The sequence below is a fragment of the Hibiscus syriacus genome, unplaced genomic scaffold (assembly GCF_006381635.1).
Source record: "Hibiscus syriacus cultivar Baekdansim isolate YM2019G1 unplaced genomic scaffold, ASM638163v2 tig00110202_pilon, whole genome shotgun sequence".
NCBI lineage: Eukaryota > Viridiplantae > Streptophyta > Magnoliopsida > Malvales > Malvaceae > Hibiscus > Hibiscus syriacus.
In genome coordinates, this window is record NW_024062625.1 from 54418 (window position 1) to 125830 (window position 71413).

The window sequence follows — 71413 nt, forward strand, 5'->3', positions numbered from 1 at the left end:
TACTGAATCTAATGCTAGCTCTAGTTGGTCAGTCTGCAAATTGAATCGTTGAAAGAGTCAAATATCTTTGTCCAAATGAACCTCCTATACTAGGGAAAATCCATGTGTTATGAAGTAGGTTCTTGCTAGATGTTGTACATCAACGTGTATGGTTTTAACCTGGTTTTCAACAGAGCAGTGGTTGTTTTGGATGCTGCACTAAACCCACACCGATTATTGCTGTGGATGAACCATCAAAAGGGTTGAGAATTCAAGGCCGTGTGGTTAGGAAGCCTAACATTTCTGATGATTTTTGGAGCAGCACTACGTATGAATTCGAAAACACTGCTCTCCAATCAAAGGAGCTTGTCGTCGATCAGTGCATCAAACCAAACTCTAAGTCAATACAGTAGCAGCGGCGGCATGATCAACTCATCTGATTTTGTAAATCAGGGCAAGTTTTGATTATTATTATTTTTAAGTCTATAGGATATATGAGCCAAGGATTGATCGTTGAAATTTGATTCATGATGTTATTGCCAGCTTTGAGATTCTCAAAATTAAAATGTGTCATTATCCTTTTGTTCATTGCAGGTCTTATCATCTGGAATCAGTCTAGACTCCAATGGATTGGAAGTCGTAGGCCTAGGAATCATCCTCAACGAATTCGAGAGCCTGGATTAAGGTGTGTCACTCATCTTCTTGAGATTCTGAGTTTCTAGTTGAAAATAGTCATCCTGGAAATTTGCGGAGCAAAGTGTTGTCCCGCTGTTTAAGTTGATGTCAGTTGATTACACAGTTTTCCTTTACTAACAAAAAATATTTTTCATCAATTTAGTGACAATCAGTTACTAAAAAATGCTGTTGAAATGAAAATCAAATCTTACTACTTATACTGCTCTTTGATTGCCATTGAATGCTGACCGCTGGTTGAAAACAAAAGTACATTGAATCTAGGAGAAATTTGCAGATTGTGTCCACTGGACAAATAGAGAGGATCAAGTTTTACTTCTTAGAAGTACCAAAAGCAAGCATGACATTTAATTATCGCATGAAGTCTGAAACTATGGGAACCCCGAGAGAAGCTAGCCGACATATATAGGATATGATAGCTTCTTTTCGAATACACTACCCCATTTTCATTCCACATTTTACTTTAATAAACAAAATAGCTGCATGGTGAACAGTAAAGAATGTTATGATTTATGAACAAATGGGGTGAAGACTGAAGAGTAAACGTTATGAGCTATGAAGAAAACTTAATGGGGCTGGAGTAAGGCTGGATTGAACATGAAAAAGTAATGTTTTGTATTCATCGTACTTATCTTAGTGTTGTTATGTTACAGTTTGAATGCTTATGAAAGTTTACTTGGGACCGGGAATCCATTCCCTCGGCCAATTCTTCTTTCCGTAAGTCCACTCTACATGTTGCTGGCTTGTAAGTAAGCTTTTCCTAGCCGGCATTGATTTCGCTGCCTTCTAACAATGACTTAATTTTGCAGGAAATGATTGGTTTTTTGGTACAAGTATGGGAGCAGTAGGGATTGTATGACTGAAGTTAGCATGAGAGAAGGAAAAACGATTTTAGTTTTTTTACTTATTAGAACTGTCCAACTTTGTAATTTTGAACATTTAGGGAAGATGTACATAGCTGTGGGGAAAGGAATAAACAAAATGGTAGTTTCTGTTTCATTTGTATAATTTCACAGTCCATAATTACATTTTAAAGTAAACACAGACGGGGTGCGGAATGAATTTTCATTCATTGCTTATTGGTTTTATAGTTTACATTGTATTTATGTAGATGCACTCTGAGCACAACATCCAGCTGACAAAGCCTCAGATGTTGACGACCCATCTTCTTATAATAAAGGGCAAACTACACTAGATACCACTGAACTTTAGACACTGTATCATTTATACCACTAAACCTTCAATTTTACCAATTATAGCACTAAATTTAGATTTTTGTTTCAACTATAAAGATGTCGTTTTGGTGAGGTGTCTACGTCTACAACCGTCAACCACGTCTGCAGTCATCAGCAATGTCATCGTGCCGTTAACGATTTAACGGTTCAGCGGTATTTTTAAAACAAAAATCAAAGTTCAGTGTTATAATTGACAAAATTGAAAGTACAATGGTATAAACGATACAATGCCTAAAGTTTGGTGATATCTGATGTGATTTACCCTATAATAAACTATTGCCTTGGGCACATACAGCTCCACCTAATGAATCTTTATCATAAACAAAGGCCAATAGAATATATATTTTCACACTGATCTGATAATTTTCTGATATCACGAATGCATGCAATGAAATCATCAAGTGAATCAACTTAGGATCTCTTTCACATGAAGCATCCTTTCTCGAATCATTGCTTAATTGTCTTATTATACAATGCTATATGTGATTTCTCACCCTTTTTTTTATTAATTAATTAATTAATGGTATATAATTTCATATAATGCCAACAAATCAAATAAATATATGTATTTTTTAGAAAAATAAAATAAAATAAATTTTATTATTAATAATATACCAAAGGCACATAATATTTTATTTTTATTAATCCTATTGATTTTTCCTTTTGCCTGTTTACTAATAATCATGATACAGATACGTGGTTTAGTAGTCCAAATGAATTTTGAATTCATCTGAAAATAATTGAAACTTTTTAACCTAAAAAAATCCTAATCTTGACAACCAAAAGTAGCAACTTGAATCCATACATTCTCCCCCACTTGGCGACTAACTCAACTCTCTCTCTCTCTTTTGTCCATTAAAATAAACAAAAAGATTGGATCTTGAACCTTGGGCTAAATTCCTAGTACCAAACCAAGACATGTCGTTTCTTCGTTTCCTTCAAATTGTCAATATTTCTCTCTCAAATGCCATTTTCTTCCATTAAACACTCGTTTCCGCTAAAATAATATAACTCAAATTGATATATATTAAAAAAAGGTTTATAAATTATATATATCTATCACTTGAATAATACGAAAAGATGTGGATTAATATTTCCTATATAAAAAGAGCATCTGGGGTTTGCATTTGCTCAAGGCAGACATAAAATCTGGTTGGAATTAATTGGCGACCTCCATGATTGATCCACTGGAAAGGGAAGAAAATAAAAACATATGGTTGAGCTGATCCGTTAGGGGATGAAATGGTTTGAATGATTGGGTCTTCTGACATTCGGATATCACACAAGCATTAGAGATAAGCCAGGCTATACTGCAACTTGCCATGCTATCTTTCTAAAACGACATGATGGACCATCAAGTGGAAATTGTAATGTGATGTTAGTGCAATGATTCCTCTTCCTTTCTCTATAGAATGGTTGTTCAAGGTGATCATATTATATTACATTTTAACGTTGAGGTATCTTTTATACAAATATATCCAACATGAATATTTTTTTAAATAGAATAATTGACCGGTGTAAAGATTGCAGACATTTCCTATCACGCATTCAAAGGAAATGCGAATGGTTTTAACAATTTTTATATAAATTGGGCTTCTTTTTCCTGTTATTATTATATAGAATTCTCATGATTCTATCTGAATCACATTTTCATTTTTTTTTTCCATATTAACTCTCAGCCCACAAACAAGGTATGTCAGCAATATTTAAACCATATGCCTACAACTTTTATTCAATGCATAATTTCATTACTTCAAGGCAACGAAATAAATGGGAAAAGGAGAGAAAAGGCAACGAAATACACCAGAAAATCCAATGTATGTATCTTTCTGTACATCAAGTTGATTTGTCAAATGTATGCATCTTTCTGTATATATATATAAACTACGGGTGAAAAGGGCCAAATGTGAACAACCCCATGCCTACGGATATCATCATCGTAATAGTGTTTTTTCTTCTTCTAAATTAATATCCATTTGTGATTGTGATATTGAGCTATTAAAATCTGATAAGCGATTAAATCCAAAGACTTCTTACAGATGTTGAATAATGCCTCTTATAGATACTGCTGTATAAAGTGTTAACTAATTTTAAATATAGTTACACATTCTATTAGTTTGTTATGTTTGTTAGATATTAGTTATTGAGTTAGTTATAGGAAATTGTTTATATAAAGGACCTATTTGTTGTAATTGAATGTATGAGGAATAAAATATAATTCTGCCCAATTTTCAGTTTCAACATGGTATCAGTTTAGCCCGGGCTTTTCTTGGGTTGTCTTCACTCTTCCCGTGTCTTCCTTCAATCCATAATCCTCTCTTCTCGATTAAGTCTTGCTTTGTGTGATTCTCTTCGACGAGATGGCTAACCATGACACCGTTGCTACCACCGCCGTGCTCGACTTTAATCACCCTCTATTTTTGCATCCATCTGATACGCCGGGCGGCGTTCTGGTTTCACATCGCCTGGTTGGCATTGAAAATTACAACATCTGGAGCCAGTCTATGAGAATCACGTTGCTGGCTAAGAACAAGTTAGGTCTTGTTGATGGTACTTGCTGCAAAGAAGATTACGATGAAATTTTGCACTCTCAATGGGAACGCTGCAATGCGTTTGTTTCGTCCTGGATTCTCAACACCGTGAGCAGTGATCTATCAGCTGGAATCATCTTTGCTTCAAGCGTCGCTCATGTCTGGAGTGATTGAAGGAGCGATTCGACAAGGTTGATGGATCCAGAATTTATTTTCTCCATCGTGAAATAGTTACTCTACATCAAGGTGATTCAACAGTTTCCACTTACTTTACCAAATTAAAATTGTTGTGGGATGAATTTCATGCCCTAGTTCCTCTTTTAACTTGTAATTACGAGGCATCTCAGCAAAATTCTAAACATATTGCACAGCAGAAGCTGTTGCAATTTCTTATGGGACTTAATGAAACTTACTCGGTTGTTCGTAGTCAACTTTTACTTATGCAACCTCTACCTACCGTGAATCAAGCATACTCAATGATTGTGCAAGAACAAGCACAATGAGTTCAGTTATCTGGTGTTTCGGGTGCTGCTGCCATGTACTCTAATGCGTATGGGAATTCTGATCGAAAGCGGTTCACTGGCGTTTGTGATTACTGCAAACTAAAAGGCCATAAGCGAGACAACTGTTATCGTCTAATCGGGTTTCCTCCAGACTTCAAATTCACCCAAAAAAAAAGAAATTCTCAGGCAGCTCTTGTCTCTAGTCCCTCACTGGATGATTCCGATCATGAGTCCCGTTCTGGTGAATCACGCATGGCTAATCCTGCTCCTGCTCCAATTTTCACAACAACTCAATATCATCAAATTCTTGAGCTCTTGAATAAAACTCCTTCTGTTGATACAGCAGTTAACCTGGCAGGTATTGCTTCCATGTGCTCATTTGCTTCTTCTAATTCCTTTGTTGGATACTTGATACATGGGCTACTGACCATATGGTGTCTGAAATCCATTGTTTGCAATCTCTAATTTCATGTGAGCCTAGTTTTGTCCATATGCCTACTGGTAAAACTGTTCCAAACACCCATACTGGTAGTTTTCATTTTAACTCGGTTGATGTTCTCCCAAATGTCCTGTATGTTCCTCATTTTAATCATAACATGTTGTCAGTGTCAAAAATCACTAAAGACTTCAACTGCAGTATTTTTTTATCCTTATTTCTGCATTTTGCAGGATCTTTTCACTGGGAAGATGAGATGGTTTGGTAGGGAAGCTCGTGGTCTCTATTTGTTCAACTCTCAAGACCTTGTTTCTGGTTTGTCATTTACAAATGTTATTTCTAATTTTTCATCATCTAAATGCAAAGTTGGTTCTGGTTGTATGTATGTTTCATCTGATAATAATACAATGCTTTGGTATACACGTTTAGGGCATGCCATTTCTGTTAAAATGCATAAAACTCTTTTTTTATGTTTTGTTCCTTTAAATGAGAATTTTGTTAAGCAATATTATGTCTGCCCTCTTGCAAAACAATTTAGGTTACCCTTTCCTATTAGTTCATCTAGGTCACCTAAACCTTTTGATCTAATTCACATTGACTTATGGGTCCCTATAGGATTTCAACACATAGTGGTCATAGGTCTTTTTTTACTATTGTATATGATCACACTAGGTTGTCTTGGGTATACTTGTTGAGACTTAAGAGTGATGCAATTCTTTTTCTTAGGCAATTCTTTCTCTTGTTCAAACTCATCATTCTGCTTTAGTTAAGTATATTCGTAGTGATAATGGTGGTGAATTCTTTAGTGAAAATTGTTCTTAACTATTTTCATCCCTTGGTATTGTTCATCAAAGCTCTTGTGTTCACACACCCCAATAAAATGGGGTTGCTGAACAAAAACACAAATATCTTTTAGAGGTAACCCGTGCTCTTAGATTCCATTCTCATGTTCCTATAAAATTTTGGGGTGAGTGTGTCTTAACAGCCTGTTATATCATAACACGCTCTCTATTTCTGTTCTAAATTGGAAAAGTCTATTTGAAGCTTTCTATAAGAAATCACCTAATCTTTCTCATATGAAAGTATTTGGTTGTCTTTGCTATGCAACCAAATTTAACTATAAAGATAAATTTTCTCCAAAGGCCTTACCTTCTGTTTTTATGGGTTATTCATCAACTCAAAAGGGCTATCTTCTTTTTGATCTTCATACAAAATCTTTTTTTGTTAATCGTGATGTAGTCTTTCATGAGACTATCTTTCCTTTTTCATTTCCATTAACTAATACTTCTCTTTTTTTCCTGTTCAGCCTTTCATTGTGATTCTGATTTTCTTACTCTCGAAATTTATGTATCATCTAATCCTGTTCATTCTACTTCACATTCTGTACCTTCTTATTCTCCCTCTTCTTCTTATTCTTATTCTTCTTCTGCATCACCTCAAGTTTCAACTAGTTTACCAATTCCATCTTCAAGTCCATATCCTAGTTCACCTCATCTACCTCAAAATCAGTGTTTACCTAATAGAAAGTCTACTAGGACTATCAAACGTCCTAACTGGCTACACGACTATGTTCAATCCTACCAATCTTCATCTCTTCCAAGTAAGTATCATATTTCCAATTTCATTTGTTATTCTCACTTACCTTATAAAACTCAAAGCTTCTTATCTTCTACTTCTCATTTAAGTGAACCAAAAACTTATACTGAGGCCATAACCAACCCTTTGTGGATCCAAGCAATGAAGGAAGAGATAGCTGCTTTGGACTCAAACAACACTTGGTCTATAGTTACTCTACCTTCAGGGAAAGTTCCAATAGGTTGTAAGTGGGTATACAGAATCAAGTACAAGGCTAATGGAGATGTTGAGCATTTCAAAGCTCGCCTTGTTGCTAAAGGATTCAATCAACGAGAAGGAGTTGACTTTGTGGATACATTCTCTCAAGTTGCTAAACTAGTCACTGTTCGAACTGTTCTTGCTGTTGCCTCCATATTTTCTTGGCCTCTATATCAAATGGATGTGTACAATGCATTTCTACAAGGTGACTTAGTTGAGGAAGTCTATATGGTGCTTCCTGATGGTTTTTGCAGCCAGGGGGAGTCTAAGGTTTGTAGGATGCATAAATCACTTTATGGACTGAAGCAAGCTTCCAGACAATAGAATTTGAAGCTATCAAAACATTAGTTACAGCTGATTACATGCAGAGCAAATATGATTATTCGATGTTCACTAAACAACAAGGGAATAACATAGTTGTTTTGTTAGTATATGTTGATGATCTTTTAATCACTGGGAGTAATGAGAAACTGATAGCAGAACTGAAGCACATTTTGAATAAGAATTTCAAAATGAAAGACCTTGGAGAGTTGAAATACTTTCTAGGATTAGAGGTTCTAAGATCAAAGGAAGGAATTGTGCTAAATAAAAAAAGTATGCTCTAGAGTTAATTGAAGAAACTAGAGCAGGGGGAGCTAAACCAGCTTTGACACCTCTTGAGCAGAACAAGAAGTTTACTACAGCTGAGTATGATGAAGCAGTTTGTAGCAATGAAGAACTGTTGCAAGACAAATCTATTTTTCAAAGACTTATAGGTAGACTAATATATCTGACTCACACAAGGCCAGTTATTGTCTATGTTTCATTTCCTCAGTCAGTTTATGCATAAACCAAAACAATCACATCTTGAAGCTGCATTAAGAGTGGTAAAATACATCAAGAAAAATCCAGGACAGGGGATTTTATTAAGTCTTACGAGTGAGTGCAGATTGATTGCATGTTGTGACTCTGACTGGGCTGCTTGCCCTATGACTAGAAGGTCTATAACTGGTTTCTGCATCAAGCTTGGAATATCTCTAATTTCTTGAAAGTCCAAGAAGCAAAACACTGTTTCGCGCTCCTCTGTAGAAGCAGAATATAGAAGCATGGCAGGGACGACAATAGAAATAGTATGGCTGAAAGGTTTGTTGGCAGAATTAGGCTTGAAAAATATAGCACCAGCTAAGTTAATGCGTGATAGTAAAGCGACCTTGCAATAACAACTAATCCAGTTTTCCATGAGAGAACTAAACACATTGAGATAGACTATCACTTTGTCAAAGAGAATATTCAAGAAGGCTTGATACAAACAGAACACATCAAGACAGGGGAGCAGCAAGAAGATTTGATGACTAAAGCTTTGGGTGTGCATCAACATGAATATCTAGTTTCCAAGTTGGGGTTTAAAGACCTCTTTACAACCACCAACTTGAGGGGGAGTGTAGAAAGTGTTAACTGATTTTAAATATAGTTACACATTCTGTTAGTTTGTTATGTTTGTTAGATATTAGTTATTGAGTTAGTTACAAGACATTGTTTATATCAAGGACCTATTTGTTGTAATTGAATGTATGAGGAATAAAATATAATTCTGCCCAATTTTAAGTTTCAACAACTGCTTTAACAGGCTTTTGAAACTATGATCTGAGGTCATTCCAATTCTTAATTTAGGAGTTTCTTCTTCTAAAAGCATATGGGAAGAGTTACGTATCAAACATGGAAAAATTTTCTGGCACAAGATTGTTTGGTATCCCCTTCATATTCCCAAATTCAGTATCAGTACTTGGCTTGCAGTCTTGGATCGTCTTCCTACTAGAGAAAGACTTACTCGTATGGGAATTACAACCGTTGGCTCTTGCATTTTATGCAATGATGCCCTTGAAACAAGAAATCATTTGTTTGCTGATTGTGTTATGGTTGTTGCTCTTTGGAATAGAATTCTAAATCTTTCTCTTTTGGATAAGCCTCATATGTCTTGGGATTCTTTTCTTGCTTGGGCATCTTCGACTTGGAAAGGAAAATCTCCTTACAACCATATTGAAGATTGCCTGATGCTCCTTCATTTACTATGTTTGGGAAGAAAGAAATATACGTTTATTCCAAGGACGTGTTAGAACAATTGATGATTTGATTTATTCAATCAAAGAGATTGTTAGTGCTCAACTTAGGAATAGAGTTACTAATAGTCTTGATTTTGTTAATATGCAACTTATGACTAATTGGGGCATAGGATAATCATTCTTTTGTTGTAATTAGTTTGATTTGATCCTTGTTTGGATTCTCTGTATTGTGACCTTCTTTGGATAATAAAAATTTACTTATCCAAAAAAAAATTATACTCATATGGACCACAAATTCTATTGAAGAAAAAAACCATGCAGCATACATTTAAATTAGCGACGATTCCTGACGAAAGGACCGCTCAAAGATTTGCACGTCGCCAATAGGTTAGGCTTTTGGGATTTTATTTGCAGTAATTTTGTTCTACTTGAGATATATGCATACGTGTCTTTCACTAAGAATTTTTTATATAAAAAAATTAAAAGCGAAACCAATATATATGTAAGAAATCGCATTTTCTAAACCTTCAATTCAATAATTCTAACCCATTTCTTCACTCCATTAAAAAAATCAATTGGTCAAATCTCATCTTTGTTTGCGGTCATTTATTGGACCTGCCGCATAAGATAGATGCATAAAATATGAGCCCTCCCCATTCTTTAAAAGAAAGAGCTAATCAAATTCATTGTACATAATTCTCCATTTGTCTTTAACGCAACCCATTTGCTTATTTAGGCCCCATTTTCCTTGTTTTGAGCTTTTATTTATTTTACCGAACCAAAGCAATGAAAGGTATCAAGGTTCAACAACTTTATATCATAATTATATTTAAAATTTATCATTTTTGTTATATAACATCTTAATACATTTCTACTATATATATATATATATATTAAATATTTTATAAAAATAAGTACATGAAATTAAAATTATAAGAAAATTGTTTTTTTAAGAGACATGGATTTCATTATGGTTAGTAGTCGATGAACGAAAACCATCGCCAAATTAAATAAAGAAAATGCAAACATTCATCTTAATGTGCGCCGTCACTCTCCTTTTGAATTTGAGTTTTATTGTCCAACTTGTTCTTTAACCATCAAACTAAGAAAAGAAAACCATCGTCTTTTCCCCCTAAACAAAATAAATATTTAACTAGTAAAACAAGTTAATGATCTTCTCTACTTAAAATCAATCTTGATTAGATATCAATTAAATTTAAGACAGAGAAAGTGAAATCAGACCTGACATGAACCACGTAATATTTAATATTAATTAATAAAATATAAAATAATTTAGCATGCAAAATCCCAAAACGATTACATAATCACTGTATGAATTTCAAAGGCAAGTAGCCGGAACCGGTAGTTTGGTTGGACTAAAGAAAGAGAGAGAGAAAACAGGTTCCAAGGAAAGATACATTGCATGTGCAGTGCACAAGTTGTCAGATAATGTATCTGCAGCAAAAAACATGAATTTTAAATTACTAATCAAATGGAAAATTCTCAACTCCGCATTTTCTTTCTCTTTTCCCCAACCAAATAAATTGAACTCTCGTCTCCTGTTTCAGCGCCCACCACATCTCTCTCTTCTTCTTTCTTACGTATCTTCTTTTTCCCCTACTTAGTGAGTATTCTTACTTCTGAACAACATCTGATGCATTCAAGCTTTCAAGAGTTACACCTGCTCTGCGTTTTTCTACTGTTTTTGCTTTTTGGGTGTTGCATTTTCGGGTCTGAGGATTTTCAGAAAGGTTTCTGCTTTGCGATTCAACCATGCCTGCTCTTGTTAATTATGGTGGTAAGCTTTTTTATTTTCTTGTAAATATTGGGATTGAGTTTACAGACATGTTTTTAATTCTTAGATTGACTATATATACTTTGGAACTGTAATAATAATCTTGATGTAGACAACCTTTATTTGGATGTTTTTTATATGCTTGATCTTATTTAGCACTATTTGGTTTTAGCTAGTGTTATTTTTGAACTCGAAAATGAAGGCAAAGGATTTAGGATTCATTAGTTACATGAATATATTGCAAGGCATGGATCATTGAAGATTTGCTTCAAAAGTTGGAAGCTTTTACCAAATAATCTATCTTGATTGTATGTTGTTTGATTGCTCTTGGAAGGGAAAAGAAATACTATTGTTGTAGGAATATGTCTGATTTTCTCATTGTATCCTTTTGAGTAGGTGATGATTATATGTTTACTGGAATTTCAGGTGATGATGATTTCTGTTCTGGAGGGTCCTTTTATAAAAATTCCGCAGACTTGGGTAGATTGTGCTCAATCAGTTCCCAACTGGATGTGTACTGCCCTCCTCGAAAAAGAGCTCGTATCAGTGCCCCATTTATCTTTGGAGAAACAGAGATTGAGCAGAATAAGCAACCATCAATCCATGTTCTTCCTGATGAATGCCTTTTGGAGATCTTTACGCACATTTATGGGGGCAGAGAAAGGAGCTCCTGTGCTTGTGTCTCAAAGCACTGGCTTATGCTTCTGACCAGCATCCATAAGGGCGAATATGAGTCATCAAAGATGGTCAAGGAGAATATTCGGTCAAGTTCTGCAGATGTTGAGATGTTCTCATCTGAGGAGGAGGATGGTTATCTTACAAGGTGCTTGGAAGGGAAGAAAGCAACTGACACGAGGCTTGCTGCAGTTGCCGTTGGAACAAGCGGTCATGGTGGTTTGGGGAAGCTTTCTATTAGGGGAAGCACCTCTTCACGTGGAGTAACTAATTTCGGGCTATCTGCCATATCCCGATGTTGCCCCTCTCTCAAGGTACTTTCTTTGTGGAACGTCCCACGTGTTGGAGATGAAGGTCTGTCTGAAATAGCTAAAGAATGCCACTTGTTGGAGAAGCTAGACCTTTCCCAGTGTCCTTTGGTTTCAAACAAGGGGCTAATTGCCATTGCAGAGAACTGTCCTAATTTGACTTCTTTGAGCATCGAGTCCTGCCCAAAGATTGGTAATGAGGGCCTTCAAGCTATCGGAAAGCTCTGCCCCAAGTTGCAGTCTGTCTCTATCAAGGACTGCCCACTTGTTGGTGATCATGGAGTTTCAAGCCTGTTGTCACCAGCATCTTCCATCCTTTCAAAGGTTAAGCTTCAGGGTTTGAGCATTACGGATTTTTCTCTTGCTGTGATCGGACACTATGGCAAGTCTGTGACAAATCTAATGCTCAGTGGTCTACAAAATGTAAGCGAGAAGGGATTTTGGGTGATGGGTAATGCTCTGGGTCTCCAAAGATTGGTCTCTTTAACTATTACTTCTTGCTCGGGGGTAACTGATGTTAGTCTTGAAGCCATTGGAAAGGGGTGCAAAAACCTGAAGCAGATGTGCCTCAGCAGGTGTTGCTTTGTTTCTGGTGATGGATTGGTGGCTTTTGCCAAGTCTGCAGGTTTTCTTGAGTGCCTGCAATTGGAAGAGTGCAACAGAGTCGCACAATCCGGGATTATCGGTGTCCTCTCAAACTGCGGATTAAAATCTCTTACCCTAGTAAAGTGCATGGGAATTACGGATATATCCTTGGAAGTTCCTTTTTCCTCCCCATGCAATTCCCTTAAATCCTTCTCTATAAGGAACTGCCCGGGCTTTGGAACTGTCAGCCTGGCTATGGTAGGCAAATTCTGCCCTCAGCTTCAACATATAGATCTGAGCGGGCTATGCGGCATCACAGATGCAGGTCTTCTACCTCTTCTGCAGAATTGTGAGTCAGGACTTGTGAAGGTGAATCTGAGTGGCTGCTTAAATTTGACTGACGAGACCCTTGTGTCCTTGACAAGGCTACATGGTGCAACCCTGGAATTGCTCAATCTTGATGGTTGCAGGAGGATTACTGATGCAAGTTTGGTTGCAGTTGCCGACAATTGTCTTTTCCTCAGCGACCTGGATGTGTCAAGGAGTGCAATCACCGATGTCGGTGTTGCTGCCTTGTCTCAAGCAGGGCAACTCAATCTGCAAGTCCTTTCATTTTCAGGTTGTTCCGGGGTATCAAACAAAACCCTGACCTTCCTGCAGAAATTGGGCAAGACCCTGGTGGGGTTGAATCTCCAGCACTGCAATTCAATCAGCACTCAAACCGTTGAGTTGCTTGTGGAGAGCTTGTGGAGATGTGACATCCTTTTCTAATAGAGGGTCGTTAAAGACGGAAGAAATACGAAACTCATATAGTCAGTCAGCTCACAAAGCTAGCAATATTCAGCACAGTTTTTTTGGTTGCTCCATGGCTTGGTGTTTTCCCGGGGACGTGTGGCTGTTTGGCAGTGGCCGATCCATCTCATTTTTTGCAGGCTTTCATGACACTGGAGAGTCTGTTGTATATCATAGCCATGGTTCCTAGAGATCCGTCATCAAGTCATGGTTTTGAGTTTCCACTCATGATCATCATAGCTTTTGGTTGTGTTCTGCTGGAACTGTTACCTACTTGGTGTTTTAGCTTTCTTTCTTTTTTCTTCAGTCCTATTAAATCCGTTGTTCGAATCAGTATTTCTTTTAAGAGTCTTCCAGTGTTTCCTTTTGTAATTTACCTCTTTAGAGAAGTTAAATGTTTGGGTGCCCCAGATTGCTGTGCTTTGGCTCTGCCTCTCTTATCTGCCATAACAACCTTCATTTTCGTTGTTTTTATCTCTCCGTGTCTTCCAAGTGTCCCATGTCTTGTAGGGTAATCCTTGCATAAGAATTCTACAACTGCAACTAATCTGTTGTTTTGATAAAATTAAGAGGTTCATCATACTGATAAAGATCGGAATTTTCTTTAAGCAAGAAACCTGAACTGCCCTCTTAATTTGCTAACCGCTACATAAAAAGGGCATCTTGGAACTGCAAAAGAAATATCCCGATTCTTCTGCAATCTCATAAAACGATTAAAAGTAACAGCACACTGCTTTAAATTCGACCCTTCTACTTTCATTTGATTAACACAATTAGCAGCTCATTAGTTTTTGTTGAAAAATCATTTGACATCTCGTCATATGGCATATTTATTTAAATAAATTAAAAAATAGTTAATTTTATATAAAACCATAGATCGAGAAATCGGAATGCAGTTTTATCAATTTATATTTTGAAAGAAAAAAAATAATCATGCCTATTTTCTTTTTCTTTTTTTTAAATAAAACTCACAAAAACATTAGAATATAAAATTCCTAAAATTTGAAAATTATTAAAAATAATTGAATTCTTTTTATTAAATTATGGATTTTTTATTTTTATTTTCTTCTAAAGTTAAGTTTTTCAAAAAAAATATTTGATTAAAATATTACATGGTACCTTATTGGGACACGTCATCAGATTTTAACAAAAGCCAATGAGGATTATCAGTAACGACGAACTAAAAGTAGAACTAAGATGATAAAAAAATAAAAGAGTTAAAATAAGAATTTTTTACTGAAGTAGTTATTAAATCTACTATATATAAGAGTAAATTACATGTTTAATACCTAAACTATCACTTTTATTTCATTTCAATACCTAATTTTTTTTAAATCAAATCTAACATTTAGTTTATGTTCTAATTTGATACCCACCGTTAAAAGTTTAGCAGCAACGATGATGTGGAATTAAATGTGCAATTTACCCTATATGATTATGCATCATTGTATATCCACCTTCCAGCAGCTGGTCTAACGAAAACAGAAGGAATAGAAAGCTCCGGGCTACGAATCTTAATGAAAAGTTTGTGGAATCCTACTGTTCAGTAGTGCTGAACTCAAATAAAATAAAATAAAAGTAGCGCTGAACTATTTTTTTTTGTTTACTCTTTGGATTGAGCTTTGGTTTCTGGCATTAAGCATTCAGGTGCCTTTCATTCACAGAATGTAAGATTATCTTTGAGAATAACATTATTAGAATGTAACATTATTATGAGAATATTATATTACATTGTTTGGTTTACTTAGCAGAAATATAAGATTACAGTATTTGATTAAAGAATATAAGATTACTTGAATGCGTATTTTACCGAATTATTCTTGTGATATATTATTTTAAAGTTAAACTTCAATATTAATTTATAAATATTTGAATGAAAATTCATAAAAATATTTTAATTGTTATACTATCTCACTTTTGAGAAGAAATTATATTTAATATATAATTAATATATTAAATTTATATTTTTAAATAATGTTCATAAGTATCATATTTATTTATATAAAATATAATATAATATAAAAAATAATAGTATGATAGTAAAATATTATTTTAAATAATTACATTTTTACAATAATACTATTTTTTTCATCCCATAAAATTATAAATAGTAAAATATTAAAAATATATAAAAAAAATTAAATTCTCAAAATTATTAATATTTTAGTAAATCAAACTCTTTGTATATTATTATTATTTTTATAATTTTGAGTAAAGTATAAAAAATAAGAATTTAGAATGTTTATTGTAAAAAAAATTATTAGTTTAAAGGTATTCTTGTCCAAAGTAGGTGAATATAAAATTATCTAAGAATTTAAAGTTAATGACATTCTCACTATTTTAATAAAAAAATATTACTATTGGTAAAAGAGTATTTCATATAATATAAGATTACGTGAATTAAACATAAAAATACAATTTCGAAAAAAAAATATTCTGATTACCATCAAAGTTTTATTTTCGTAATGGTGCTTTCATCACAAAAGATGAATTCCCGATGGATGAAAAATGAAAAGGAACTGTGGTAAAAAAAGTCAACAAGTTAAACAGTATGTGAATTAAGAAACTGAAGTTAATTATTCTCGAGACATGAAAACAGTACGACGATATCAAGCTCACCTCTCTGATCTTAAAAATTGATTTCTCATTCCACCCAAAGCTTACAAAATTTATACTATCAAAATAGTAAAACAAAAAATGCACCAAAAATAATCATTGCATGCACTGTTTAAAACAAAAGAAATACAGTAAAACCATTAATAAAGAGATAATTTATGTTTTATGACACTAGAAGAAGTAGAATGATAAGATTCTCAGATACCAATATCATCACTACATCGGCAAACAAAGATTCAAAACCACACTGCAAAGTTCTATACTGTAAGCTAACAGGGTTTTAAGCTATATATATATATATGCTCAAGGTTGAAAGAATTTATTTCCGCATTTGCATTTCCAGGCCAGTAGATAATAGCTTTCATCACCTTGATACGAAGAGCTTCGAGTATTTCTATGATTAGGAGAAGCAACTAAAGCAGCCATGCAAGGTCTGCAGCTGAGGCACTTGTTAAAACACTTGGGAGGCCTCGAACCCAGAACCATTTTCTCTTGCTTCCAACTGTTGTTATCATTATTACCTGCTACAGATACTGACCCAACTGTGCCAGAAGGGGAAAAAAAAAGGATCACCAATTAACAACAAAACAGCATAGAATCTTACAGTGAGTGTATCTATATATATGATGAGATTTGAGTGGTGTTTGTGTTTTCTTTTACCTGATTTGGAAGGGGAAAACGTGAGGTAAAAGATGAGCATGACATTGAGTACAGCGACCTTTAGCTCCAGTGGGTGGTGTTTAAATGAAGCCATCAGGTCTTGTCTTCGAGGATGGAGCTTGTTTGTTTCTCAAGGAAGGTGTTACTAATTTGATGGCAAAGAGAAGATGATGGGTGGGTTTGCCTCAAGCGTCTCTCCCATCAATTTCACTACAAGAGACAGAAACTAATAAAAGAAAGAAAAATAGAGTGCATCTTTCTTGATCAGAATTGTGTGGGAATGGGAGGTGAGGTGGGTCCCGTAGAATATAACTTTAAAAATTATGCTGAAGTCTCACAATCAAGAAATAGTTACCCTCTGTCATCATGTTCCAGGGTGAATTGACTGAAGTTACATCTTCTTTCATCTCTCTGTAAGATGACTTGACTCACTCTTTGCTCACTTTTCCTTTTTAATCTGTATTTATTTCGAATTACTGAATCAAACCTCTATCTTAATTAAGATATAACGATATGCATGTACAAAAATCTCAATAATGAAGTATCATATACAGTAGTAATTTAGATAGCCGTAAGCAGCATGTTCTGCTTTTGTTTATATATTTTCACTCTCCATGTCTCTGAAATCATGTTTACGTTATCCAAAATTATTGGCCTTAGATAACTTGTAAAACCAAGGGATGTAATGGTAGTAGTTGGAGTAGTAATTAATTTCCACGCAAAGTGGAATGCTCCTTCAGAAAAGTCAGTGGTACTCAACAGGGAAAAAAACAAAAGGTGAAGTAATGACCTAAGCTACATGATGGAGGACCAGATGATCCACTGGTAATCTGTTTGTTACAGAAAGAGGATCTTAATTTTCTCATAATTTTGCTTAGTTTAACACACTATAAATTTACAGTTAGGTAGCTTTTGATAGATGGAAGCAGTAAGTTAACAGGGTGGATGCAATGAATGAAAGGTTTTTAATTATTGGATTATTCTATAAAACTACACCGGATCACAAAGTATACCTTTTACTGTGGTTTTCAGGAAAATTACAGCAAAATCTGAGTGTTGGCACTGCCAAACGCCACATTTACATGTCTTTTTAGGGAACAAAACACTAATAAAAGGAGACACCATACTTCACACCTCTTCCGGACGACAAGAAGTGACTGAATAAAATCAAATTCATTGTCATTATTGTGTCATTCCACTTATTTTATTCAAAAAGTAATTAAAATTTTAAACAGCTATCATACAGACACATGCAACTGATATTAAAAAAATTTATTTATGCATCTATTTGTTCGAACAATAAGAAGAAGAAGATACGTGTCTGTTTGTTGTTTGACAAAACACACGGTTTTAGTCTCTTGTTGTAGTTAAATTAAGGAAGAAACTAGAAAGGAAAACTTTCCATCTTATTATAATTATGATTGTTTTATGCTTTAGATTATTATATGGTAGAATGTTAGAATGGAAAGTGAGAATGGCAGAATAAAAAAAAAAGGTGAGAAGAGGGCACAGATTTCTTCCCCCAAATGCTAAAAGAATTCACAATTTCAGAAGGCTATTTAATGATAGTGGTAAAGAAAAGAAATGCAGACCACATGGGTTGATGCCCTGATTAAAGGGTAGTCTATAAATAGCCCTGCCCTGTTGCCTAATAGTAGCCCTTTGTCCTCACTTCAACTACTACTTGTAGTTCTACTGCTGCTTTCTTTCACAACTGTTGCTGTTTTCTTTAGTCAATGGAGGAAACAACAAATGAAATATAAATCAAGCAGAGAGATTATAAGAAAATAGAAGCTTGAATTTGCAGGCCAAAATGTAAAAACCAAATAGCAGCCTATAGGAATATGCTGTTGGAGGATGTGGGGATTCTTAAACTTATGTTGTTTGATTTGGTGGGAATGGGATAAGTTTGATTGAAGATTGCAGGCAGACTGGGAAGAGTATCCACCAGCAGTAGCAAAACAGTGGTGAAGATTGCTGCTAATCTACTGAACTGCCGAATCACAGTAAAAACAACTGAAATCCAAGGAGTGAAGAAAACAGAAAGTGAGGGCTCCATTTGCAAGCATGGAGGCTGGAAGCTTTAATTTGAATCATTTGTATTATTGCTGTTATGTATCAAATCATATAATTGAAAAAAGTCTTAAGATAATAAGGGTAATGGGGCCTGCAATGCGTAGGTTTGTATGGAAAGGGAAAAGGGAAGGTAGAAGAAGAAAAAGAAGAGACACTCACATGAACCTACTACGTATCAACAAGGTGTAATAAATTATTTTTCAATCCTAGTCCTGCATCTAGTAAGGATTTCATGTGTCCATGTACCTGGAAAACGATACGAACACGCCACACCCAATTTTATATTGCAAAGCAATCATGGCATGGAGAAATTACGGGGATTTTCCTGAAAGTATGAGATTAGAATCAATATGCTTAAGTTCAGTATGGTGCATAAAGTATCAAGCAAGAGAAAAAGATATGTAAAAATCTCATGCAAAGAAGATGAAACTGGGTCAAGGAAAGACAAATAACAAGATGAGCTAACTTTCCTGTGACAAGCCCAAAATGCAGCGTTTGGGCCACCAATTTGTGAGAATTGAAAACACCGCACAAAAATAAGTTAACCCGGACAGTAAGAATTTCCTCAGTACTTTTAAGCAAATCTATCATTCTCTCAGTTCTAATGATCAGCAATCATCATCTTCTGCAATTAAGTTGCATTTAATCTGATAACTACCATTATGGTATTGGTGGCAGTGGCACCCAAAGTAGGCTCTTATTTTAAATTAGTCCCCAAATTTTTAAATATTCCAGCTTTATCCCTAACTATGGCTATCATTCTAAACTAGTCCTCAAAATTTTGATCATTTCAATTTCATCCTCAAACTATGACATTCATTCTAAATCAGTCCTTAAACTTTGAACATTTTAATTTCATCCCTAATCTACGATCATCTTTCTGAATTGGTCCCCAACCTTTTGAGCATTCCAATTTCATCCCTAAATTCTTCAAAATATGTAATTAGTTTCAACCATAGTTTAACCTAAATTTTGTATTTTTTTCAAAAATATAACAATATAACTTGGCCTAATGAAATTGGAATATTCAAAAGGTTGGGGACCAATTTAGAAAGATGGTCATAGCTAAGGGATGAAATTAAAATGTTCAAAGTTTAAGGACTGATTTAGAATGAAGGGCATAGTTTGAGGATGAAATTAAAATATTTAAAAATTTATGAATTAATTTAAAATAAAAATTATAATTTAGAAACATATGATGCAATTAACTCTTATAGTAAAGTTACATCTTTAAGTTTAGACCATGTTTGATGATAACAAAATCAAATTAACGATGATATATGATAAGGGATTATCGACTTCCTTGAAGCCCGCCTCCCTATAATTGACAATATTGCTTAGATTGTATCTTTCTGGGATTGAACTCAATAATATCCATGGTGATTTCTCACATTTTTATTATTTATATTTAAGATAATGAGAGTGATAACTGTAATCCGTAGTAGTATTTATCATCTTTTTAATGATAATGATAATCCTCACTTAATTGCTAACGATTGTGTCTCATTATTTGATCAATTTGGGTCCTTTTTTTAATATTTTTTTTACATGAACATCTTTTTTTTCATTTTCAATCAATTTTATGTCGATAATTATAAATTCATTTCATTTTCAACTTAAGGTTAGATAAGACGAAATTTGCAACATCAATTCACATCCATTCAATAATCACATAAATTCAAAGAAGAAATAATTGAGATAGCAAAAGACGAAATTTGCCCTGTATTTGCAAGTCGGTGAGCGAAAGAGTAAAGACGAAACAGACTTTGGATGGGACCCAAAAATCCCAGAAAGCCGTCCACTAATAAGTATAATGAATGAATAGTGCAACCCAGCGCCATGAGTGACGTGATGGCTTCTGATAGACTTAAAACTCTCCAGTCTCCACCGTTGAGCCCAATCCCTGGGGCTCCACCACCATTTCAACTTCACTTGCTTTGATCTGCATTATCGGTCCCACCTCGGTCAACTCCAGCCGTTGATGCACATCAGTGGCACTCCCCTGATTAAACTGATAAAAACTCGGGCGGTTTTCGTTGTCATGATACCGCGGGAAAAACACATTCCCGTGGGACATGAAACGCTGCTGGTTTTTTTAACGTGTCACGTGGACAGATTCACTCAGGACCGTCGAAACACTTCGTGTCAACAACCTGACGGGTGGTGTACTTGTCCATCCAGCGCTGGTTTGGGGAAAAGCCCACTGGTTTGCTTATGCAAACTCTACGGTCTGTTTGGCATGAACTAATTTTATGATATGTATTGAAACTACTCTGGGTGTGTCCGTAAAATACATAATGGAATTTCTTGTTGTGGTTCTTTCGATCAATTATCTTAATAAAAAATAAGATTAATATTTTAGTAGTGTGAGATGATTATAAAATAATTTGTTTAAAATTATTTTTTATTAATAATATATATGCACCTTACATGTATATTTATTTAAACTCACTTCATTTAAAATAATAATAATCCTTTAACTATTAAAGTCGTTTAATAGATTCAAAATCAAATCTAAATCAACTTACATGTTAACTTAAATCAACTTGGAATATTATTATTTTGAGTTAATTGCATCATATGTCTTCAAACTATGACATCAATCTAAATTAGTCCTCAAATTTGTATTACTCTAATTTCATCCTCATACTATGATACTCATTTTAAATTATTCCTTAAAATTTTGAATGTTCCAATTTTATCCTTAAACTATGACCCTCATTCTAAATTAATCCCCAAACTTTTAAATCTTTCAATTTCATCCCTAAATTCATCCAAAAAATATAATTATTTTTAACCTTAGTTTAACCTAAAATTTATTTTTTTTCAAACATATAATAATATAGCTTGGTCTAACAATTTTATTAACAAGGAACATGACTAGTATATACATATAATTTGGGATGAAATTGAAATGTTGAAAAAGTTTGGGAACTAATTTAGAATGAAGGATATAGTTTGGGGATGAAACTAAAATGTTAAAAACTTTGAGGACAAATTTGGAATGGTAGTCATAAATTAAGGATAAAACTGAAATATTTAAAAATTTAAAGATTAATTTAAAAAAATCATAATTTAAGGATATACGATTCAACTAATCCTATTTTTGTTAATTTGTAGTACACCAAACACCTCTTTAATAGAAAAAAAAGGTTCATGCACATCAATGTGCCAAATCTTTTTTACTAAATTTAACGGACCAGATCATTTCCGTACATAAGCTAAATCTGAATATAAAAATCCTCACCGCCCCAGCTCATGCCTATCGACTTCTTTCATTAGCACGGCAGTTGCAGCAGAGAAGCGAGGTCCCAAAAAATACTATCATCCAGGTCTTTAGCTTAATTATCAAAATTTCCTTTAATTCTATCAACATTTCATTTTGGCACAAAAATGCTCTTAAGGAGTTCATCGATACCGGTATTCAATTCATGGGTCTCACACTCGAAGGATTTATCTCCGGAGCCCGAGTTACTGCACAAGATTTCCATACCCCGGACCATATCGTTTACAGTTTCGTGTTCGAGCTCCATTTCTGCAGGGCCGAGCGACGGTTCGAGTCGTAGGATGATGAGGGCAGTGTCGGAGACTGATTTGAGGGATCTAGTAGTCCCCAAGATAAAAACCGCAAAGACTAATAACGTGTTCTTGAATGGAATATGCGTCGAGGAAGAAGAGGCGGAGATAAAGGAAGCTCGATTTCAACGGTGGAGAACTGATTCGCATGGGTTGGAGGAAGAGATAGGCGGTGGTGGGGGAAAGATCTGTTGCGGCGGCGGCGGCTTTGGTGGTTCCGACAGTGACAATAATGAATGGGGGTCTTGGGATTCGAATAACGTTAATGATGGTACCGATTTGTATTATCGGAAAATGATCGGAGCTAATCCTGGAAATTCACTTCTCCTCGGAAATTACGCAAGATTTTTAAAGGAGGTAAGCTAATTTATAAACCGATTTAATTCTTTATTCACAAAAGAAAGCTCATAAAACGAGTTTTGAATTTCGAGTTTGATCTAAAGTCGCGTAATTCGGGACAGGTACAGGGGGATTACGTGGAAGCTGAGAAATACTGTGCGAGGGCGATCTTGGGAAATACAAATGACGGGAATGTTCTGTCTATGTACGCCGATCTGATCTGGGAAACCCACAAAGATAAGCGGAGAGCTGAAACTTACTTTGAACAAGCCGTTAAAGCCGCCCCCGACGACAGGTAAATACCCCGAAACTAAATTTTAAACAGTGGGGTTTTGTCATTTTTAATAAAGTGTACACCATTCACGAGGAACTTATATATTCTTTGAGATGAATTTGTAGTTTTGTGCTAGCATCATACGCACGATTTCTTTGGGATGCTGATGAAGAAGAAGAATTTGGGGAAAATCCGAGTGAAAGATTAGAGCAGAGCTTTCGCCATGGAGCTCCTTCGATGCCGTCACCATTGGCTGCTGCTTCTTAAGACTCTAGCTATGGCATAGCTTTGTATTTAGCTTTTTTGAGTTGTGTTAATATGCCATTTGTTTCTTTTTGTTTTGTTTTCCTTTTGATCCTTTGTATTTAGCCTTTTATCTACTTCTCTCATCGTTGGAGCCCGGGCATATAGTGTAAATGAGAAAATAAGATAGGGAAATGGGTTTTTCATTGAAATCTCTCTTCTTTCTCTCTAATGGTGTCTGCGTATATAGTGATATTTAAGAGATTATTTATTTATATAAATTCAATTTTTGAATAATCGAGTGACAGAGAAACTTTGCTTGTATTGGCAAAGATTGAAATCTTTAAATTTAAGTGTGTAGTCTTATTGAGATTCACATTATGATTGGAAGGGAATACTAAGTTTTTTAAAAAAAAGGAATACTAAGTTTTTTAAAAAAAAGGAATACTAAGTTAAAAAAAAAAGGAATACTAAGTTAAAAAAAAAAAGATGCATCAATCTCGCTTGGATGCACTACACCAAAATGGGTTTTTAACAGTATTTTAACGGTGTTTTTTTAACAAACGTCAGTAAATATTATTAAATATTGTATTTTAGTGGTGTTTTTATACAAACACTGCTAAAAATTCATATTTTAGTGGTGTTTTTATATAAACGTCGTTAAATATTATATTTTAATGATTTTTTTAACAAATGAGAGTAAATACTCGTACTTTAGTGGTGTTTTTATATAAATGTCGTTAAATATTATATTTTAGTGGTTCGTACAAACGCCGCTAAAGACTCTTATTTTAGTGCTTTTTTTGAATAAACATCGGTAAATACTCGTATTTAGTAATTTTTTTATACAAACACTGCTAAAGACTCGTACTTTAGCAAACTCTCAACCCTAAACTCAACTCTCCGCGGCCTCACGATTTTCTTTAAGATTACTTTTCCCTATCTTCCAACGCTCGAAGCCAGGTGAGATCTAACCTAATAAGATTACTTTTTAGAGATTTAATGACTTTATTTTTGGATAATTGATTAGGAAAATTGATTCTAAATCATTCAAAAAGGTGAAAAAGGAAGAGGTCTCGATACAGCTACAAAAGTCGTTGGTTCCCCAGCTTGAAAATCCCAGACCCTCTAATCTTAGGTTCGACCAGCTGCAACCGTCGGATCATTAGCTGAATCAAGACCGCATATTAGAGTTCGGAAGATTCGTTGCAAGCAAGGCCGTTCTTGATGAAGAATTCTGGGCATACCCATTTTTGATCTTTAATTTTTTTTATCACCTTTTATTTGATCGTAAATGCCCTTTTGATGCTGAGGAATTTTTTTTTTGTTTTTGATAGACAGCAGCATAGCTGAGAGCATAAGCTCAGTGGGAGGATCGACTAGGTGAAAGGTAAGGGTTAAAATGTTGAGTTTTTTCCCAAAATTTTTCAATTAAATGGGAATACACTTTGATCTTTTTGGAATCATCTAAAGAAACTAATCATAGAGGGATAATGATGAAGAGGAGTAGCCCTTTTATGCAAAGAAACAAAATGTTTGACCTATCTGTGAAAACATGTAATTAATGTTAGTGAATTGATTCAAAGTTTTGCTGCTGAAAATTTGGACCTAACGATGGATTGGATCTGATTCAATTCCCACCCCCTCTTAGTGAATGCAGCATTCTCGAAATCGATTCTTTTCTTATGTATGCGTCGATAGTACTGATTTAGCTATTCCTGATTATACAGATACGCCAATAACTTCAAAAGGCAATTCACTGAGGAGGTAGGAGAGAATAGTGTTCTCCTCTTTGTTTCTCATAAATGCATATGGAAATTTTCCTTTAGAATCACCTCATCTTATACAATAATTGAAGAAAATGCCCTTCTAAATTAGTCATTTGGTTACAGGTGTGGAACCGATTTACGTGCATGTTCATAGAAACAATGAACCCACTCGTGAACTGTATCAAAATATTGGTTTCGAGGTAATTCCATTTTGTCTAGAATTTTACTCTCTCTGATTCATTCAGTTTTCGTATGGGGCTATATATATATATTGCATTGATCATCATCTGGTTGAAATGGAAAACTCAATATTATTAAAGTAGCAGATGTACTTGCTTTGTTACAAGACATGAAATTTCTGTTGAAACATAAATCCATGATTTTTTTTCTATTTTTGAATGAAAAGAAGAGAAACCCCTTACATACAACTTTGTAATCTTTTGAGGATTTGAATGATTTGAGGATGGGGAAATATTAGGATTTAGTCCCCGAAAAATGTAATCCCCTGCCATTACTGCTCAGGGGAGTTTATGTTTCCAAATAAAAAATTGCAAATGCCATTACTGTCAGAAGGTCATCTCCGTTTGCAAGGGTCGGCTTCAACGGCTTAGGGATGCAGTAAAGAATTGCAAAGGTCGAGCATCATCTTCAGCTGCATCTGAATTGGATGATGGTGTACTCCAGAGTCCACCATCTTAGGTGTTATTATTGTTTATTATAGTTGATAATGTTGAACTACATTATATTTTACGTTAATGTAAACTTTGATTTATTATTATGGATTTCAAGTTTGTTGTTATGAATGTCCAGTTTAATGGATAATGCTACAAGTTAAAAATTTTAAATTTGGATAACAAAAGAGTAGAAAATAACATCTGAAAAATTAGTTTTAATTTGCGACGTTTGTATAAAAAATTCACTAAATACATAATTAATATTGCCTTTTTGAAAAACGCCACTAAAGTTATAGATCTTTTATGGCATTTACATAAAAAATGTCACTATATACGTAGTTAATAGCGGCGTTTAACATTCACAAACGCCATTGTATGACATAACATTTAGCGGCGTTTTAGGACAAAACGCCACAAAGGAAAAGATAAATAGCGGCGTTTGGAGAAAACACCGCTACATATCATAACCTTTAGCGGCGTTTGTAAAAAAATGTCACTAAATATCATTACCTTTAGCGGCGCTTAAAAACACAACTATATGACTGAAGAAATGCTGCTCAAAACCTGTTTTGCTGTAGTGATGGTTCCTTATAACGGAAGGGAAAAAATTATAGAAGCAATTTTAACATCTTAAAAGATTAAAAATTAATAATTTTTCAATTATAACCTTACGATAATAATAATAATAAATTTAAATATACTAAAATAACATCAATATTCTTGATAAAATCATAATTACAAATGTTAATTGTTAATGATATTTCAACATAAAAATGTTCATTTCACATAAAATATTTTGTTTTGATATATAAAAAATATCATTCAAAATCATAATAAGATATTTGTGTTTTTCCTAATAATTTAGTTTGTCAAGTGGTGATTGAACGTTAATTGTCAAATAGTTGAGAGTACTTAGAATATGTACTACTATGAAATCACATTAACTTAATAAAAAAATAATTTACAATAATTATAAGATAATATCTATTTTTTAATTTATTGATACACACAAAAATTATAATACAAATATAATTACTCAAATTTGAATCTTGAAGAATAATATTTTTTATACATGTAGTAATATTTATCACTTGTTTATTATTATTAGGTTCACGATGTCTTATAATTGTAAAAATAATGAAGGAATAAAATATAGATGGGCAAAACTGACATTTTAAAAAAGTCAAAATAGTTAAGAAGTTTTTTCTGAATTTCTTCGAAATTGATATAATAAAAGATAACGTAAAACTAAAAAAAAAAATCCCCTTTCACTTATTTTCCTTTCCTTCTCCTTCTCCCGCACGGAGCTGGTGATATAGATTTTGCTAAGCAATCTCGAGGCTACAAACATTCAACGAATCTTGTCTTTTTAGGTGTTTCCAGACTGGGAACATGATTGTCAGATCTCAACATTATTTCAGGCACAGAGCAGAAATGCACAAGTGGTCTTTGCCATGGAAATTTGGTAGAGAGCTCAGGAAGGAGCAAAATTTGATAATTATCCGTCAACTGGACCATTGACTAAATACATTCGACCGGTACAACTGCAGCAGATAAGATAATTCTACATCTGAAACTGGAACGGTCAATTTTGTATTTTCCAAAAGAATACATTTTAATGCCGATGATGGCAGCTAAGATTTTACTATAGTTTTTATCTTATTTTATGAATTTGTTAAATAGCTCGAGAAAAAGCATTTACGTGGGATGTGCCTATTGGATCTGCTCCCACAATAATATAAAAATGTTTAAAACAAAATGCATTAAACAAAAAATCGAAAGCGTCGAGAAAGGCGTGCTTTCGCAGTCCGCAGTAGGCAGAATGAGTGAGATGCGTGATTGTGCCTGCTGAGACAGAATAGGAGAGAGAGAGAAAGAGACTCAAATCTAATGGAGAGAGCCACGACGCCGTCCTACTCATTGCCCGATCCCCAAACAACAGACCGTGGCGTCGGTGGCAAGCTAAGGAGACAACCGCCGCGTCGACCACCGCCCACACCCTATGCCCGTCCTAAGCAGAACCAATCCTTTCGCGGCCGCTTTCTGTCCATACTGGTCGTTCGAGCTTACAGTGTCATAGCCAGAGGAGCTACTAGAATCTTTCCCTCTCTCTTCTCAACACCTTCCAACGATTTGCTCCTGCTGCCGGAACCCAAACTCATGGTTATTATTATTATTAATTTTTAAAATATTGAATAAAGGAGTCTCTTCGTTAAAACGTTTCTCTTCTTGGTGGTTTACGGGGTTTTTTAGTGATCGAATGTAGCTTTGTCGGTGACAAAACTAGTGATTACATTTTTTCTGTTTAATTGCTCATCAAATGTTTAGTTACTATGATAGTATGATTGCATGATGAATTTTGTTACTTTTTCTGTTGGAAACAGTGAACTTTAATTAAGATATAGAAGAACATCCTAATGGAGAACATCAAACTTCTTCAACTGTATGGCGTTTTCTTTACCAAATCGAGTATATGTGTTCATCACATAGTGCTTGCTCTATCTAAGTGATTTTTTTTTTATTTTTTTTTTTGGTTTTAAGTTAGCTTTTCCTAACGAGTTGGCATGATGAAATATATTTGGTTTGGAGTTTCCAAACAGTTGGTACTTGCGGGGCATCTGATAGATCAAAGGCTGGTTCTGAATTTGCTGAATAAGGAAGGAAACGGTATTAAGAGTGATATTAAGGACGAAGGACTTTCAGAAATTGAGAAGCTATTGGAGGGGAAAACATTTTCAAGGTGAGTTCTTTGTTGTTATTGCCTTATTGGTTAGTATACATTATCTCTGTTCATATATTGTAAACATGTTTGTTTCGGCCAATATTACTGGTATTAATATTTTCAAGAACATCATGATGGTCATATTCCCAGCTATTATAGATAAGCTTGGTCTTTTATGTTATTAAATTAATGATTTGTTCTGTCATCCCCGTCTGCACGCTTATTCATATCCATGTTTGTTTCTGTATTTCTAGGAGACCATTCACTTGGTGTTAACTCTTAAGAGTTGATTATCATCTAAAATGGCTTTTAACATCTATAATTCATAACCAGGGAAGAAATTAATTGTCTGATAGAGATTATAAATTCAAGGGCTGTTGATGTTTCTAAAGATGATCAAAAAAGAAAGGATTTAGTCCTGTCTGCTAGGGGTGCCAATGATCCTATAGTTACCTGCAACTTGAGAAGACTAACAGAAGAAAAACAGGATGATTCAAATAAAGCTGCATGGGATTTGGAAACCCCACTTCCTAAGCCAATTGTGGTGATAATATTAAAATGAACTTATATTTTGGAAAAATGGTATCTGCATGGAATACTGACGTGAAAAGTGTCTTCCATTCATAAAGAATTTGAACTTAAGAATATGTTGCCCCAGGTCTTTGTTTTCCTTGAAGTTTTTTTGCAACACATCCCAACTTAAAAGGCTTGTGTTTTCCAACTCCCTCACGTTAAGAGTAGTTAAGCTTGTAGAAACCTTGCATTTTCTTTTGAATTAAAATTTTGAAATCATACCATATATTAAAAATAAAGGTTTGTGATTGAAAAATAGTCTACCAAATGTTTTATTGGAAGCTTTTAACAAATTGAAAGGGGATATACATAAGGGCTGGGCTCATAACCATAAATTACAGTTACTACAGCTGTTGGCTGGTTGGGAAGAGGAAGTTCCTGAAGCTGCCAACCTAAAAGGGATATTTTCCCATGTATATAAGTTTGTTCATTCCCCCGGGAGCCTTTCCTTCTCTGTTATATCAGTTTATTATCTCGTCTTTGTGTCTGTCTGTTGGTCTTTCTCTGTAATACAAAAGTTGTGCATGTGCAGAGTTGCATCTTCTGGCATGCGCAACATATGTATAGTTAGGTACATTGAAATTTGATGTGCTTGTATCCTTTGTATCTCTTTTCGAGTTTATTTAAATTTTGTTCTATGAAACACTGCAGCCGAATGAAACTGGATGCTAACCAATTGAAATTGCAAAAGCGTACATGCAATCCGGACACCAGAAGTAAACCTAGGTTCTAAGAGAATTATATCAAAAGATGAAGGGCAAAAGGTGCTTAGTGATGACTTTGCATCAGAACCATTTGTTCCATTGCCTTCCCCTAAGTCATCCACATGCTGGCCAGGATCCACGGTAAAGGATCAGCGTGGTTATCTAACTTCGAACAGTCAAAGAGGAAGATTTGGGCTTCGCAATATTCCAAATTTCCAAGAACCCCTTACTCTAAAACTATTCATTCAAAATCTAAAATGAAGGTGCGGAAATTTAAAATTTTGCATTTATTCTTATGATTATATTTGATTGATTGGGTGAGAAATATTCTGCATCTTCCTTCTTGCGGGGAGAAATTTTGCATTTATTGCCAATTTGAAACTTTCTTTTTGATGACTTGGATTATTATTGTTACATCTATTTTGAACCGAGTCCTATGCTTATTGTTTGAACACATTTGAAGTTGAGGAGCAACATAACGGATCATGCCTGGATCTCTGGGTCCCATTCACAGGATTCGAGATGATGGCACCAGCGAAGCCCAATCCAGAGGATGTGTTTATTCTCGTTCATCATTGAAGGGTCCTTTTCCAGTGGGAAATTCCAATGTTTCCAAAAGTGCATTTTCTTCTATCAAGAATAATTTGGAACAAGGAGGCACCAGTAGCTCTTCAGTTTTTCAGTCAGTAGATAGTAACAGAAGCTCTGAGGTCAATATCCCACCTGTTTGTTCACAGTCCAGTAAAATGGCCAGGACAATATTTGAGCACCTTGAGCGAAACCTAGTCACACCTGAGGAGAAGTCTGAGGAGTTAAAGGTTGCTACTTCAAGCAAAATATCAAAATCTTCAGATGCTGATGCCAACAGTTTTTCATATTTAGGACTTGATTCTTCTAAAATCAAGGATTAAATTGGCAACAGAAGTTCTGCTCATGGGAATGAACATAGAGGGAACTCATTTTCTGTGGCTTCTCCAGAGAGTACCATTGAGACTAAGAATGTGAACAGAATATCTGCTTCAGATTTAGAAGTTGATAACACTGTTACAATGTTTGGCAATAATGGAGGGTCTTCAATAGCTTTGGAAAAGCTCTGGATTCTCAGATCAAGATTGTACACAAGGTATTCCATTCATTCGTATATTATATTCTATGACCATGTATGTTCTTATTAGGTCTTATTTATCATCTAGCAGCGTAATATTCTCATGCCTTGCTTCCTAGCAAGTTTAAGCTATAACTAGAAGCATTTAATGAGGTCTATATCTCTTAGGAAATTTAATATGTTTTCCTCTAATTTCTCTGACATGCTTTAGAAGATAATAAAACAGGTGCACTATGGTTGATATATCAACATTATTTCGATTGTTTTGTTGTCCCAATGTCCCAACATGGGAAGTGAAAGAGACATTAACGTTTTATCTCTACTTTTCTGCTTTCTTTCTAGGTTACATTGGTTACAAGATATACGATCATTTTACATTCTTTTATTATGCAATTTAAAATTTGGTTGGGGCCATGAATCTGATGAGCATAATACAGTCCAGGAGGATTATTCCTCACCTTGTGTCTTATTTGTCAACTTTGCCTAGGTCTATCAAGTACTTCAACTTTTGTTATATATGTTATTTATTCTATTTGTTTCTTTTCCCTCTTAAGAGTTCATATGTGTACATCAAAGAATGCCTTACTGATCGATTAATTGGACAGGATGACTCAAAGGTCACTGGTGCTCCTGAAAAGCTTTCTAGTCCTTTGGGAATAAACCAGTTTTGGCTTCTATTTCTGTCAGCAAGCCTGAGCGAAGGTGGATGTTTACTTCCGATAGTAGCACTGGTTTTACTTTCCCTGTTTCCGCATCTTCAGGTGCGTATTCTGAGCCTCCAACACCATCCATCATGCCATTACTACCAGGCAGCAGTCTTCATCAGCCCAAAAAGGAACATTCAGGACCTTCGTATAGCTTTGGCGGCTCAGGCAGATTGTCTCCTGCCCTTGTTTTTTTCTTTCCCTTCAACAAGCAATGTCCCTTACCATGTTGATGCTTCAGATATTACGTTCAACTTCGGATCTGATAGGTCTTCAAGGATATCTTTCAGTTCAATAGGAAAAGATACCATATGATTATTATGCTACTGACTGAGGAATGATATTATTTTCCATTTTGAGTGAGGTAGGAGTCCAAATTTTACCGGTGAGAACCTCAATTAGTCATGCATCATTCCCTTTATTACAGGAGAGAATGGTCTAAAGCTGAAATCAAGATTAACTTAATTTATACTAGCACTTAATACTCACTTCGTGGTCACAGCTAAGACCAAAAATCAAATCACCATCGGTTTCTACATGAGGTTGAAGCAGTGCTCTGACTGTTATTTTAGGGGAATTTGAAAGAAAAAGAACAAATAAACTGGAATAATTCTGAGTCCAGTTGAATTTAAAATAGAGAACCAACATGTTGAATGCCCGAAAAAGGTTTGCAACAAAAATTTTATAATTGGTTCTTTGTGAATCTGCGATTATCTCGCATTGTTGGATAGGGGATGCTTTGTTCCTTTATTTTTTGGGCTTTTTGGATCTTACTGGGTGGTGTTTAGATGAGGAAGAAATAAAGTAAAGATAAGGGTGGATTAAGTGGACGTGGGTCGATAGATGTTCACACATCGTAGAATCATGTTGTAGAGGTTAGAGGAGGAGGAAGGGATGACATATTGGGTGTTGGTCCCAATTTAAACAACAATGAATTTGTGCCTGTTGTCGGGTTACCCCACATTTTGCTGAAAGAAATATGCAAATTGCAAGTAAGCTGAGAGCATCCATCACCCGGATTTCGAACACCTAGAAAAGAGAGAGAGAAAGTGCAGTGAATCATCCCACCAAAGCTTCAAAACAAAGAGTCCAATGGTTGCGCTGTTTGTGTGGGGGAAAGATAGGCGAAGTTAGTAAGGGGCTTTGAAATGACAATGAGATGAAGACATTGAATTTGACATTTCAGATTCTTTGTTATGTCACAACTCTCCCCCTTTTCTTTTCTTTTTTAAGGATAAAAAAAACATTTGCCAGCTTGAAATTATACTACAATCCAATTTCAAATCCGGGGTCACTCACCGAGCATGTAATCCTCTACTCAGTTTAGTTGTCTGTATGTATTGTAGCAGCTGCTGCTTGTTTGTCGTCCTTTCCTAACAAATCTTAATCTACTTAACAGATTCATAAGCCTAGCTACCTCTTGATGAGTTTTGTGGCTTATGTTATGTCTAAGAGTCTCTTTTACTTCCACTAATCAAACAACTTGGATTCAGAGATTGGTGTTTATGCAATCAAAGGGAAAAGTGTGGGTGTTTTATGGACTGAAAGTAGGTGGTAATTACTTTGTTGTTGAGACTAGAGCAGTTGGACTGGGGATGGGGGTGACCACATTTCCACTTCACCAGTTGTTTTCAGAGATGCCCTAATTGCTGTCTCTCTGCATATATAATGCGTCTCCCCACGTCATGAATCAAATGCTACTGTTCATCATAAAAGTTAATTTAATGATTCTAATCTAAAAAGCAGCCTCAAAACATTTTTCAGTCAAACGGTTGAATACAAAAGAAAAATCAGGGGTTGGAAATACACACATATTTATAAACTTTAGTGCTTTTTTTCTTGGAGATTCTGTGCATGTTGAGATGGAGAAAAACAGTGGTCCAAATACCACTTTTCACAGAGGTGTGGCTCTATGCTTAGACAGACAGACTTTTCTTAGATATTTGCTTTCCAAATTAATAATATGAATGAACCCCCCCCCCCCCCAAATGGAGGTGTTGCTTCTTTTTTTTTTTGCATTCACTCTTGCAATAATTCAAAGGATTAAATGCTTTGCCAATGATACATGCAACTTATATTTCCCTCTCATTCTCCTCCATGATGAACTTTCCTTTATGTTATCAGGAAAATAAAATAATACATTTAAAACCTTCTAATTTATCTTCAAAGAGACACGTGTTATTAGCCCTTTTAAAGGCTCCTTGGAGCAATCTTGATATTGTATCTAGGAATGGAACAAGGAACTGAATATTGAGAGAGAATAAAATGTCTAATTTAACAATTAACATAACTTAACAAATATTTCAATTTAAAATAAAAACATAAATTAAATTTGACAAATACTCAAATTTTCTTTACATTTCAATTTGAAAACATTAAATTTTTAACCATATTCGTTTTCACGTTCTTTTATATACTATATTAATAATATATCCACAAAATTAAACTCAATCAACAATGTAATATTTTTCAGACAAAATGTTTGATCATCATTAAAGATGACTAATGAAACAACATATTGACTCTATGCAAGTCAATGGCACATCATATGATCATACTAAATTTCAAAAGTTCTTAAAATATGTCTAATGTCAAAGTCACTATTAATTTAGATGATTTCACTTTAGGACAATATATGATGAATTGATATCGTCTCTAGATAGTTGTTAAAAAATAAGTAATCTAATTACCAAAGATTGTGATTTTCACAAAAATTAAACAAGTCAATTCATACTCACTAGTTAATTAACTGAACAACGTAATTTATTTATTTTAATAATCTGATATGATTATAAAGTATTAACTGTTCATATACACATACCTTGCAGACACAGTTACTCGAACCTAGGATTTCAAGGAAAAGCAGCACTCTTTTAAACTACTGAAATCACTCAATGAGTTCAACGATTGAATTTATTAAATAGATATATAAATATGTTCATATGAGAGTGGATAATATGATCACAATGCTAGGCAAAGTATAGCTGATCAGTTGTAAGTAAACAACATATTACTCCATACAATAAAACTAAAGATATAAATCCATGTCCCTGAAAATAAAACACATTGCATCAACACTATTCTTCACTTCAAATTTCAAACCATAACATGAAAACACAGTAATCACTTATTGAGCAGTGCAGTCCTTGACGTATGATGCTTCTAATAGGCCTGTTATAAATCATTAATTAATAGAGTTCAGTATTGCTAATCTCAAATATTACTTGGTATATATATATATATATATGACTTTTAACAAGAACTGGATAAATTACTTACATCATCCAGCTTAGTTTTGATTGTTGGTTTCCAGCATCAGTCCAAAATGGATATGAGGGAAGAGCGCCCACTGTAATATAGGAATAAAAATAAGTGGGTGAATAACCAAAATTGCTGGGATTTTTGCAGGCTTGAAGTAAACTTACATTCTTAGCAGCAGTGCTGAATGCTTCCCTGTGACTTATATCGGGATTGTTGGCCTTGATCCTCTGGATCTCCTCTCTACATCATTCCATAATTAAGTGAAGCATGCAACGATTATACAAAATAATATGTCTAATGTGAATGAAATTCATTAGGATTTACGCACTTTATGAACTGGTTGTATGCAGAAGGTACTCGCTGCCTCTTCCCGGGAGCTGAAAAAAGAGAAAATATAATTTAGATACAAAGCATGAAGAATTTGAGATGGTGCAAAAAAGAAAAGGAGGGTGGAATTACGTCTGTTGACGATCCTTTCTTCAGAAACGACATTTTTAGCAGGAGATTGCATTGGAAACCTGTTGCTTTTGGATGAGGAACCCAAATGGCTCGTCCTATAATCCTGTGTTGCACAATTGGGTGCCTGTGAGGAGAAAACATCAATCAAGGAAGATAAGACATCTTCTCGTCGATGGATCCTTTTAACCTTCTGGTAGCAAGCGGCGTTTGCTTTCCTCTTTAGAATATAAGAAATTAATGTACGAAATAAATGCAAAACCCACAAAGCTTTCCCTTCTATTTATGTGCACACTTCTTGAAAAGAAATCATTAAACCTAAGAACCCTAACTTACATGTCAATCAAATCAAAGTACCCGAAAGCAGACCTTACAAAGAAAATGAGAAAACGGCTCAAGAAAGTGAGAAAAATCTTTTAAAGGGATGACAAAATCATGACCTATAGAAAAGCAAATAAAATAGGGGTTTGATCATGTCGGCTGCGAGCTAGGGTTTGATCATAGGGAAGGTGTTCGAAAAAAAACTTTTAGTATATCTCTTTCGAATTACTACTACTCCGAGGAGCCCAAGATTTCAGAGGCTTTGAATTAGATCCTGAAATAGACATGTATTATATTTATTTATTTTCCGAAGAAGACCATATTATATCACCTGAACCTCTTGCCATGAAAGAGACTGAAATGCCGCTGCCATGTTTACGGACCAAAGATTTGTGCAGTGCCCGCATCGAACGGTCACAATATCAAACAGGCTGCTGCATGGAACGCTCACCTGCGCATTAACCCCATAATTTAGAAACTAGTATACTTGAGAAGACTTGAGTTATAAGTAGTAAGAAACAAAGGAAAGAGAATCCCTGATCATCTAAGATTCTGAGAAACTGAGTTTTTCCCCCCGATGTTTTAGCTAGGTCAGTAGTGTATTGGTCAATGATTTTTTTTCATGGGTTTTCTCAGCTGATTTAAACTGTAGTTTGCTTAATGTGTTTGAGGAGGTTGTTTTCTGGGAAATGATCAAAGGTACAAAGAATCTTCATATTTTTCCTTTCCCTATTAGCTAAAGAAACTGAGTTAGCCAAAGAAGAAGGTTGTAACAATATTTTAAGCAAGGGAAAGCTATTCAACAACTGCAGTGAAGGAAGGGAGTTGAGGTGTTGTCCTCATCAAATTATCAACAAAATGCCTGTGTTTGAACTTTGGACGTTGAGAATTATTTTACTCTTTTATTTACAAAAATAACATAATCATAAAAAAATATTAATAAAATCTAGCCAAGGCTAAGCCCTTCCCTCTCCACCCCTCTTTGCATTTTATGTCTTTTCTTTGACTGCAAAATAAGAAGAAAAAGAAGGGACTGACGATGGAGACTTAACTGGTAAGTGGGAAGAAAAGAAGAAGAACCCCAGAAAACAAAATCAATAGATCTCAGTAAAAAGAAGTCGAGAGCACTGATAGCAGATGCAAAGACCAGCTTTATTTCAGAACATAAAATTGTTTCTTTGTATGATATATACATGGAGAACAAAGTAGCAAAACCAAAATATACAAAAATAAAAGGGGAGATCCTGCATTTAAAAAAGGAAGAAGAGATATATGAGATGAAATACCCCAAGAACTATGTTGCAAAAGTTGCAAGGGATGTAGCAGAGTTGCTCAGGCTCAACATTGATGCAAGTCGACATGTCTTCCAAGTTAGAGAACAATTAAAGGATTTAAACAAAGCTAAGAGCAACCGCCAAGTAGAAAGCTGAAATCAACAAATAAAAACCAATAAAAAGAAAAAGGTAAAGTAAAGAGAACCAATGGTGCTTCCCTGCACTCCTTGCTTTAGAACTGGGCTATGTATCACAACAGTAATGTTCTTTATATAATAGATATTCTTATTCGGTGAGAGAATCAGAAATCCATAACGAAAGAGAGAGATAGGACGTAATCCAAACTAGATAGAGAAGCCAAGCCAATATGAAAATTAAAGGCTCCTTTTTTATTTATCAACCTATTCGCCTAACCGTCTTAATACATTAATCACGTTAAATCGGACACGATTACAAGAATGAATTCCAAATCTTAATTAAAATAATGATGTATATTTTTAAAGATTTTAAGCCAAAATCTTATTTAAATTTAAACAATTTGTATTAATTGATGTTAAGATGGTTCGATTACAAAGTAATATTTGTTCTAAATATTATCAATCATTTGATAATAAAATAACTCAAATATCCTTGCAGTCTATAGTGCTAGAACCTAGAACATTTAGTGATAACAATATATATTTTAATCATTGAGGTAACTTGATTCGTGTTAAAGTGAGTTTTTGATCAAGAGTGACAAAAATACAAATTAATTAGACTGACAAATCTTATTTTATCATTCAAACTTTATTTTTTTAGATCGAGTCTAAAATATTTGAATCAAATTAAATATTTTATTTGAATTAAATTTTAATATTTTACTCGCAAACGGATTAAATTTCAAGTTAAAGCACATAACTTAAAAGAATATATATTTAAAATCTTCTTTCGAAGAAAACATTAAAAAAATTAATATGATAAATTAAGTTTAGTAATTTACTTATTTAGTGTTTAAACATAACAAAATTTCAATTAAAATCAAAAATTAATTATCATATTTTGCTCACCTTAAATATCTTAATTAATGAGAATTAAAATGACAGTCCAATTCCTTTATATCAGTCGGGTAAATAGAAAAGACGTTAGGGTTTGAAGAAAAGAAAAGGAAAGTGTAGAAGTATTACCAACCTTGGCTCCACCTGGCTATTATGAGGAAAATGAGTAACCTACACCTCCGAGCCAAGCGTCTGTTGAAATTGAATAGAGTTAGTTATGTTGAGTTGTTTTAATCTTTAATTTCAATTAAATTTGAATTTTTTAAGTTAAATATAATGAAAAATAATTGAATTAAGTTGAACAAATTTATTTGAAAGAAATTTAAAAAATAAAAAATTATGAACGAATCCGAGCCAAGCGTCTGTTGCTTTGTTGGGGAGTGTGGATGGCAAAGAGTGGTGTTGCTAGTCTCATGTTAGAAGAGTTATGGAGATTGGAAGAATCGACATAGTCTACACCGAAGATAATATGATGAATGATGGAGTAGATCGGGATAGATAAATTCAAGAGTTGGGGCTTGATTTTTGGAAGATCTTCTGAGAAATCTAATTCGAAGAAGTAAAGGGGACGACAATAGGAAGCAATTTGGATTGGTAATCTCAAACTCATTTATGTTGATAGAAATTCATATAGGTTGGCTAATTGGTTGGTTATTGAAGCTATGCAGAAGTCAGAAGTTTGGTGGTAGTGGTTAAGCAAATTGCTTTGGCTCTCGACCTGGTTGTTAATATGTTATTTTCTCTTCATTAGTATGCTGGCTTTGTTTTTGTTAGGTGGGTTAGTTATTACGAGTGTTTTTAGAGAGTTTTTGAGTTTCATTCCTGCTTGTTTGTCATTTTTGGGTCTGGAATGGTACCGAGGGTGTTGCTGTTGTTTGAAAGAAGTTTGGATTCAGTTGGTATGTCTGGAAATTTGGTCTTGTTGTATGGTTCACTTTTGTTTATCCTCTCGTATATACTCTTTTCCTCCATTTAGGATAAGGGAGGTTTTTAACGAGACATACGATTGGATCGATTTCTATTAATAAAATTGCTTAGCAAAAAAAAAATTGATAAGCTTGATTTGATGAAGCCTCAAAATTATTATTAAGAAACTTTAATAATTTATATATATTTTTTGTTTTAATTACATACTTTTCAATTTTTTTACACTGGTTAATTAAATAATTAAACCATGTTACTTTTATTATTTTTTTAATAGTCTGAAGTGATTATAAGATAATATATTTTTATAATATTTTTTAATCATTGATAATACATTCACCGTACAAACGTAACTACTTGAACCTAAAACTTTTAGAAAAAATAATACCCCTAACCACTAAAACTACTTAATAGGTTGAACCATGTTATTAAAATACACTACATTAACTGATTAACTAAACATTTCTTACATGCATGTGTCTCACACGTCAGGCAAAGTCTACGCATATTCTTATTTCAGTAAGTTAAAAAAAAATTAAGTCTTTCTTGAATGTTTTTAAAAGAATCAACATTTATTTGAACATTTAAACAAACAAATAGATTATACGAGCAGTTTAGATATGTTGGGTTTGAAAATAGGGAACAAAAAACTTTGGCGTCCTTCAATGCAGCAAGGCACACAAAACAGCAGCATCTTGAACAATGTGTTCTTTTATTGACTTTTAAAGTCTCTAACTTTAACCAAGCTGGCTGGTGCTACAGCATGTAATTCGTACTTCCTTTAAAATTGCAGGATCTAATGTCACTAATATGTTACCCATATATCAATTTCCTCTTTAAGAAAGGAAATCTATGCCATTTAATGGCAAGGACTGTGCAGCTCTCTGCCTACTTTGCTGGCCGTGGGTAGCACTCTCTCCATTCTACTTCACAGGCCTGCAAAGAAAACAAGTTTTCGTCTTTTTATGTTCTTTTTTACCAACTTATTATCTGTGCATATAGTTTAAGTGTCTGACTTCTTTAATAAATAATTCTTCATTCTCTCTAAGTTGATACTAAATTCTTTATTTTAAGGCCAAATTACATTAATAATCTGTCCTTCAAATTATGTGGAGGAGGTTATTAGTTTTTTGCATTTTTACGAGTCTGTCTTAAGCAAAGAGTGGTCTGGAAGGTTACCGATAAAGTATTAATTCAATGTCTTGATGAATCCTTTCTTCATTCTTACCTGTGAATTGCTTGCTCTCCATATGCTTTTTTATATATTAGATCATCAACATCTAGCGTGATTCAATCAGTCTGAGAAGGAGATTCACATACGAATTGATCACATTTGATCATCCATGTTTCCAAAATGAAGAAAATAGCTGATCCTTGTCCTTAAGTTATCAAGCATGTAGAGATGAAATGCAACAGAGTTAACGGTCCCTCAAAGATGGTGACAAGTCAATAACATAGCTTATATTTTAGTTGCCGATCATCTCTCTCAAACATGGAAGTGATTGATACTTGATTACGATGCGGATGTAATGAGGCTTTGGAAGTCTTATAAGTGGATCAATAATGAATATCAGCTTCATTTACCCTACCCCAAGAGTTAGAGACGTTAGGAATATTTTGTACAATTTGCATGTCATCAGCTCTACAATTCATACACGCTGTATTGGAATTGGAATTACAGGCAGATATCGTTAAAAATGTCCAAAATCTAAAATTTGTATTTTTCTCACCTCGCGACACTTGAAGGGAGATATCATATATGGCTGTGAATAAGAAACGAAATAATGTCTCCCAAGCCATACCCTACTAAACAAAGAGATATGGGTATGGCTGTGAAATATTAAAAAAATAGTATCATTTTTCATGATCAACGTTGTTAAAGAAAACATTAACGTTGTTAAATAAGACAATGAAATGAAATATATTTTTTCACTTGTACGTCAGTACTAAACTGTCCTATCATATGACTGTTTATGATTTAATAATAAAATTTGTAATTGAATCTAAAATTATATCTTGAAATATAAATATTTTTATAAATTAATAATAATTTAAGCTGAATTAAACTTATTTGAATCTTAAAAATAACTGTTTGAACCCGAGTACTAATAGGATCGAAGGTATAATATTTGGGCAAATGTCTAATATAGCTTAAAAGTAGGAATCAATGAGGTCCAGTAGAAGGCTAGAGAGTTTTTGAGAATGTCAGCCCATGTATGTTATGCGACTTCGTCAAAGTGTTAACCCAATACTTTATAATTAACAATTAGCGACTCATTCATTCATCCGGCCGACCAGAAAATTTTAAAAAATCGAACATGGTTACCTTTTTAATTAAAATTAATACAACAAAATTGTTATACATTATTTAGATTAGGTATATAGTATTGGCATTGTTCTTATACATGTTAAACATTATTAAAATGGTTTTCAAGTTTGGTAACCAACTTTAAAAAAATGATTTTCAAAGTTTGATAAATGTTTCTTTGAAAATGGTTTTCAAAGTTTGGTAAATGTTTCTTTGAAAATGGTCTTCAAAGTTTGGTAAATGTTTCTTTGAAAAATAGTTTTTCAAAGTTTGGTAGATGTTTGTTGAAAATGATAATGGGATAATCACAATTAATCCCTAGGCTTTAGGGTATTTACAAGATTAAGTCCTTAAGTTTCAACTATAAATACCCTAGCTCATTTAGCTTCAAAACCATCCCAAAAATCATTTCTTTCTCCCAATAATAGAGAGTTTTCTTGTGAGTAGTGAGTGTTTTGTAAACACCTGTAAATTTTCTCTCTTAGTAAAAGATCTGCAGCAGTCCGGAGACGTAAGCACAATTGGCTGAACTCCGTTATCAATTTCGGGTATTATTTTCCGCTTTTATTTTGCATTCTCACTAATCTGGTTATAGGGAAATTACTCGTGCTTGGTTTATTTCCTAACAACTGGCATCAGAGCTTTTGGTTGTGAATTCTGTCAATTTTTTCGAGGTTACTATTTAGGTTACTATTCATGTGAATAGTGAATTTCGTGAATAGTGAAATTCGATCGGCGATACGAGTTTGTCGACGGAGGTATTCTAATACACGGCGATTCGTAGAAATTGTCAGAAATTATCCAAACGAAGCCATATTCGAGTGGGAGCGATGGCTGCAGACGAAGGGAATGTGAAAATTGAAAAGTTCGATGGTGCGGACTTTGGATTTTGGAAGATGCAAATTGAAGATTTTCTATACCAGAAAAATCTATATCAACCCCTCTTAGGAAAACAACCAGAGGGCATGAAGAATGAAGACTGGGCTCTTCTCGACAGACAAGCCCTCGGAGTTATCCGACTGACGTTATCCCGCAATGTTGCTTTCAACATAGCAAAGGAAAAGACCACAGCGAGTCTTATGACGGCTCTCTCCAGTATGTATGAGAAGCCATCAGCCTCAAACAAAGTTCATTTGATGAGGCGATTATTTAATTTGCGGATGACGGAAGGGGCATCGGTGGCACAACACCTAAATGAACTCAACACAATCACAACCCAGTTGAGTTCAGTGGAAATTGAGTTCGATGATGAAGTTCGAGCTTTAATTCTCTTATTATCTCTACCAGACAGTTGGAATGCTACTGTTACAGCAGTCAGCAGCTCGTCGGGAAACAGAAAATTGAAATTCGACGATGTTCGGGATCTGGTATTGAGTGAAGAAATTCGACAGAGAGAATCGGGTGAAGCATCAACCTCCTCAGCCTTGCACATGGAGCCTAGAGGAAGAACTTCAGAAAGATATTCAAATCGTGGCAGATCAAAATCCAGACGGGAAAAATCCAGAACGGGAAATAAAGATTTTACCTGTTATAATTGTGGCAAGAAAGGCCACTTCAAAAGAGATTGCCGAGCACCGAAGAAAAATATCGGCGTACAGGAATCTGCCAACATGACGGAGGAGACAGATGATGCTATGATTTTAAGCATCAACAGTCCGATTGAATCATGAATTTTGGATTCAGGGGCATCTTTCCACTCCACGCCATGCCAAGAAATCATGGAGAACTATGTCAGTGGTGATTTTGGGAAGGTTCATCTTACTGATGATGAAACCTTGAAGATCGTCGGAAAAGGAGACATCCGACTAAAGCTGCCAAACCAGACCACCTGGAAGCTGACAGGAGTGAGACATATTCCTGGTCTCAAAAGAAATTTGATTTCTGTAGGACAGCTTGATGGAGAAGGATACAGTACAACCTTTTCAGGCTGTGAATGGAAGATTACCAAAGGAGCACTCGTCATTGCTCGTGGTAAGAAGACTGGTACTCTCTATGTAACCTCAAATTTAGAGAATATAATTGCAGTAGCAGATGTTGATGGAAAATCAAACCTATGGCACGAAAGGCTTGGCCATATGAGCGAGAAAGGAATGAAGATACTTCTGTCAAAAGGGAAACTGTCGGATCTAAAGAATGTAGATGTCGGACTATGCGAGGATTGCATCTTTGGCAAACAAAAGAAAGTCAGTTTTGCAAAGATTGGCAAGACACCCAAGGCAGAAAGGTTAGAATTGGTTCATATTGATGTATGGGGACCATCCCCAGTTTCATCTCTTGCAGGCTCACTATATTATGTCACCTTCATCGATGATTCAACAAGGAAGGTGTGGGTTTATTTTCTGAAGAAAAAATCAGAAGTCTTTGATACCTTCAGAAAATGGAAGGCCATGGTAGAAAACGAGACTGGTATGAAAGTCAAGCGGTTGAGGTCTGACAATGGAGGAGAGTACATAAATAGGAGATTCATAGATTTTTGCGCAAACAATGGGATCAAGATGGAGACAACAGTTCCCATGACACCGCAGCAGAATGGCGTAGCAGAACGCATGAACAGAACTCTGAATGAACGTGCCAGAAGCATGAGGATACATGCCGGATTGCCCAAATTTCTATGGGTTGAAGCTATCAACACTGCAGCTTACTTGATCAACCGTGGGCCCTTAGTTCCTTTGGATGGCAGAATACCAGAGGAAGTTTGGAGCAAGAAAGAAATAAACCTTTCACACTTAAGAGTGTTTGGTTGTATTTCTTATGTACACATAGACTCTGCTAAAAGAAGTAAACTTGATGCTAAGTCAAACAAATGTTCCTTTGTTGGTTACGGCGGTGATGAGTTTGGTTACCGGTTTTGAGACTATGAAAATCGGAAGATCATTAGAAGCAGAGATGTCATTTTCAATGCAAATGTGATGTACAAAGACAAGTCAACTGTAGAATCAAGCAGCTCCAATACAAAAGCTGAAACAAAGGAATTTGCTGAGTTTGAGGAGATTTCTGGAAATGATGTTTAGATCAGTCCTGAAGCAGTTCAAGAAGAACTAGGCACACCGGAACTAAGACGCTCCTCCAGAATTCCTAAACCAACCCAACGGTATTCTCCTTCTTTGCACTACTTGTTGCTGACTGACAATGGTGAACCAGAGTGCTATGATGAAGCAATGCGAGTGGAGGATTCAGTCAAGTGGGAGTCTTCCATGAAAGATGAGATGGACTCGCTTTTGTCAAATCAGACGTGGGAATTAGCTGAATTACCACCAGGCAAGAAAGCGCTTCACAACAAGTGGATTTACAGGATCAAAGAAGAGCACGATGGGAGCAAACGCTACAAAGCGAGATTGGTTGTCAAAGGTTTTCAGCAAAAAGAAGGTATTGACTACAATGAAATTCTCTCCAGTCGTGAAACTGTCTACAATCAGACTGGTGTTGAAAATTGTAGCTGCAGAGAATTTACATCTTGAGCAGTTAGATGTAAAGACAGCTTTCCTTCATGGTGATTTGGAGGAAGAAATCTATATGAGGCAGCTAGAAGGCTTCATAGAGGCAGACAAGAAAAACCTGGTATGCAGGTTGAAGAAGAGCTTGTATGGTTTAAAACAAGCTCCTAGACAGTGGTACAAGAAGTTCGATAGTTTCATGAGTAGCAGTGGTTTTACCAGATGCCAAGCAGATCATTGTTGCTACATCAGAGGTTCGACATAGCTTCATTATTTATTGTTGTACGTTGATGGCATGCTCGTTGCAGGCTCAGACATGCAAGAGATTATAAACTTGAAGCAAAAATTGTCAAAGTAGTTTGCTATGAAGGATCTGGGCGCTGCAAAGCAGATTCTTGGGATGCGGATCAAGAGAGACACAAAGTCAGAGACTTTGATATTATCACAGGCTGAGTACATCAACAAAGTACTCTCCAGGTTCAACATGCAAGATGCTAAACCAGTAAGTACACCTTTAGGTGTTCATTTCAGACTCTCCAAAGAACAGTCACCAAAGACGGAGGAAGAACGTGCACACATGATGAAGGTGTCGTACGCCTTAACGATTGGAAGTCTGATGTATGCCATGGTTTGTACCAGACCAGATATTGCTCAAGCAGTGGGAGCTGTTAACAGGTACATGAATAATCCGGGCAAGGTACAATGGGAAGCAGTCAAATGATCTTCAGATATCTGCGGGTACCACAACAAAGCACTTTGTTTCAAAGGTGGAGATACGTACTGACAGGCTATGTAGATGCTGACTTAGCCGAAATGTTGACATCAGAAGGAGCACTACAGGGTATGTCTATACTCTAGGAGGAACCGCAGTGAGTTGGGTTTCTCAACTACAGAAGATAGTTGCTCTCTCCACAACTGAAGCAGAATACGTCGCTGTTACGGAAGCTAGCAATGAGATGGTTTGGCTCCAAAGTTTCTTGGAAGAGTTAGGCAAGAAACAAGAAAACAATGTCTTGTATTGCGACAGTCAAAGTGCTATACATCTAGCAAAGAATTCGTCTTTTCATTCCAGGACAAAGCACATACAATTGCGATATCATTTTATCCGGTCTCTTCTGGAAGATGAGATTTTGAAACTTGAAAAGATCAGTGGAGCTCAAAATCTGGCAGATATGTTGACAAAGACGGTGACTACAGACAAACTGAAGTTGTGTTCAACTTCAGTTGGTATGCTAGAGTAACAAGACTAGAAAAACTGTTGCATTGATCGAGGTGTGAAGACATATTAAAATCAGTCTTCAAGTGGGAGATTGTTGAAATTATTAAAATGGTTTTCAAGTTTGGTAACCAACTTTGAAAAAATGGTTTTCAAAATTTGGTAAATGTTTCTTTGAAAATGGTTTTCAAAGTTTGGTAAATGTTTCTTTAAAAATGGTTTTCAAAGTTTGGTAAATGTTTCTTTGAAAAATAGTTTTTCAAAGTTTGGTAGATGTTTGTTGAAAATGATAATGGGATAATCACAATTAATCCCTAGGCTTTAGGGTATTTACAAGATTAAGTCCTTAAGTTTCAACTATAAATACCCTAGCTCATTTAGCTTCAAAACCATCCCAAAAATCATTTCTTTCTCCCAATACTAGAGAGTTTTCTTGTGAGTAGTGAGTGTTTTGTAAACACCTGTAAATTTCTCTCTTAGTAAAGATCTGCAGCAGTCCGGAGACGTAAGCACAATTGGCTGAACTCCGTTATCAATTTCGGGTATTATTTTTTCACTTTTATTTTGCATTCTCACTAATCTGGTTATAGGGAAATTACTCGTGCTTGGTTTATTTCCTAACATGTTTATGATTTAATAATAAAATTTGTAATTGAATCTAAAATTATATCTTGAAATTTAAATATTTTTATAAATTAATAATAATTTAAGCTGAATTAAACTTATTTGAATCTTAAAAATAACTGTTTGAACCCGAGTACTAATAGGATCGAAGGTATAATATTTGGGCAAATGTCTAATATAGCTTAAAAGTAGGAATCAATGAGGTCCAGTAGAAGGCTAGAGAGTTTTTGAGAATGTCAGCCCATGTATGTTATGCGACTTCGTCAAAGTGTTAACCCAAGACTTTATAATTAACAATTAGCGACTCATTCATTCATCCGGCCGACCAGAAAATTTTAAAAAATCGAACATGGTTACCTTTTTAATTAAAATAAATACAACAAAATTGTTATACATTATTTAGATTAGGTATATAGTATTGGCATTGTTCTTATGCATGTTAAACATTTTATATCATATTTTCGTACTCGCACTAGATCTATAAGATTTCGGTAAAGTTAAAAATATGAAATAGTTTAAACAAACTCTTAACACCTAATTTAAGAACATTTTTATTACGTTGTTGGGATTATGTCGACTTTTATATTATTACAAAATGAACACGCTGGTCCATAAAAACCTAAAACAAGTAGGAACTGGAAAATGATTTTACAGTTGAAATAATAAACAAAAGCTGAATGAAAAGAAAGGATCCAGCGTTCAAAATTGTTCAACACCAGCTCATCGTTTACCGCGTTGAAAGTTCAAAGATTAAAATGACGGTGGCGATTGTCTAATGTGAATATGATGAATGATGATGATGATGATATGGTTTTACTGATTCAACAACTGCTCCCCACAAACACTGGCTATTAATTAATTGACCCAATGCTTCTTTTAACAACTTTCATGAAACTTGTAACTTAGTCTCCTCTATATACTCCAATCAGAGGGAACAAGGATAACGAACAACTCGTTAGAAAGAGAGAAAGACAAAGATCTAGGGGCGACTGTAAGAAAAGAACACAGGAAATATTCGGAGATGGCGATGAAATTTATCAGCACGGCAGCACTTGTTTCTGTTGTTTTGGCTTCAACCGTGTTGCAGAGCACATACGCTGCAACTTACACTGTGGGAGACAACACTGGTTGGACTGTCCCTACCGGTGGTAATACTGAATTCTATGATAACTGGGCTGACAATAAGAACTTCCTGGTTGGGGATATTCTTGGTGAGTTTCTCATCCCAAAATCCAACTCAGTTAAACTTCTCATAGATTTTTTTCCTTTTTCTTTTTTGTGACAAAGAATGTTCCAATTATTTGCAGTGTTTAACTTTGCTACCGGATCACATAATGTTGCGGAGGTGACAGAAGCTGTTTACGACAGCTGCAACGGTACCAACAATCCCATCTCTATTCATAATACCGGACCGGCAAGAATTACCCTTAACAGGATCGGTGAGTACCACTTCATTTGCAGTGTCCCCGGTCACTGTATCGCCGGACAAAAGCTCAGTGTCGATGTCAGAAATGGTCCCAGGACTGTTGCACCCACTCCCGGTTCAAGCCCATCGCACCCGAATACCTGGATCAGGCCCCAACGGTTCTCCTAGCTCAGCTTCATCCCTTGTTGCCGCCGTCTCTCTGGCCATCATGTCCATTGCCTTAGTTTTGCTATACTAATTATGTTCAACCCTTTTGCCTGTTTTCATTTTTATGTGATATATTGTATGTCATAAGTTCAGAGTTTAGACTTTGTACGCTATACACAGAGACACACGTTTGATTTGTTTGATTGTTGTAGTGATTGTGGAGCGATACTTTTGTATGTTTGAATAAAAACTTCGATTCATTTTCTTTCGAGAAAATCAGACCCTCGTTGCGAGTTAATTGAACAAATGGACATCGTTTGGAAGCCACCGCCAAAGCAACATAACCCCATCTTCATTGCATCATCTTTTTAAAATTTGTAAATCTAACCCTATAATCTCAATTACGTACTTACCTATAACTACTTTTTAGCTGTTGGTGTATGAGCTGGAGCTGGGTTGGTTTTAACCAATCCTTCACGTGTCAGTTAGGCTGTTGAGTGTTAGTTAAGGTGGTTATGAGCAGTTAAGCTGCTTCTTGAGTTGTTCTAGTCAATTGTATAAATACATCTCTCCATAATTGAGAGAGCAATCGTCATGAAATGAATGAAGTTTTCCTTCCTAGCTATTCTCTCTTTGATCTTGTCCACTTTACGTCGCTCATCGTTCCTTAGAACGATACTATAACATTAGCCACACTTCTCCAATTTTCAACAAACTTCGGCCTATGTGGTAACCACTTAAGAAGTTCCAACATCATCTTAACTTATGTTAACCGTCCAAGAACGCTATTAATCAGGTGTCATTAAATCAACAGCATGAACCAATTTACTGAATGCTTCGATTTCAAGTTTTTCTTCTTTGACTTCATTATGGCATGGGCCAGCGAACTTGGCATTTTCCATAGTGTTGTGTACCTAGGGTGGGTGGACAGAAACGATCGTCTCTTAAAAATTTATAAATTCGTCCCTCAGCATAAATCTTGTGTCTGTGCTTATGTATCATAGCGACAAATATATGCTTTTACATTTACATCGTGATTAGCTGTTTATGATATAGACTTAAAGGTCTGGTTCGAAAATACATATTTTTCAACTAGTCAGAATGATTTATTTTCTTCTTCAAAATATACATTATTCATGTGATTTAGATTTAATTCGGTTATTTTTTTTTAGATTTTTAGATTGTTTATTTTATTATAGTTTGGTTTGGTTTATTTTTATTTGGAATTAAAAATTTTATAAAATAATTTTATTTTATGATTTTTGACATTATTTTATAAATATTTTAATTAATATTTCCAAAAGAAATGACACATACTTTGTATTTTGTATTAATTGTCTCGATTAATAGAATTTCTTGCATGCCTCACCAACCCAACCTAACTCCATCCCAAAGGTCAGCATTACTAAAGCTTGGCGGCATGCTAGATATCCACTCTTCTGTTAATTCTATAATCTAACAATATCGTTTTATTATTATTTAAAAAAAAAAACTGTTTTCAATTCGATGGTACTTTATAACTTATGGAGGACTACATTTTGGTATTATACTTGCTCGAATATTAAAATAGAAGAAAACAGAGACGAGCAGAGGAAATGACAGAGAGACCAAATGGAAGAAAAGATTTCAGCAACCGTAGTGCAGTCAAAGTTATAAATAAAAGCATGAAATGGGTCCACAAATTTGCCATCTACATACTAATTGCATATGTTAACAACAGCTTTTGATAGTATTCATAACATGATAATGAAGTTGGTTCGGGAAACCTCACCTAAGGCCTGTATTTCAGCCTTTAACATTTGTACTTAATTTGTAAACATCTCAAAATACAATATATTTTTTATTGTTGGTTTAGACTGCATAATCGAAGGATTTCTCCACAGTTTTTCAATTTTCATATTGATTTACATGTATACTTTATATCAGAATTTCTGCTTTTTGAATAATAAAATACAAATTAAACTGGTCTTTAAAATTGTTGGCGTCGCGTGATTAACTTTTATAGTAAATATCAACAAATTGGAGGATAATATCTTTTTCCTTTATAATTGAAATAGAGATACTAAAGATTGAATCTAACCTTCATACTATAAAAATTCTGTAATTGCGAACTTATAATGCTGAAGCAAGCTATAGTTTTATGACGCTATTTGCAAAACAGGGGAATGCAGGTCATGATACTCGAATTAAGACACTGTCAATCGTATAAAACAGGCAGTAAATGACATGTGGTTGAGAATTTGAACATATGAAACCGATCAAAGTGAAGAAAATTCAAGCACTGGAACGTATTAAACTTGTACTTTTCCTCCATATTTCTCATACACTTTCCGTCTTCTAATGACTTGCGTCCTGTATATATACACGTTAAGATATGCACCATATAGTTATCAAATTATCCATTTAACTTTTCTTTCTAAATCGACATCAAGGGACGCAAAATGAGAAGGGTATTATCCCTAGGACGACCTGAGCAACACCCGAAAAATGGCTGGCCACTGCTTCGGTTTGAGGTTGATTGGGTTATTAATAGTGGCGATGGCATTTTTGGAGGGTGCAATTGCAACTGATTACGTAGTGGGAGACGATATGGGTGGGATATTCCCCCTAATACTCCAGTGACTACTGTCCTAGCTGGCAAACAGATACGATTTCAAGGTCGGAGATTCAGCAGCTAAACATAAGTAAAATAACCAGTATTAAAGCCTCATTACTTACTTGATTGTTTTCATAAATCTAACCCTTTCTTTTTAAATCCTTTTCAGTGTTCAACTGGACCGGGAATCATACTGCAGCTCAAGTAAGACACCAGGCCGATTTCGATAACTGCAATCAAAACGCTGCTGACATAAGTCTGATTGCAGAATCTGGAGTAAGGTACCTTTAACCTCGGGGGATTCCATTACTTCATCTGCACTGTTGACACACACTGTGAGCAAGGTCAGAAAGTTGCTTTCAACGTTACAGCTGCTTCTGAATCTTCTGCTCATTTGGAACGTGTTACCTTGTTTTCCTTACCTTTGGTTCTCTCAGCCTTGGCCACCTTTATATTGATTCATTGATTTATTCGAGCAATCCATTGCTGAAACGTACTGTTTATGTATGTAGAGCGAGGAGACTACCTATTAAAGCTGTTATAGCTAGCTACTTTGCCTTCATATGTTTCAATATATATGTTCATGTTTGACGACATTTTATAATTTTTTTTGACAACTTCTAAATCTCATCCTAAACATACTTAGAGGGAGGGGAAGAGAGACTCTAAAGGGACTTTTTATACTCGGATATCTCTCATTTTGTATTTCAAACTACATTTATGATCTTACTCGATTCAACGAGATTAAACTATACTTAAACTATTAGACGGACAGAGAAACACCTATACTTCACACCAGAAAAATCAAGCTTTTAAACACACAAAAAAAAGGCTCAGAAGATTCATTATTAGTGTTTTTGTAGTTATCATAGAACTGACAGCTGTTTCAGATTACAAAAGAGTTACATTACTAGTATATATCACATACAATCCTTCATATTCATGCAAAAAGTAATGGCCGCCAGGATTCTTCTACGATTGAAACATGAATAAAGCACTCTAATCTCTGCATCTAATTAATTTTAGGCATTTCAAGGAACGAGTGAAGATCCTGAAATAACCAAGTTTGATTCCTTTAGTTTCTGTCAGTTCTAACAACAGGGAAATATCTCCGAGAAGTAAGTCTAGGGAAAGAAGAAAAAAGTACCTCCATGGGACATCTTCTGCAAGCTTCCAGTCTCCTTCTTTGTCCTGATATGAGAGTTTGAAGCTCTCTCGATACTCAGCAGCTGTTCGTAAAAAAGGATGGAAAATACAGTTGATTCAGGTTTTGTTATAATCCAACATAACATAATTGAAATTATGTTAGGCGTTTTACTTACGTATGCCAAACATTCTCGTCACAGCGCTAGTAAAGCCTCAAAGGAGCGGTGGACGCTAATGTCAATCTTCCTGGCAATTGCAACTCCTTCCATCTTTACCTTCATGTACGTTGATTTTGAAGCCCTACCACCTCTTCCATTAGCTATCGCTGCCGCCACCACCGCGCGGTTGTTATCAACTACGCCATCGGAGATTTGGTGGCCTTGCATCTTCGTCGAGGTTTTCACTGGCGGCCACCCCACTAAACCCTCTCCACCATTCCTAAACAAAAAATCATCAAATCCAGCAAAAAAAAAAAAACAACTGAAATCTTTGCTTTTTTTGCTCCGGAAGCATGCAGATAGAAAAAAGGAAAGACGACTGACAACAGATTTTGCAGGGTAAACTCAAACTGCAAAGAAGGCACGAGACAACTTAAAGGAGCAAAAAGAAAAATGAGAAAGTGAAGTACTTGAAAATGAAGAAGAATTGTCGTCGAGTTCTTTAGTGTCGTCTTCATCATTTGGTGGATTACTCCAATGCAAAAGAGGCAGCGTTTTGGGAACAAATCTCCTCCCATCAAAAAGTAATGCTGCTTCGTCAAAGCAGCTGTTTTTTCTGCTGCCGCCGCCGTCGCTAGAACTACTGCTGCCGCTGTTTTGCTGTTAAAATGTCAGATGGACCGAGTGTTAGCAAAGGCCAATTACTTAAAGCGTTGGAACCCAAAGCCTCCCTGTGCTCGCAACCGTGTCTATTTCCACATTTCCATGGGAATAAGAGGAGTTAGAAGAGCAAGTCGCAGTTGCAGCTCCATGCACGTCAATAACAATTCGAACCCACAAGAGATTACAATTTTAAAAGAAGCAAAGTGCAATCGCTACGGCAGAAAGAAGAGGAAAAAGAAAATCGGTTTCTTTGGTAGCAAAGTTTGTAGAATTTAATGGCAAAATTTTCGAGATAATGTTCTCGAATTTTTTATTTAACGATATAACGTACTCCCAAGATTTTGTTCAAATAGGACGAATTGCACAGTGTTGGCCGTAGGTCGCCATGCCTTCCGGGCGACCTACAGCGTGGCAGCTTCCCCAGCATAGGTCGCCATGCACTCCGGGCGACCTTGTAGGTCGCCATGCACTCCTCCTCTCCTCGCGTGATTCCTCTTGCCCTCGGATGCCCTCGCATAGCTCGCTCGAATGGCCTCGGTCGGATGCCCTCGGTCGGATGCCCTCTGTCGGATGGCTTCGGATGCCCAACGTGTTGGAACGTGCATGACACATGCAATCTCTCTCATAGCCGGGAAGACATGGCGACCTAGTAGGCGCCCGGATGGCATGGCGACCTACGACCAACACTGTAGATTTCACGAGTTTAGCCAGAATTTAATATAGGGCGATTCTACTACATTGAAATTTTGAAATATGGTTTGCTTTTTTCAAGTTAAAGAAAAAAACACTAAATCCTAAAGTTTTGATTATTAAATAAATTGTAAATTAAAATAGAAATGCATCTTTCATTAATCATTCATTAGTTATTTTTTAAAATTTTAACTATAAATCTAAAAAATACAATTGATTTTAAAGTTTGCTTTTATATTTATATGGAGTATGTATTAACTTTTTTATACATATTTTATTATATATTTCAGTATACTTAATTTTTCTCGAAAGAGTTTTAATGACAACAATGGATCTAAAAAATCAATGTATATGTAACTATATTATCAAATTTCATATGTTATTTTGGATTAAAAATAGAAACATATATAAGGGGTTTGCCTTAGTTTTTCTTTCTTCTTTTTATCATTTTTAGTCTCTTTTCTTCTTATCTTTATTATCGACGTGGTATCAATCCTAATGTCGATCGTCGATCGTTGGTATTATTGTTTTATTTATTTTATTATATGTATCTTTATTTTTTTCTTGTTTTTAATTTTAATAACTCTGCCTTTATGGTACGATTTTCGATCATTTGGTTATTGTTTTCGTTTATATTTTTTATGGTTGGATTTGATATCGCTACGACTAATCAAGATGGCGCTTATTTGTTTTTATGTTGATCTTCCCTGCATTGGACATCGAATTAGATTTAGATACACCATTTACATTTGTAGATTGTTTTTTTCATGTCGATCGATTTGATTTACGATTTATAGGCGGTCGGTCTTTCAACAACTCGATCCTCTTTTATGGTTCGTTTGTCGATACGTCAGATGTATTGTATTTACCTTTTGTTCGGTTTGTTTGGTTAAGTTTAATATTTTTCTTGTATGATCCTTTTGTGATCTTAAATTACTAATTTTTTTATGTTAATGATTATAGAAAAAAAAATTATTATGTGTTAATTTACGGTTACAACTATAACTTCATTTAATTTAAATATTTTCAGTTTTTAATAAAAATTAGCTACTTATATTTAAAGAATAACATATATTAATTTTTTACTTCATGATAAATGTAGTTTGATGCAGTAGGTAGGAATTGGTGAGTGGTCCAAGTTTGCTTTACTTTTAGCCGACCTATTTTACCCTTTTGCTATATTCCTTTGTTTTCTGCATCCTTCCTAATAACACCAGAATCATACATATACAAATAACTTAACATATAAATATATCAAATTTATATATAATATAACTATATTTCAAAGTGGTCCAATCATTCCAATGCTTGAATTAGAGAAACTAAACTCGCTCATGATTCTACTTAGTATTAAAAATTACTTTTACACATGTATGTGTTAGTCTGTTCAAGGTTAAAAGGATACTTAAACATTTATTAATTATTTAAAATTATATAAATATATAATAATTTTAATATAACCAATACAAAAATGACGTAAACATAATAAATGATTAAAAGTTTATGGATTTGAGAAAAGGGGGTCCCATTGACAAAGAAAGCAAAGCAGACTATAATTCCCGTTTAGGTTACAGATTTGAGAGTCGAACTAAAACCTGCGGTGCCAAGTCCCAACTCCAACTCCAACTCCAACTCCAACTCCGACCTTCTCGATTTCCTTGCATTCAGAAGCCGACATGTCTTTGGTTTTTTCTATCCCTTTTGTCCTAACAAGGAATTAATTTTTCAATCTAGCAAGTTTTATGAGCTTTTCATGTCTTACTGATAAGATGTTCAATCCATAATAACCATAGACTAATCACATAATCCATCTAAACAGTTCAATCTATTTTATATGTATAAAAATAAGTGTACTTAAATAAATATATATGTTAAAAGATTTCATACTTGTTCAATTAGAACCTTTTAACAACAAATATATATTATTTTTTAATATTTGAATATTATTTTAATCTTAAAATTTTGTCTCTTAATTTTTAAAAGAATATTAAAAATATATTGGAGAAAAAACACATTATTTAAGATCATGAAGTGATTTATCTAGATTGATTTAAATAAAAAATTATAAAATAAAGATTAGTTGTTTGAGATTCAACACTAACAAGGATTAATGTGATCATGTCACTTAAGCTCTCAAGGGCATTAGTGAATGGCAAGCGATACAATGTCTGGGAGAAGTGGCATACGATCTAAATTTATGATGTGATTCGTCTAATAAGTTTGGACGAGGAGTTATAAAACGAAAATCAATTCAAGATTGTTTGAAGATTTGGTGTTAAATCTGTAAATGACAAGAGGTACAATGCTTTCATAGATAAACTATATGGTCACATATCGTAATATGACCATTTCAATTAATTTGATTAAAAAAACCATATAATGGAGATTAGTCTAAAATCATTTGAAAAAGTGAAGTTGGTGGAGATTCGATGTAATGTCCTGTAGACTTAAGGACAACTGTGAATGTCAAGTGATATCTTTTCAAAGGTGGAATAAAATCTTAAAATATATAATAAAATATTGTATATTATTGGGGTTCAAACTGAATAGCCATATAGTATTATTTACTCCTATAATGACTGAATTACTAATGGAGAGTTAAAAAATTTACACCCGGATGCTTGATAATCTTTGTTCTTCTGTTTTATCAAAAGGAAATACAAACAAACAACTCTTTAATAAAAGAGAACTTGTCGGGGCAGACCACATCTTTTTCTGTGCAAAAAGGAGTTGTTATATTAGTGTGGGAAAAGGGGGTGAGAGGAAGAAAACGTTGAGGGACTGGAGAATGTAACCCGCAGCAAAATGTTGTATTCCCAAAAAGATGACTTTGTCATGTTTAAACGAACACATATATTCCCTATGTGCTTTTGTTTGTATTGTATTATATTCTCAGTGCTGTATATTCGAAGAATGTAACCCGCAGCAAAATGTTGTATTCCCAAAAAGATGTATATTCCCAGTGTTGTATTCTCAGTGCTGTATATTCCCAAAACGTTGAGGGACTGGAGAATGTAACCCGCAGCAAAATGTTGTATTCCCAAAAAGATGACTTTGTCATGTTTAAACGAACACATATATTCGAAGAATGTAATTCTTTTCAAACCGATAAACATGGAAAGGTTGGAGCTGGTCCAGCACTTTAAAATGAGTTGCTCAGTAGGGAAGCTAATGTGGAGCCAATATATTTGTGTAAATCTTGTCGTACTGCATTTATCACCTATTGTCTGGGGGATTGCTTTGTTTAGTCAATTTAATCTTATGTGCATGTGCAAATCCAATTCAATTGAATGGTGAAGCAATTTATTTTATGAATTAACATTTAAAAAACAGGTTCCATTCCATTTCCAGAACCCCGATTATTTTGTAATTGAGGAAAGGGACTGAGATTTTTTTGGGTCGATAATTTGATGCTTATGGTTAACAGTGAAATAAATTTATTTTGGAACTAGAATATGTTGGAAGTAAAAGGTGTGATATAAAAGAGTGGAGGGCTACAAATGGAAGGCTGTGGAGTTTGATATGGTAAAAGGATGATATAAAACAGTGTTTGAGTTGGAGATGATCAAAAGATGAAATGATGTGTAAGTGGCCTTGTTGGGGGATTTACGGCATATGGAGAATCAATTAGGGATCGTTGTCGATTGGATTCTCGAAGAATATAGGTTTGCTCTGTTCGTGAGGGGAAGTTATAGTCTATGAAGGATTGAAATGTGCATCAAGTTTAAGCGAGCTTGTAGAAAGATGATTTTGATATTGAAATACATGACAAAACTGCTTTAAGTGTAGTGTATTCTGTTGTCCCTTCACAACATAAAGCCTTTTGGAAAAATCCAATCACAAGGCCTAAAAATATTTCCAGGTTAGGTAAAAAATTTATGAGTGAATTTTGGGACCCAATTGAAATTATGAATCTAACACCACTTGCATTTCACACATCTTTGGAAGATTTTCCAACCCATCGTATCTTGTCCATTTACTAATATCAAATATTCGACTAAAGCAACATTTTACAAACCATATCCATTCATATTCACAACCAATCTATGCAACAGATAAAGTGATGAACACAATTTGTCCCACACTATATCATATATCTCACCTCCTTTCATCCATGAAATATGTCCAACCACAACCATGTTGGTTCTAGTTACAACTCCTTTCTTACTGTTAGAAACCTTTAAGCAAATGGGGATGTAGCTCAAATGGTAGAGCGCTCGCTTTGCATGTGAGAGGCACAGGGTTCGTTCCCCTGCAGCTCCACTTTTGGCTTTTTGTTCCATAATGTCATTCTTTTGAGTTCTCCCCAACATTTGAATGGATCCACCATTTTTTTGTGATCAACGAGAATATTAACGGACTTTTTACCAACACAAAACTTGGACCAAAAGATTTTTGAAGTTTGAACCTATGAAACAGAATCCTATTTGTTTTTTTTTTCAATCCATAATTACATTTGAGTAACTTTCTAATGTATATTCAGTTACTCTTTTCAAATTTAGAGCTCATTCATAAATTTACTACAGAAAGATGAAAGAAATAGTTCCTGATATTCCTAGCCATGCTCTCATTTATTATATATTATTTGTTTGGTCAGCAAAATTATACACCATGCAAGTGGATCTGAATTTGAGGCCTCATAGAGGGAAAATCAACTTGAACCCTAAAAACACGGGAAAATTTCCCTTTGCCTCATTTGCTTAACTCTCTTAATTTGTTAACTTGAACTGTTATCTTTAAATTTTAAAATGCTTTACTTTCACGAATTGTTAGGACATCTTTCAAATGGTTCAAGTCCTTGGGAGATTCAACAAAATATAACTTCTTAAACTAGCACAGTTGCTACAACATGAAAAGAAATTAGCATAAACTACATAAATAGTCACTAATATTTAAGTAACTTTTCGATTTTCCTGTAAGTTTCAAAAGTAAAAAACTGGTCACTCGTGGTTTAACAATCGTTACTACAGGTGACAGAAAGCTGGCGTGGTGCCTTAACTGCCGACTTGACACGTTGACTATTTAATCTGTCATTTGACTCCCCTCTAACCTCATTCCCCTTTCTTCTCCTTACTGTTTCATCTTCTTTCATTTCTATTTTCATTGTTAATTCACATGAATTATTAAATTATGGTTATTTGTTTCTGGTGAAAAAAGGAATGGAAGCAAGAAAGGCGACAAAGGATAAAAGAAAGAAAAAAGATCCTCAACCCATCATGATGTAAAAAATTAGCATCTTTACCTGGTTCATTATTTTCTTGCAGAACTCGCGTATGTACTTGGTCTCCAATTTCTAGATTTTGAAGCCATTCTTTAACCTCTAATATAAACATTGTTGTTATATCTACATATACTTGTTCTTGTTTCTCGTGAATTTCTTCAATAAATAATAGCTTCTTCAAAGCAAAGTGCAAGTAAAAAACGTGCGAAACCTTCTTCAATAACTGCTACTTAAACTAAAACAACCAAAAGTAGAAAAAAAGTTAAGATCAAAAAAGATGTAATTCAAATTTCAAACAAATTTGTGAAATAAGGAATCTGACCAAAAAATGAAAACTTGCATGTTTGTATCAGAATTCGATGGTGTAAGACAAAAGCATGGGGTTGATATCGTCGGCGTAAATGATGGTTGCTTTAGGTAACTTGTAGAAAATGCGAGTAGACTTGGGGGCTACACTTGGAGTGAACGAGAATAATTGAGACACCATCGACAGTGTTGGCTCCTACTGCCGTATTTGTGAGTACCGTAGACCAAGACCTGTTATAAAATCTCATTTCAACATTACCCATATTTGATTTCTCTCTTCTTTGGGGTTTTTGGGTTCATTTTCTTTTCGGGAAACCTAATAAGGAGAAGAGTGTTTGAGCGTGCGTGTGCCTGTGTTGGTTTGTTTGATATCGTTTGGGGGGGGGAGATATTGTTAGAGAGAGAAAATGGAGAATGAAGTAGAAAGAGAGAGTGGGTCGATGATCTTTAGCGAAGAGGATTTGATAGAGTGAGTGGCTTGAAGAAATAGATTTTATAGAAGTGACATGTGGGTGTACCATTCATAGATATGGTGATGCCATTGGCAGACTTGGGGTTTTCACTAACGATGATCTTGAAATCACCTGTGAATGGACCCCTGGTTGTAATGAAGACAAGTTGACTCTTATTAAGTTTGAGAAGCATTCTGGAAGCGAGACGACTAGAAAGTGGAAAAATAACGTTTAGGTGATAGTTAATGACGAGAAGGCTTTATTATCAAAGACTGCATTGCTGAAATACTACAATCAAGCATTTAAAAATGCCAATGACTAATGGATCCATTAATGGAGTTTGCCATCGTTATGAGTTTGTTCATGGTAAGAAGGAAAGAGATGTGAATGAGGTCAAACGGTCAGTGTGCCAAGTTGACAGTTAACGTATCATGTCAGTTTTCTGTCACCCACAAGCAATGGTTGTTAACAGCAAGGGACCGATTTATTATTTTTGAAACTTTAGTGAAAAAACGAAAATCTATTCAAATATCATTGACCAATTATGTAGTTTACCCACGAAATTATGATCAGTGAAAAATGAAGGTCGCTTTCTTGTACCGTTAAGAAGTACTTATTGTTTTTGTTCAGATCAGTACATCTCCTAGACATTATTACAACGTATGACAACTGATGAACTAATTTCCTTTCCTTTCTTTCCCTGCGTTGGTATGGTGTGCCCACTGACTTGGGGGCATTTCAGGTGTCCCATTTAAGTCCCCATAAAAGGTGAAAATGTGTTCATTTGTGCCAAAAGCAAAGCCTTACAAAACCCACTTATTGTGGATAACATTTTCTGGAGAAGAAATTCCAGGAGGTAACCGCTGCTCTCTCCCACGTTTTGTTAAAACCTTAAATCTTGCTTCAATGTTCTCAACCCTCCCTACCAGAAACCCAGAAAAAAAAAAACTCCATTTTAACCAAACTTGATCAAAAGTGAGGAAACTTGAAGAATCAAAAGTCATTCAACAACTCTCTTTCATTGGAGAGATGCTAAAAAATATGTTTGCTTTTGGTGATAAAGCCGACAATGATGATCATGGACCATTCCCATACAACTTGAAGAAATCCCTGCATGAGTAAGAAACATGGGTGTCTCTTTGTCCATCCCCTTTAATCAACACTTGCAATAATCAACGAACCCAACCTTGGAAATCTATCTTCCCACTCTTCATTTCGTAGAATCTTTCATTAAAATATAGATTTATTTCATTGTAATTTTTGTCACACAATAAAAGGCATGAGCTAGTTGTTCAAAAGCACAATAAAAATAATAATGTAAAGAGGAAAAAAACGGGGGGTCCTAGGATCTGGTGAGGAGGGAATGAAATGGTTCAAGGCGTGGAGGAATATGTAATTAGAAGTGGCACGCGAACTTCTCGCCCAAAATCATGAGTTTGTGAGAAGAAGAGGCTTTCATTTTTAAAATTATAAAGTTGTTTTTTTTTAACACTAATCTTCAAGGCGATGAAGAAGATGAAAGAGGGGCCTGACTGACCCTCTTTAAAAGAAAGGAAAAGAGAAAGCAAAACCCAAGGAATGTGTTCCCTAGTGAAGGGCTAGCTCCTTTAGCGCCGGTGTCTCCGCTTTGGGTTGTTGGCAATGCAAGCGCCAACTCTTTGCCCTTCTTTTACTATTCGCTACGCGCCCGGGTCTCTTTTAGCCATGATATACGTATCCATAGTGACCTCAGAATTTTAAAGAAGATAGGTATCATCTGATGAACATCATGTGCATTGTGTCCTAATATTTATACATAACAAAGATTTGCTACATATAGAATTCATTCACTGGTAAGTTTTTGTAATATATATATCTCGAAATAGAGTTGTTTATACGGATATGTACATATAAGTCACCGATCTTATTCTCTTGATTAAAAAAATATTATAAATTCTTAATTAATAAAAGAAGGTACTAACTACTATGGAAAGGAGTTATTTTGTTAATAGGGTTCATTCTTTTCTTCCTTTTGAGGAGAATATTTCCAGGTGCATGCGAGATAGAAGGATTTTGATTTTGATTGAGTACAAATTAAGCATGGCAAACCCTAAAAGCAAGTTTTTCTCTCCTTGACATCATTCCCCTCGCCTATAAACTACGGTTCTAAATGTATTTTTGATTATATTTATTTACCATGATTGTATGTACAATAAATTTTATAAGAAACAACACGAAAATCAGCATAATAAAATAGTTATCTTAATAGCGTGATTTAATCTCTATTTAAATTCTCGCCTCCAATCACTCTCTTAATCCTTCTCTCGTGAATAGAATGAGTCATAAAACCTTATCATGGTTTTTTCTTTTATTGATCATCTTCGACAATCTCATCACTTCCATTGTTGTCTTCTTGAACCCTAATTGAGTTGAACCCATTGAAAACCAAGCCTTGTTTTTGATTGATTTGAGTGATACTTCATGATGAACAGCGGTGATAAATATAAAATCAATGCTTTTCGAGTATAGTTTGCTGGAAACTTTGAGGTTTACTGTAGGCGACTTTTTAATCAACAGAAGAATGTCTCCTTCATTTGTCTTTTGTTATTTTCCCCCCTCTCATATTCATAATATATAGGAACATGTTACGCCTTAGTGCACCAAGAAACATCATATTATCAAACTGTGTTTGTCTTGTTCATGGCATGGTTTTCAGAACCGGACCGGTTAGCGAACCGGTCATGCTACCGGTTCAACCGGTCGAACCGGTTCGACCGGTCGGAAGAACCGGACGACGTCATAATTATTTAAAAAATTAAATAAAATACCAAAAATATTTAATAAAAAAATTTTTTTATCACAATTCATATTCAAAGCAAGTCATAATATATAAGTTAAAAAACCATAAAATCAAGTGAAAAAATGATTCAAATTAACTACACATAATATTTTAAGGTAAAACATATTAAATAATAAATTATAATTATATACTATTAAAAATAAATTTGGGGTTAAAAAAATCATAACAAAATTATATAATTATAATTATATAACTATTCTTTCACTTCAATCAAGCTCGAATTTTAGGCTTTAATCGAGCTTCTAATTTTTTTTGAGTTCAAGTTTCAATTTGAGCTTACTTTTAAAGTTTTTGATAATTTTAGCTTGTGAGTTTGAGTTGAGTTGAGCTTACTTTTAAGTTTCAAGTTCGAGTCGAGCTCAATACTCGAGTTCGACTTGGCTCGTTTACAAACGACGTTGTTTGGTTTAATTTTTTTTTAAAAAAAACAAAATCCCGGTTTTTTCCGGTTTTCAGCCGGTCCGGTTCGAACGGTTCAGCGGTTTCGGCGGTTCACTAATAACGATCACCGGTTAGATTGAACCGGACTAAGCAACGGTTCCCGGTTGAACCGGCCGGTCCGGTCCGGTTTTCAAAACAGAGGTTCATGATTAACAGTTGGTTTCTAGCTGGTTTTGATATCCTATGCACTGTAAAATGCTTTTATCGTCCCATCTTTGTTTAATTAATTTGATTGAGTGGACATGTTAATAGTTTAGCAACAGAAATGCCTTGATTTTGAGACAACTAATGAAGGAATAAAAATCATGATTAGAGATCCCACAATGTCATAATCATTCACAACCACTCATAATCATTCACAACCACCAACAGAAGTGCCATGATCTCCACCTTCTACTCCATGAAGGTAGGCTTCGTTTGGCCTACAAGGGACACTGAAAAAGGATCAAATTTTATTGTCTTGGCCTTTGGGACCATATCCTCTTTATTCAAGTACCCATTTTTCTTCTTCTTCTTGGCTGGTAAGGCATGCAAAGTGTATAAAAGCTACAAGCTCTTTAAACATCGATCGGGGTGTGCAGTCGTGGTTTAATTTGCAGGTTGCTTGCGAAGCAAAATAAAGAAAGCGATATTGGTGAGGTTCAATCCGAAGACGGATTTACGCATGGACTCGGTCGTAAAATACGATCTCAGATTGAGCCGCGCCAATATCACTTTCCATATTCCTTTTCTTTTTATAACTTAGTATTATCATCTTCACATTCGCTGATTTTGCAGCAGAAACACACTATCACTGGCTTTTCCGGTTTATTGTCGCAGTGACGAGACACAGGTACGTATGGGTAGAAATGTAGAGCTGTTTTGATCGTATCTTTCAACGGTGGCCTCACCTTGTATTTGTATAATATAAACGATTGATGCAAATAAATTATCTTCATTTCCATTACACATTGTTTCATCCTTTTTTTATTTTAGATACAGATGCTGCTCGAGCGTTTAATCTTTATTTTGAGATTATTGGTGGATACATAACTCTATGATTTACTGATTTAGTCTTCAAATTACAAGTAAAATTATATTTATAAATAGTGATGTTTACTTTTGAATTCATATTTTTACAGTTTGATTATCAATTTGATTTGTATTATAATAATTAATTTTAATTTTAATTATTCCAATATGGTATTATAATTATAATTGTAAGTATTTGTGATTGATTTTGATTTAATTAGGAGATTGTAATATATAATTTTAAAATAAGTAGCATACTGTGCCAAATATAATTTCACTGCTTCATTATTCAATAGAGGAATTGTCGTAATTACGTGTTGGTATCCATTAATCTGTAATGAAATATAATTTCACTGTTTCATTATCCAGTAATGTATTATGGGCTTGAGTGTATTCTTTCTTTTATTTTCATCGTTAAATGCATTCCACTAGAAGTTCAAAATTCAAGTTATTTTTAAAATATTTATCGAAAAGTGAGTTTTGAAATTTTGAATAACTTAATATAAAGCTAACGTAAATTTATATAGGGTAAAGTGTACATGATCTCTTGATTATATGTTGTTGTTTTGTTAAATTTTACGTAAATTTATATATAGGGTAAAATTTACAAATGGTCTCCTGATTACAGGTTGTTGTTTTATTAAATTTTACCTAAACTTATATAGGGTAAAGTTTACAAATGGTCTTTTGATTATAAGATGTTGTTTTGTTAATTTTTTTTATTATTAAAAATTACAAAATGATCTTCCGATTATAAGACGTTGCTTTGTTGAGTCCACCAACTATTAAAAGTTACAAAATGGTCACCCGACTACATATGTTCTAAACTCGTCACTTTTCGTTAAAAAATCAACAACAATCTGAGCTGGACGTTAACATTTTGACTAAGATATGCTAAAATATGATCCTAAAATCTCAAACGACTACCATATATCAGCCAACATGATAACGTCCAACTCAGACATCTTTCAATTTTTTACCAAAAAATGATTAGTTTGGAACGCATGCATAGCCGAGTGACTATTTTGTAACTCTTAATAGTCGAGAGATTCAACAAAGCAACGACTTATAGTCGGAAGACCATTTTATAACTTTTAATAGTTGGATGACTCAATAAAGTGACGTCCTATAGTCAGGGGACCATTTGTGTACTTTACCCTTTTATATATTATCACATAATTTTTAACGTATAAATTTTGAAATAAATTCTATATAATCACTTCAAGAAAAGGGAAATGCTGCTAATTTGCATGAAAATGTTAACATATATTGACATACTCGAGCGAAAACAATAATAATAAAATTGAACTTTGGTTCCGTCCCTCTTATTAATTAAAATCTCAGTATACATATACATGATGCATTAGGAATGGAGTTCTTTCACGACAAAATCAGTATAAAACTTTGAAGGAATAAATATTAATAAGATTAAAATAATAATCAAAGTCTGATTATTAAATTTTTTAATTTAAAATTAGAAATGGAACGGTTAAAATTAAATTTGTAAATTTTAAAAAAATTAAAAATAATATCTATTAAATTGTCTTAGTAGTTAAAAAATGTTGTTCTTCCAAAAGATTATATTACCCTTATAATTATCATATATTATTTATAAAAAATATATTTAAATTAAAAAAATAAATTTTTAAAAGGTCGTGACTTCTCCCACATAACCCATATCTCTTACCATTAATTTCTCGCCGTTTACAGATGTCATTATTTTCTTAGTTAAAAACTGGTAATTTTATATTATAAGGAATTTTTTGAATATGTACATTGAAAAAGTTATGTATAACTACATAATAAATATAAACTTTCTTAGAATAATAACTATTAAAACATTAAAAATAAAAAATAAACTTTTTATAATTTAAAAATGGGAGAAAAGGAAATGAAAAATATATATTTTATCATATTTATTATAATTATGATAAAATCATAAATTGAAAAGATATGAATAATTATAAGAAATCCATAGGCAGGGCCAGACCCAAACCCAAACGCAGTCCAAGACCGAGACCCAGATCCAGATTGCTCTTTATTGATTGGTCGGCATAATATTCCCTAGAGCTATCCTAATGTAACGGTTTCTTTTTCTTCAAGGAAAAAAAAAGTGAAGTGTGCATGAGGAATTGCCAACGTAACTAAACCACCATTTATTATATTTTTTTACTGGAGTCTTGTGGAAATGATTTGCAGAATCAAGTAAGCTCAGCAAGATTCCATATTGAATGCATTACAGAATACGTAACTGATGTCAAGATGCATTTTGCAAGTGATTTTCAGAACAAGTTAAAGGCGGCCAGGCAGGGATTAGATTCTAGTTCGAAAGAGCACAGTTGATGGGAAACTCGCTCTTTTTCTCTTTATTTGTTCTCTCTTCATTTCATTTGCTGCACTTAACCCACTGCCAATATATTGCGTCTGTTTCACTCAATTGAAAGAAAGAGAGAAGATTTAGATTTGAAGCACAGCATACTGTTTGATCTAATTACAATACTGGGAAACTGCAACATAATTGTCCCACATTCATGGTTAGCTCTCTCTGCTATAAGGTTTTAAAGGAAATAATTCGCTTTACTACTTTAGCTCATCCAAGCCTGAAATATTGTCTTCACACAATCTTAAGCTTGATTTCATGTCCATGCTACAATACAGATCATCTACGCCTGTGTTTGCCAGTATTCAAGGGGAATCTCTGATGCTTTTCGATTGAGCACTGGGGAGTTGTTGATGAGGTCCTTCTGGTTTCTTTTTACGTCTTGCTTGTTGAGATAGACGGGAATGATGGGATAATATGGCGAGATCGTTAAGGTCTTGCAGTGGAGTGAGGATCTTCACTACTTCATCCATTGTCGGACGGGCTTTGGGGTCCCTATGGAGGCAGTTGTAAGCTAATTGAGAAACTTTAAGCACCCCTTTAAGAGAATAATTCAGCTCCAAACGGGGATCTACCAGTTGGTAAAGTTTCCTCTTGTCAGCTAAATACGGCCTAGCCCAAGCAACGAGATTCTGCTCCCCACTAGGACGCTTTTTGTCCATCGATCTTCGGCCAGTCAAAATCTCGAGTAATACAACACCGAAGCTGTAGACATCACTCTTAGACGTCAAGTGTCCTGAGAAGGGGGGGGAACTCCAATGTTGAATCAAATTTCCATCTTTCAAATAGTCAGATCATGTCTAAGAAGTTTAATTAATACCTGTCATAACATACTCTGGTGCAGCATAGCCATAGGTTCCAAGAACTCTAGTAGAAACATGTGTTTTGTCACCTTGAGGACCAGCTTTTGCTAGACCAAAATCTGAAAGCTTTGCATTATATTCCTGCAATAATAATTTCCATATGAATGATTCTATGAAACCAAGGGAATGAGTCGACACCGATACAAATACATACCGGATCGAGTAAAATGTTGGATGTTTTAAAATCTCTATAAATGACTGGCTCTGGACCAACATGGAGGAAGGCCAATCCTTTTGCTGCCCCTAGTGTGATCTTAATCCTATTTGACCATGGGAGAGGTATTGTCCCTTTGCAAAATTAGATAAGGCAACATCAATACTCCTTTCAAGTTTCATATGAACTTCTATAATTGTCCATTAGAGCCAATTCACAGAGGATTTAAACCGAGTTGGAAAGACAAAAAGAAAGGAGAACATTTGAGACTTACTTCTAAAAAGATGGTTTTCGAGACTTCCTCGGGTCATAAATTCATATACAAGCAACCGCTGGTCGTCTTCGATGCAGTAACCGATGAGTTTAACAAGGTTAGGATGATGAAGTTGTCCAAGGAAGTCAACCTCAACCTGCAAAATAATCTCTTTCAACATTGAATCTACTAACCCAGATCACATAGTACATATATTATTTCTACTAACCACCCATTCTCTATGGCCTTGAAGACCATCTGGTTTCAAACTCTTGACAGCAACTGTGATCCCTGAACCTGGTTTGGCTGGTGCTGTCCCATTTTCCTCTATCCACCCTTTGAAGACATACCCAAAACCACCTTCACCAAGTATGCTGTCAGGCCTAAAGTTCCCTGTTGCAGATTTTAGCTCCTGATAAGTAAATTGGAGAAGCTGGCATCGAGATTTGTTGTTCGATGTTGGTGGATCAGGATTATCAGATGAAAGATGAGCTTCATTCGGTGGGAAGAGGTCTCTATGACTAGCATTTAGGCATCTTGTCTCTGTAGCTGCACACAAACATTGACAATCATTCGTCTTCCTTTGATCAGTAATTCCATAGGAGAAACATAAATGAATAAATCAGAACCAAAGCAAGACATGGGATTATTATCAGAAATCTGCAAAGAAGGAACAGAGGAAGGAAGAAAACAACAAGTAGAAAACAAAAACAAAAAGCTAAAGAGAAAGAGACATCTGACAATAATTAAATAAATAGAAGAAGAAAGAAAATACCAGCATCATAAACAAGACTAGTGCGAGGGATAGTGTTGGTAGAGTGAGTAGAAGAGGAGTTTAAAACGCCGCGCTTCAAGAAAGCCCAACAGCCACAATTGTTGTCAGCCATGGAGAAGAAGCTAGGAAGAGAAGGTGTATTAGCTGATTTGTACGTTAAACAAATGAAGTAGAAGAAGTTACTATAATTGCATGAGGTTAAAGAAGGAGGAGAATAAGAGATTGGGCATGGGAATAAAGTAAATGAATAAGAGCTCAGCTAATTGAGTTGAGTTGATTTGAGTGAATAAAGGGGGAAGGAGAGAGGATTGCGGGTGTCGGAGATTGCAGGCATCATCATAAGCAACATCGCAGTACTGTCTACAAAAAGAACTTTTTTTAACCACCTTTTTACCTTTGGGGGATGGCTACTGCCTCCTACTCTACAATCCAACTTATCTAATTAATTATAAATTTATAATTTTAAAACATTTTAAAAAAATCATATATAAACATCTTGATAAATTAGTATTAGAAGATATTTATTTAAAATAATTAATCATTTATATTTACCCAACATAAACAGATAAACTGCTACACTTCGATTCACTTTAGAAGCAAGAATTGTACGTAGCAGTACCAACTAACTTTCCAAGTTTTTAAACCTGAAATAAAGGTCTCCATGTTACTCAATTATATGTTTAATATTTTAAATAATAATAATAAACTATCTTTTTCGTATTCACTTATATCATGAGTTTTAAATTCACTATGAGCAATTTCTTTCTTTTTCTTATAGTCACCTTTTCTCAAGATTAGAATTAGATTTATTCTAAAATAAATGCATTAAGACCCAAAGCTGAACAAAGAGTAATTATTAAGAGTGTCAGCGTTAGTTTTACTCAAGCTAGGTAATGTAATGGCCATTGTATCCTTGATTTGCGCTAGGATTCCCTTTGAGTTTCTTGCGCCTGACTATTGTTTCTTTCCTTTCATATGCAGTCCAGACAATCCTTTGGATGAGAGTGATCGCCCACATATGTTCCCCTCTCTCAATTAAATGCCCTTCTTTGAATTCGGCCTCAACACTTGTTTGCTAAAGTCGGTTGGTGAACCTTACGACCTTATGTCAGGTAACCTTATTTGTTTCAGGCCTTATAAATTGCCATTAAAAAGTTAAATACATACTTCTTCACTCCACATAAGAAACAAGCCCTTCATCTTTTTCCCATATGATGGAGAATGTAATACGTTGGATCTTGTGCTTAATTCTTTTGTATACTAAATAAACAATGCACGGTTTGTATTATGTTGTGTGGTCAAAACAATGCATGGTTTTATTTATGAGCAAATGTTTTGTTTTTTTAATGGAAAGAGAGAACTTTGGTGAGCGGTCATTTCATGGATAAACAAATTGGAATTCCAAGATGCTTTGGGTGAGGGGAAAAAAAAGCAAATTTGATGAGGTCCCTAGTAGGAAAGAAACGATACCCAATGCCCCCACTAAGCCAATGATGTAGGCTTCAGAATAGTTGTGAAAGGCTCACCAGTTTTAGCCCACATATTGGCCGAACAACATACCCTACTTTTTTAGCTCAATCATATAATTGGTACTATATTGAGAAACCTAATTCCACAGCTTTACACATGTTTTACAATTAACTCACACTACTTATATTTAGGGTAGAGTACACAAATGGTTCCTCAAGTCCCACAATTATTAAAAGTTACAAAATAATCACCCAACTAATTATATATTCCAAACTCATCCTTTACAGTTAAAAAATTGATGGCAGTTTGAGCTAGGCGTTTACCTGTTGATTGAGATATGTTAAAATATAATCCCAAAATCTTAAACAACTATCATATCTCAGTCAACAGGTTTACGTCCAACTAAGACGATCGTCATTTTTATCGAAAAATGATAAGTTTGGAACATATAAATAGTCGGATGACTATTTTATAAATTTTAATAGTCGATGGACTCAACGAAATAATTTCATATAGTCAGATGATCATTTTATAACTTTTAATAATCAGAAAACTCAAAAAAAATACTCTACAGTCGAAGGACAATTTGTGTATTTTACCCTTATATTTATACCATACAATATTTTTCTCTTTATTCCAACCCCTTTAACATCAAGTTTGTTTTATCGTGATATACGCAGTGCACATTTTTTTTATCTAATATCTACGCTTATATGTTCAGAAAAATGGTGAAACTACATCATAGTCCTTAAGCTTATTAGATTTTATAATTTAAATTCTAAAATTTATCTTGTGTTTAATTTAGTTACCACTGTAACTAATATTTCAAAAATAAAAAGGAAAAAATGGAAAAAGAAAATCGAGTAAACGAGTATAAATAAATCAATAAACGAACTTTCAAAAGAGTTTATTTATAAATATAAACAAATCAGACAAACATATATTCATTCTTTCATTTATTAACTAAAACATAAACATTTTATTAATACTTATTTATTTGACCTAATAAGCAAACACTATATAAACTATTCCTGAATAACTCATTTAATGTTGTATTCATCTACTCATATCTAAACTTACATATTGAAACTGAAATTCTTGAACAAAAATGCATTTTAATCCTTATTGTTTTAAGGCTGATATAAAATAGATTATATTACACGTTTCACTTGTAAACATGCATGATTCCAACGTGTGTAGTTTTAACTGGTGGGTTATCTAAACCTCGGTGTGACATTTTGTAACACCCAAACCCATATCCGACTCGAATACGAGTTCGAGATGTCACATTAACTTTTAAAAACGATATTCTTATAAAATATCAAATCAGTTGAATTCTTTTTAAGAAAATACGATAATATATTGTTGAATTGTGTTTGTTATAAAAATTTGAGGCAAAGACATATTTATGAACAATAAAATACGGTATGAACAGTACCGTATGAGTAGTGATGAACAGTACTGTGAATAGTGACGAACAGTACCGTGAAAAGTACCATTAACAGTGAAAATTTTCGAATATAAATTGTGCATCGATGCACTCCTACATTACTGCTACAGTAACTTTAGTAAAAATACGTATAAACTTGTAAAAATCTAAGTTTTCATCCGTATAAATTTTATCAATTACATATACACATTTAAAACATTACAAAACTTAATCGTATGATTTTTCAAAATCGATTAGAACATATGGAATTTAATCCTTTATTTACATGTCAACCACTTTCCTTATTACAAAATACATAATATACATTTCTTTTCTGATATGATCTTTGGAAAGGAGAAACTGACTTGTCTTGCAAAAACTTTTACCAATCTTTCTCTTCCCGGGACCTACGTGTGAAATAATCACACGCTAAGTCATTGACTTAGTGAGGCATATAAAACATATAATAAAACTGTAGAACATTTCATATAATAAAATGCATATAAATATATACCATCATCATCATAATCTCTATTTATCATATGATTTTGTACTTATCATTTTTGTATATCATATAACACACATAACATTATATAATTCATGTAACATATTTCATATCACCAAAACATATACATCATATGTATTGTATTTGTTATTGTCTCTTTATTAGCCCATGGTACACTGGTGAGAACTGAAAGTATG

General features: G+C 34.5%; 6 protein-coding genes, 1 long non-coding RNA gene and 3 pseudogenes across 9 annotated transcripts in view; 6 read left to right on the forward strand and 4 right to left on the reverse strand.

The window, feature by feature from the left end:
• LOC120218974 overlaps window positions 1-1718 on the forward strand; it is a 2579-nt gene extending 861 nt beyond the window's left edge. Inside the window, exons 2-5 of one of the 2 annotated variants that reach the window (XM_039215834.1) lie at window positions 174-433; window positions 574-664; window positions 1326-1389; window positions 1482-1718. In XM_039215834.1, the coding sequence (XP_039071765.1) occupies window positions 286-433; window positions 574-664; window positions 1326-1389; window positions 1482-1520 (342 nt within the window). In that variant the 5' untranslated portion in view covers window positions 174-285 and the 3' untranslated portion in view covers window positions 1521-1718. The remainder of the gene's footprint in view (window positions 1-173; window positions 434-573; window positions 665-1325; window positions 1390-1481) is intronic. The other variant, XM_039215835.1, reaches the window with a different exon arrangement.
• An 8750-nt stretch (window positions 1719-10468) lies between these two features.
• LOC120218984 lies at window positions 10469-31801 on the forward strand. Its single transcript, XR_005525273.1, has 8 exons — window positions 10469-10479; window positions 15947-15953; window positions 24960-24968; window positions 27528-27794; window positions 28687-28894; window positions 29578-29893; window positions 30094-30753; window positions 31341-31801. It is a non-coding gene; the product is annotated as an uncharacterized LOC120218984 (long non-coding RNA).
• Window positions 10620-40910, forward strand: LOC120218980 (EIN3-binding F-box protein 1-like). The gene is made up of 5 exons (XM_039215842.1): window positions 10620-11047; window positions 11471-13389; window positions 39866-39874; window positions 39979-39994; window positions 40899-40910. Exons 1-2 carry the CDS (start codon window positions 11023-11025, stop codon window positions 13381-13383), a joined length of 1938 nt encoding a protein of 645 aa, XP_039071773.1. The 5' UTR covers window positions 10620-11022; the 3' UTR covers window positions 13384-13389; window positions 39866-39874; window positions 39979-39994; window positions 40899-40910.
• Window positions 16323-16908, reverse strand: LOC120218983 (EPIDERMAL PATTERNING FACTOR-like protein 8). Its single transcript, XM_039215847.1, has 2 exons — window positions 16681-16908; window positions 16323-16562 (listed from the first exon to the last, which is right to left on the reverse strand). The coding sequence occupies exons 1-2, from the start codon at window positions 16772-16774 to the stop codon at window positions 16324-16326; spliced, it is 333 nt and encodes a 110-aa protein (XP_039071778.1). The 5' UTR covers window positions 16775-16908; the 3' UTR covers window position 16323.
• On the forward strand, window positions 22018-23402 carry LOC120218981. Of its 2 annotated transcripts, XM_039215844.1 has the most exons (4): window positions 22018-22552; window positions 22592-22689; window positions 22794-22966; window positions 23071-23402. In XM_039215844.1, exons 1-4 carry the CDS (start codon window positions 22150-22152, stop codon window positions 23210-23212), a joined length of 816 nt encoding a protein of 271 aa, XP_039071775.1. In that variant the 5' UTR covers window positions 22018-22149; the 3' UTR covers window positions 23213-23402. The 2 variants fall into 2 exon arrangements, with proteins under 2 accessions (XP_039071775.1, XP_039071774.1); XM_039215843.1 differs by having other exon boundaries at window positions 22019-22689.
• On the reverse strand, window positions 34436-36908 carry LOC120218982 (axial regulator YABBY 5-like). Its single transcript, XM_039215846.1, has 7 exons — window positions 36764-36908; window positions 35809-35928; window positions 35160-35283; window positions 35029-35077; window positions 34865-34940; window positions 34719-34788; window positions 34436-34610 (listed from the first exon to the last, which is right to left on the reverse strand). The coding sequence occupies exons 1-6, from the start codon at window positions 36836-36838 to the stop codon at window positions 34729-34731; spliced, it is 504 nt and encodes a 167-aa protein (XP_039071777.1). The 5' UTR covers window positions 36839-36908; the 3' UTR covers window positions 34436-34610; window positions 34719-34728.
• A 6402-nt stretch (window positions 40911-47312) lies between the features above and the next one.
• Window positions 47313-47955, forward strand: LOC120218942 (blue copper protein-like). Its single transcript, XM_039215822.1, has 3 exons — window positions 47313-47502; window positions 47599-47667; window positions 47753-47955. The coding sequence occupies exons 1-3, from the start codon at window positions 47313-47315 to the stop codon at window positions 47953-47955; spliced, it is 462 nt and encodes a 153-aa protein (XP_039071753.1).
• A 2396-nt stretch (window positions 47956-50351) lies between these two features.
• LOC120218943 lies at window positions 50352-50926 on the forward strand (annotated as a pseudogene).
• A 533-nt stretch (window positions 50927-51459) lies between these two features.
• Window positions 51460-52576, reverse strand: LOC120218944 (annotated as a pseudogene).
• Window positions 52577-65841: 13265 nt separating this feature from the next.
• Window positions 65842-68125, reverse strand: LOC120218971 (annotated as a pseudogene).
• Window positions 68126-71413: the final 3288 nt, after the last annotated feature.

What these genes read in the sequence shown, in the direction of transcription:
- LOC120218942 (XM_039215822.1), top strand. Translation starts at nt 47,313, where the DNA reads ATGGCGATGAAATTTATCAGCACGGCAGCACTTGTTTCTGTTGTTTTG. An exon ending in CCTGGTTGGGGATATTCTTG is followed by an intron (nt 47,503 to 47,598) that starts GTGAGTTTCTCA and finishes AATTATTTGCAG; the next exon opens with TGTTTAACTTTGCTACCGGA. An exon ending in TGTTTACGACAGCTGCAACG is followed by an intron (nt 47,668 to 47,752) that starts GTACCAACAATC and finishes CTTCATTTGCAG; the next exon opens with TGTCCCCGGTCACTGTATCG.
- LOC120218983 (XM_039215847.1), bottom strand. Translation starts at nt 16,774, where the DNA reads ATGGCTTCATTTAAACACCACCCACTGGAGCTAAAGGTCGCTGTACTC. An exon ending in GTTTTCCCCTTCCAAATCAG is followed by an intron (nt 16,563 to 16,680) that starts GTAAAAGAAAAC and finishes CTTCTGGCACAG; the next exon opens with TTGGGTCAGTATCTGTAGCA.
- LOC120218980 (XM_039215842.1), top strand. Translation starts at nt 11,023, where the DNA reads ATGCCTGCTCTTGTTAATTATGGTG. An exon ending in TGCTCTTGTTAATTATGGTG is followed by an intron (nt 11,048 to 11,470) that starts GTAAGCTTTTTT and finishes CTGGAATTTCAG; the next exon opens with GTGATGATGATTTCTGTTCT.
- LOC120218982 (XM_039215846.1), bottom strand. Translation starts at nt 36,838, where the DNA reads ATGTCGACTTGCATCAATGTTGAGCCTGAGCAACTCTGCTACATCCCT. An exon ending in TTTGCAACATAGTTCTTGGG is followed by an intron (nt 35,929 to 36,763) that starts GTATTTCATCTC and finishes GTTAATGCGCAG; the next exon opens with GTGAGCGTTCCATGCAGCAG. An exon ending in GCATACAACCAGTTCATAAA is followed by an intron (nt 34,941 to 35,028) that starts GTGCGTAAATCC and finishes GGAATGATGTAG; the next exon opens with AGAGGAGATCCAGAGGATCA.
- LOC120218981 (XM_039215843.1), top strand. Translation starts at nt 22,150, where the DNA reads ATGCTCTTAAGGAGTTCATCGATACCGGTATTCAATTCATGGGTCTCA. An exon ending in ACGCAAGATTTTTAAAGGAG is followed by an intron (nt 22,690 to 22,793) that starts GTAAGCTAATTT and finishes AATTCGGGACAG; the next exon opens with GTACAGGGGGATTACGTGGA. An exon ending in AAAGCCGCCCCCGACGACAG is followed by an intron (nt 22,967 to 23,070) that starts GTAAATACCCCG and finishes ATGAATTTGTAG; the next exon opens with TTTTGTGCTAGCATCATACG.